Source organism: Colossoma macropomum, unplaced genomic scaffold (assembly GCF_904425465.1).
Source record: "Colossoma macropomum unplaced genomic scaffold, Colossoma_macropomum, whole genome shotgun sequence".
Lineage (NCBI taxonomy): Eukaryota > Metazoa > Chordata > Actinopteri > Characiformes > Serrasalmidae > Colossoma > Colossoma macropomum.
In genome coordinates, this window is record NW_023494787.1 from 14781306 (window position 1) to 14853394 (window position 72089).

Here is a 72089-nt window from a genome sequence, read left to right on the forward strand (position 1 = left end):
GTAATACAGCGTTTCTCTGGTGACTGCTTTATTGATGATGGCTGACCATCTCACTCCACCTGGAGTGAGCAGAGGGGTGGCCAAGCTTTGTTGGCACTGGCCACCCCTAGGCCATGCCCCTGCAGTCAACCACTCTGAATGATTTCTTTATATCTCAACCATTGAATTTTCAGAAATTTGGTAGTCTATGGGATTTGCCTTACATGACTTTAATTATATGCAATTATGATCATCCAGGGGAGAAAAAGAGACAAAGGCTGCTCTTTTTCCCCATCAGGTTTTACTACACACTATAACCTAATAATAACTCAGCTAGTTAGCATTGTAGTCCACGTAGTTACTGAATAATAAGCCTTAGTATGTTTTAAGCCTGGGATTGTAAGGGGTTAACTATGTTTGGGATAAAAGGAAGGTAGTGTAAATCTGATTTTGTCATTTGACCCCATCAGTTGGTCAGAAGGTGGAAACAAGCAATGGGTGAGGGGGTGGGGTGGGGGTATTCTATGCTGTTAAAAATAATAAAAGTGTCTGTATGGAGAGCATGACTGTATGTATGACTGTCTAAGAACTATTTAACGACAGTGTCATGATTGTAATTCATTACTTTATGCTGCTGCAAACAAGGTTAAAAGCCTCTTTGGAAACTCCATAGGTGGCCTGCACAAATGGTACTATACACACATTTTTCAGATCTTCTTCTTCAGAAGTTATTGACTTTGTTAAGCTCATTGCATGTTTTGTTTGCATGACAATGTGCTAAATATCCAACCTTGATTACACATGTAAACTCACTAGACACTTTATTAAGTACTCCTGCCTGCATTCATTGACACATAGGTGCACTTTGTAGTTCTGCAACCACAGACTGTAGTCTTTTTCTTTTTCTCTGTATATTTTGTTTGCCTCCATTTACCCTGTTCTTCAATGGTCAGGACCCCCAGAGGACCACCACAGAGCATAATTTGGATGGTGGATCATTCTCAGCACTGAAGTGATCAGACACAACGCTGCTGCTGGAGTTTTTAAACACTAATTCCATTGATTGTCCACTATATTAGACACACAGATCTTGTTGGTCCACCTTGTTTATGTAAAGTCAGAGATGATAGCTAATCTGTGCTGCACAGCTTGTGTTGGTCATCCTCTGGTCTTTCATCAGTGGTCACAGGAAGCTGCCCACACGACTTTTCTTGGTGGATTATTCTCAGTCCAGCGTTGTCACTGAGGTATTTAAAAACTCCAGCAGCAGTGCTGTGTCTTATCCACTCATACCAGCACAACGTCATTCGATGATGTCTGAGGATGAGTGGAGATTTGAGAAGTACTTCTTCGGTCTTCATGACTGAAAATTTGAGGAATGCTGCATATGCAGAAAACACTGAATCTAACATGTAAAATCTGTCATATTGAATGCAATATATTGTTTTTATGAAATACATTCATATTATTGTATTATATTAAAGTAATATAAACACTTCATCAGTATTAAGACACTTCGCGCATCACCAGGTTTTGAACTTAAAGCACCAACACTTACAAGAAGAAATCGAGCGAATAATGGAGTGAGCTGATTGGCCCAGAAGCTGAACGGTAACGCCCCATTGAAGAATTCTGGGTTGTGATTGGCGAAGATGCACTGAGGTCCCGCCTCCGAGATGCTGCGCTGCTGAAAGCCGGCGGGCCGCACAGTGACCGGAGGGAAAATGGCGCTGAGTTCGCAAGGAACAAAGAAGAAAGTTTGCTATTACTATGACGGTAAGAAACCGCGCTCGGAGCGAGGTTGTTTTATAGTTTTCACTCGCTACAGCCACGAAAAGCAAAAACTGTCCTCAGAAGCGCTTTATAAATCGCTTAGTTTTAGCCGGTTAGCCCGTTTGAGCTCGCTAGCGCAGTGTAGTTAGCTTTAGCCTGTTAGCAGAGAGCTAGTCGGAGTATGTTAGTTTATATTCGCAGCTTTATAAGGACTGATATGCTGGGCTTCATGTTTGGAGGTTATATTTATTTTTGTGGTCTACAATAACAAAAATAAAGGGTCTACTGAAGCTCCTGTTTATCGGAGGCTTTGTTAGTGTTTGTTCCTTGTTCGTGGTCAGCTAGCACGCTCGCAAATAAGAGCAGGGGTTAGCTTAGCCTAGCCTAGCTGGTTTGTTAGTTTTCCAACTCTTCTTGGAGGACTGATCATGACTGTAGTTTGTAATGGGAACCTATTCGTCTTATTTTGGTTTATGTTGGGAATTAATCCAGCTTACTTGCTGGATTTTTGGTGTAGCAGCTTCATTGTTAATGAATACAGCGCGAAGCTGAAGTCAGCTTCTTTTTTCGTATTTTCCCGTTCCACCTTAAATGGTGCAGCAGTTACGTTCCGGCGCCTCGGGTACCAGAATGTAACTGCTGCACCATTTAAGGTTGAACGGGAAAATACGAAAAAAAAGCCGATTTCGCATTCGTGAAATGCAGCTAAGCTAACGTTAGCATAGCACACATTTCTGCAGGCAAGCAGCATCAAACCGGTAGTCTACACAGAATCATATGTGAGTTTGTTCTAGTTTGTCTGGAAGTTCACTTCTAATGCAATTCAGATTTCGTCATTGAAACGTTTATGAATCATTAGACTTAATTCTACATTTTTGTATTTGATTTGTCTTATTGTTGTCGTCATTATTATTATTATTATTATTATTATTATTATTATTTATTATAGTTGTTACTCTTATCATCATCAATTTATTATCTTTAAACTCTAGATGTGGTGGTAAAATGTAGGGCTGCTCAATTATGGCAAACAATACCACGATTATTTGGGTCAATATTGAGAACGATTACTTACTTTGATTTCTTATTGACTTTGGAAACATCATGCATTTATTAAATAGACTGTTTTCCAGATTAAACAAGTTGGTCATATTCCCTTGTGGTGCACAACCCATCATGTATCAAATCTTGCGCAGTATTTGTTGTTCCTTGTCGGACTCCTTGAAACCAAAGTGTTTGGTTTTACTTTTTTTGTTGAACAAATGCTTTCTTTTTCCATCCTCATGGCTTGTGTTAAACTAAGCATGCAAAAGCCTGGCTGAGAATGAGTTCGGGCTAGTAGGGAGGAGTGAAACGCACCACTGTAAAGGGCTGCACTGGAATTATAACAAAGGACAAGACGAGAGAATCATTGTGAAATAGAATCGCAATAATCGTTTTATCTCGATGGTCTTGTTTTTCTAATCTCTGGAAGCCAAAATCGTAATTGAAAATATCGCCTTGCCCTAGTAAAATGTTTCCTACCCATTTTGTACGTTTTTCTAGGTGATATTGGGAACTACTACTATGGCCAGGGCCATCCCATGAAGCCCCACCGAATCCGTATGACTCACAACCTTCTCTTGAACTATGGGCTGTACAGGAAGATGGAGATCTATGTAAGTGGAATGTGAACGTTAAGTCTTTCACTTGCACAAGTGTGGAGTCGTAAGAGCTGGTAATCAGATTTTGCATATGTGTGTATGTTGACAGAGGCCGCACAAAGCCAATGCTGAAGAGATGACCAAGTATCACAGTGACGACTATATTAAGTTCTTGCGTTCCATCCGCCCAGATAACATGTCCGAGTACAGCAAGCAGATGCAGAGATGTGAGTAATCCATGTAAACACGTTTCAGTCTGTGGGGCAGTGATTTAAAATGTGTGTTGATTCTTGGTTCCCAAGCCTCACTCTTTTTTAACTGTTATGTTCAGTTTTGTTATCAGCTGTTTTTGATGTGTTTAAAGGCCTGCAAGAAACTGAAACTGAGGCTTTTATTAACATAGAACCCTGTTAGGGCTCTTGAAACTTTAAATTTGGAGGTCAGTCGCCAGCAGTTTTGCTAGTTGCTTAAAATACAGATTAACAGAAGTAGTGGTTTATATTCTTTTCACACAACAGTGTTTCAGAAGCTCACTTTTTAGACATCCTTAACGAGGCAGTAGATCAGTTGTGTTTTTACAGGTTGTAAAGGTTGCATTATACAGCAGTTACATACAGTTTGATTGGTCGAGAAACATTCTAGCACAGTTTTATTACAACTGCATCATAACGTTGAACACCGGTTGCTGAGTAACGACTGCTTTGCAGCGAACCAAAGTATGTTTCTTCTGTCACGCAAAATGACTAAAGAAACTGCAGTTGGCCGTTATTGATCAGAATATAATTCAACAAACGATGAGCTGTGAAATGCTTTTACAGGCTGACTGGAAAAGAGTTTCATGTTAATCTGGCAAGGACGGAAGTATTGAAAAAGCTCAGCGAGTTTTTACGGCTCTGTCCATGAGGACACAGTAAAGTTGGTTTTGCACTGGACGAGTGTTGGATATTTGACTTTGTCTCATCAATGTCCTGTGATATAGACACCCAGTAACGCTTTAGGGACCTAAAGGAAACCTACATTTTCTCACTACTGAGAAGACAGATGACTGACTAAAACCAAATATTTAAAAATGTCCATTGTTAAATTTGGCTGGACTTAATGTTTCACATCAGAAAGTTTTTAAGAGTGAGCAAATGTAGGTTTCATCAATTTTAGGTTTTTATTTCATGAGAAATTGATGAGAGAAATTCTAATATTGAGCAAATGTACATTATAAAACCATTTTTACCACACTAGCAGTAATGCAAAAGGATACTACTTTTTTTTAGTGGAAGGAATAACTGATGTTAAAGCACACTTCATTAAATGTTCAGGGCTTCTTTTGCTTTTTTTGTTTATTGTTTTTAATTTATTACCTTTTTTTTTTGTAAAACTTGTATAAAAGAAATGGAACATAATACAACCTTGAGTGTTCTTGCAAATATCACAGCCATGATGCTTGTGATGATGCAGTGCATCTCGTTCTGTTGTTTAAATAAACAGTGATGGTGGTTTCTACTGAATACCCACTGTACTAGTACTATAAAACTATTGTAGCGATGATCTTATAGATCACTTTGTTTCTGCTGTTGGTTTTAAAAATCTGGCAGTCCTGTTCTGAGGCAGCTTTTAGTAAATGTTTTAGAAGCTTTTCTAAAAATGTTTTTTTTTTTTTTATTTTATTTTTTTTCTGTGCTGCTAATCGAGGAAGATTTAAACTATTTAACCTAAAGATGTACACTAAGCACTGAAATTAGTTTTTCTTCATATGTTCTTAAATGTAAATGTTGTAGCTAATGAATTTGGCACTTAAGAGATTTCATAGATGTAGATGCATAACAGACATTTCATAACAGTTTAGTTAATGATGAATTCAGTGTTGCTGTTGAAGTGATCACTGGATAGCAAAAATGTCTGACCAGCATGCATTTGCTGTCTGGGACAGAGATGCACTGAAACGGTCTCAGAAAACTGCAGTGTGCCTTAAAAATATTGCAGTTCAGCTGTTTCACATTAATGTGACCATATAAATTTCTTTCTCAGTTAATGTCGGTGAAGACTGCCCGGTGTTTGATGGCTTATTTGAGTTCTGTCAGCTTTCAACAGGCGGCTCTGTTGGTAAGTGCATTTTTACTGGGGAGGGATTTTTAATTTATTTATTTAAGAAACTGATGAACTGTATGGGTTCTAGTAGATGACAAGCACATTGCAGATGATCGATGACTGCATTTGTTTTATAGTTTTTCTTTGTTTCATTCAGCTGGAGCTGTAAAATTAAACAAGCAGCAGACAGACATCGCTATTAACTGGGCGGGTGGCCTTCACCATGCCAAGAAGTCGGAGGCTTCTGGTTTCTGCTATGTCAATGACATTGTCTTGGCCATCTTGGAGCTGCTCAAGTGAGTCCTCTGAAGATTTTTGTTCTGGAACGGTTCTCTGAAAAATCATATTTATGCAGTTTTACTCTTGGGCCAAATGTAGACAGTCAGCCAAGACATGTTTGGTGTCACAAGTTTGCGTCTCGTTTCATATTGAAACTACAAGGTCAGTGTAGTTTAAAAGTAACGAAAGTCTGCCATCCAAAATCTTTTGGGTAACAGACTTGTTATATTAGCCTCACTAAAAAATCAGGCACCAAACATTGTCTACATTGAGAATTGGGACAGTTCTCAATTTTAAATCTATAGTAAATGACACCTTTAACATTGATTGTTCGTAATAATTTTGTACTAGTATTTTTTTTCCCCTTATAACAGGTGTAGAGACTTTGATCACTGCAGCTAAAGGTGATTATTAATACAAGGCTTTTGTTTGATACAATTTGACAGATACCATCAAAGAGTGCTGTACATTGATATTGACATCCACCATGGTGATGGAGTTGAGGAGGCCTTCTACACCACAGACCGCGTCATGACAGTGTCTTTCCACAAGTATGGCGAGTACTTCCCTGGCACAGGTGACCTCAGAGTGAGTTCCTGTTATTATTCTTTCTTCCCAGTAGATTTTGTGCTCTTGCTTTTATGCCACAGAAGGACATTTGGCTCGTTAACTTAAAGCTTCTCTAAAATGATGTGTTGACATGATTGAGGCTGATATATAATTTCTTGCAGGATATTGGTGCAGGGAAGGGCAAATACTACGCTGTGAACTACCCGCTCAGGGATGGGATTGATGATGAATCTTATGAAGCTATATTCAAACCTGTAAGATGTTATGATTATCATAAATATATTTGGTTATTATAAAGTATCAGATACAGTTTACATCTGTTTGTATGTGTCTGTTTTAGATCATGGCCAAAGTGATGGAGATGTACCAACCCAGTGCTGTAGTTCTTCAGTGTGGTGCTGATTCTTTGTCTGGGGACAGATTGGGCTGTTTTAACCTCACCATCAAAGGTCATTCACAGCACTGATTCTGTCCTTAACATTACTAATACACGTACAGTTGTTTCTGCTGTGGTTTTGTCTGTTAACACTGAACTGCTGTGCTTTGCAGGCCATGCTAAGTGTGTCGAATACATGAAGAGCTTTAACCTTCCTTTGTTGATGCTGGGAGGAGGCGGCTACACCATTAGGAACGTGGCTCGCTGCTGGACCTACGAGACAGCCGTAGCCCTGGACAGCACTATTCCCAATGGTAAGGCGATTTGGACGAATTTAGTGCAGTGAGTCATTAATGGAAAAAAAAATTCCTGAAATAATTGTTCCATTATTATGCGTGTTAAATGTGCTTTGAAGTTTATAACTATAATGCCTATTAATCTGTGAGTTGTAATTGTAAATTTTTTTTTTAAAAGAAAAGGTTTGAAGTTTTCATCTAAACAAAGCTCTCTTGCAAAATTATTTATCTTATAAATTACATGCACATGAAGGTTCTAACCTGGTTAGCCCTCTTCCTTGGCATGGGATTTCACTGCAGTGTTGGAGCAAAGTTGTATTTCTGTCCATTTAGTAATTTCTTGAATCATGCAAACCTTGGATGTCCTACGTTTTGTTTGGAGACAAAGCATAAGCAGAAATTGTGCTTAGGAGATGCTGTTCATGCATCACACTTTAGGCTGGCTTTATTTGTTGCAACTTGGGTTGCTTGAAACCAATATGAAATTAGACTGCACTTGAGTTGCATAATGTAAACTGTCCTCAAACTCAGTTGCAAGCCTCTAAACTTTGTGAAGGAAATTTCATGATACAGGCAATCAGAATGACCTTATCATGTTTAACGACATACTTTCAAGCGATCAATTTCAGTGGATAAGTGGACAAGAAAGTACGTTCACCAGCGGGTTGAATAGAAGACCCTCTTTACTCTTTATTAGACTGCTGTTTTTGTGGGATATGTGATTTGGCTAGATGAATTCTCTCCTTGTCCCTAATTGACAGAGCTCATTCATTTGAAATCCAGAGGGTGAAAATATCACATGAAAGGAGACAGAGATGGGGGCCACAATGAACATGTTGTGCTTCTAGGACAGTATGAGTGAGACAGTTGTCTGCAGTAAAGTTTTGCATCTGTTGTGTGTTTTTCCATAAATTAAATCCTTCCCATTGACTAATTGGTGTCATCAGTGGTTGGTACAGCTGTTGTATTTATGATTCAGTTTGGTGACTTTCCTCTCATTTACTTCAGAGCTTCCATACAATGACTACTTCGAGTATTTTGGACCCGACTTCAAGCTCCACATCAGCCCATCCAACATGACCAACCAGAACACAAATGACTACCTAGAGAAAATCAAGTAAGTGTATTGTATTGTATTGAATTGAATTGTGATTATGTACCGTTGCAAAGCGCGATGTAGCTTTAGCTGGTTTCACTTTGGTTTAGACGTTTGTACTTGATCCTGGTTAACTTGTGGAAGAGGAGCAGAGACTTAATCTTAAATCTGATCGAGTCACCTATCTTTCTCTTTGTCTGTATCTAGGCAGCGTCTGTTCGAGAACCTGCGCATGTTGCCTCATGCTCCTGGAGTGCAGATGCAGGTGATCCCAGAGGATGCTGTGCAGGAGGACAGTGGTGATGAGGAAGATGACCCAGACAAACGCATTCCTAGTGAGTGCTACTTACTTTCTTTTCTTTTAAGTCCTTTTTCTTTTTCCCTTACGTTTTATCTTGTACATTGGGTCTTGTGAAGGATTTTTAACTGGTCTTTACACTACTCTTGAAGACTGTAACTGACATGCACTTTGGTGAATTCTAACTTTTCTCCATAATTAAACACACAAAGGTAAACAAAGGTCATCGTCGGGTCATCACCCTTTACCTCTTGCTACAAAATGAACACAAACCCAGCCAAGCTTGTTAAATTAATTTGTACCCTGTGGGAAGGTGCGCCTGAGAAAAGTGTTTGCTCCCTCAGGTGCTCCCCCTGAGAAAAGTGTTTGCAAACAAAGCTGCTGCAATGGAACAAATGCAGTCAGCTCACTCTGGAACTTTCTTAAGCAATGCTGTGCAGTTCACACTATAAAGAACTGAACACAGTTGGAAGACGTTTGGAGGGGTCGGGTGACTAAGTAATTTTGTTGCCAAAATTGGGACCTTGCCCCCAGAACTCGGCTGGGTGATGTACTTCATGAGACTGAGATTATATACCTGTTACTGGGTGTCTTTACATTGGCTGTTGACCAGTTCTCTAATTTGAAAACAAATGTGTTCCTTCACCAGTCCGTGCTCATGATAAGCGGATAGCCTGCGACGAAGAGTTCTCAGATTCTGAGGATGAAGGTCAAGGCGGCCGCAGAAACGCAGCAAACTACAAGAAGTCTAAACGGGTGAAGACTGAAGAAGACAAGGATGGGGAAGAGAAGAAAGGTGAGCAGACAGGTACAGCTGACTGCACTTCACCTTCATCAGCTAGACTCGCTACACTTGTTAACCAGGTTACCTCTAGTCTCATAAGCCAGGCTTCCCTTAATTTGGCTAAGAACTGCCTACTTTGATAGGAAGGGGCCCATTTGACTGACATGGAAAATAACCAACTACAGACTATTTTAGCATGATGTTTAGAGGTGATGATTTTACAAAACAGGGCCCCAAAACAAGACTGTGCACCAAATTGGTATGTGTCAGCAAACATGGAGATATTGTCTTTAAAAGCTACTAAATGCTTCAAAGGAAGCAGGTGTTTCCCTTTTTTCCTCTTACCAAAACTTGCCTGTTTTCTCAAATTTGATTAGAGACAAACCTTTTAGTTATTTATTCAACCTCTCCTTTTGCTCACTTGAGCTGTGGAACACGTCCCAGAGAAGGTATCCTTTCATAGTGAGTTAACCCGTTATATAATGTTGCTATAGTTGCAGTAGTTACCTCTGAACCAAAGTTGGTCTTCTAAGCCAAGAATCATGTATGCACTTGAGTTTGCTTAGTAACACTGCTTTTTAACAAGGCATTGTACCCTAAGACAGAAATTGCCTATTCATGCCCATCAAGTCAAATTATGATGGATGTTGGCTGACCAGATGAGTTAATAGTGTTTTGTACACAGTATAGTGCTGTTAATTTGTTTCTGAAATCAGCTCAGGTAATGTAAATGTAGAAAAACTACCATGATTTGCTGAATCGTTATGATCTGTATGCAGTCAGTGTCACGCGAGTGTTGGAGACAAATGGAATAGACCAACTGCACTAACTTTTAATGTTACTATTTATTAATTTATAATGATGACTATATACTGTACAGATGACACATAACAACCTCCAGTGGGAACCAAATGAAAATGAACAAAATATTGCCAAACTGCTGTGTTGGCAGCCCTCTTCTTTTTGCTTTATACCAAAAAGCGTCTCATGTACCGGAGTCGCTTAGCCTCATTTACGTGTTCCCCTGTTTTCAATGCAAAATGTACATCTGTTAGTCTTTCCACGTGGTGTTCAAAGTATGTATGTAACGAATTAGTTGCTGTTTTGTTTGTATGATCTATAAGTGCAGTCTTTTCTAATTTAAATTATATTTCTGTAATATTAATCGTCAGTCTGAGGCTCTTCAGTGTTTAAGATAATTTGTCATGTTTACCACTTGGTTCTGAAAAGCATGTTGTTTACCTGCCTGAAGTGCAGTATGTGATGCATGTTTTCCTATCTTGTAGACGTGAAGGAGGAGGAGAAAACTCCAGAGGAGAAAATGGACACAAAGGGGTAAGACTACAATGTATACTAGAATATGTGCCACCCTCTCCAAGTTATCCCAGTATAAATATTTGATTTGGAAATCAAAGTAGCTAACAAATGTAAGTGTACATGTGGTGGAAAGGCTATCTGGTCATGTAATGATGTATTTGGTAGTTATTGAGGATTGTTTTGGCACAAGAAAAGAATTGTGTGGAGTCAGTACTAATAGTCCCTTTTTTGTTTCTTTTTTTTTGTTTGTTTTTTTTGAAGGCCAAAAGAAGAGTTGAAAACAACTTGAGACCGCAACCGAGTCCAAATGGATGGATGCATGAACTTAAGTTGTCCTACACCCTATGTTACCCCACACACACACACACACACACACATATACACACACAATCTTGGCTGCAAAGCTGAAGACTGTAAATTATTTTCTAAGACTCATTTTACTATTTGTATTCTTAATGAGCGGTATAAAGGTTTTTTGCATTACAAATGTGAATTGCAATGTAAGATGTATGTTTTCCTTCCCCCTTCTTTTTGTGCTTTTAATAAAGTTAGCAACTTTTCACTGTCTACCAAAAGTAGCACATCAATCAAACAGGACCAGAAATAGTAGTTAGAGTTGGTGGTCATTAGCTTTCCCCAGCAGGGAGGCCTCACCTCTAAGTTATTTTAAATCATGGACTTGAATGCATACTTACACACATCCCTTTCCTTTATTAGGTCTTGTTTTTTTTGTGTGGATGCTGTTCCCTGCCAGTGTCCTTTACCTCATTTTTAAGAGATGAAAAATGTTTGTTTTAATGACGGTGTCTGTGTTGATGGCTTGGCTCTGAATCTCTTCCCTGGTCCATTTGGGACGTGGAGAAAGACTTGCGTTGTTGCTGTTAGACTCCAGATTCCTTCCTATTGTGGCTATGCCAGCAAGTCAGCGGCACTTCTGGCCAGATATAGCAGTTTAGAGTTCCAGAGTTCAGTGGTTTTGAAATGTCCGTATTATAACAATGCCTTTGGTAAAGTAAATAAAGAGAATGGTATCTCTCATGTCTGTTGTTCTGTAGCTTTCATTATCTATAGCAGGGGTCACAAAGGGCTGGTTTGGCTGCAGCCAAGCAGAAGCCCACCTCATATGTAGTCAGCTGTTGGAAACTGAGGCTGACTGATTAAATAAGTGGAATAAGGTGCTTCTGTTTGACTGGAATGCCAGAACCTGCAGATAATATAGGAGATCCCTGATCTACAGCGTGCACCACTGCAATATTGTCAAAGTCTGTCAATATAGTGTTGAACACCACAGTCCTAAAAAGGGCTGCACGATAAATCGTATTTTTTATCGTTATCGCGATATGAGTTTAGTTAGAGCGGCGATGACCGAACAGATCAAACGGGATTACCTCATGCACGCAGCGCCAAAGAGACGTCGGCCCTGACGTCATTACGTTACCGGCACAAACCGTTACAAGCCTGCTTCTCTGCGCTGGGACTGAACCTGCTCTCCCACTCGAGAGGCGAGTAACTTCGCCATTCAAGGCTCGGAGACCTTAAAATATCGACCCAAAACTCAGCTTTGATAGAAACTCGACTGAAACCAGCGCGCAGCAAAGGAGAAAACGCGGAGCACACAGGCTAACGCTGTTTTCTGCTGGCCAACTGAGCTGCTGAAGCCTGCTACCTTACGCCTCCCAGAGTCCTTCAAAATAAGAGTCCCTGGACCAACTAAACACGGTGCCTAACTACTCAACCAAAAGCAAGAACGTTATTTTAAAAGTAAATACAACCCGGAGTGTCTGACACCACACTATTTAACTCAACAAAGAAACAAGAATAGTACTGGTTCTTGTTTGTCTGTATTAAAAAAGCAAATAATAAATATTTGGTTTTGTAGCCTTTTATAGAAAAAGCCGTTGAGGTGAGGCTCACTGTTTCATAGCCCTTCAGTAGTTCAGTAAGTAGTATTTCGTTTCCTTTTATGTTACAGAATAGTAATGGTACGTTTGTAATTTTGATTTTTTTTTTTGTGGTTAGATTTCTTTTTACACCGCCCCAAAAAAAATGCCAGCATTTGCGTTACATCCAGCTTTACATCGGTTCTCATATCGTCATCGTGATATTCAACAGCTTTATCGCATTTTATGTCAGTGTCGTGCAGCCCGTCCTCCTTACAAACAGCAGCCTTTAGATTGATTTGCCTATTTATGCAGTCGTTTCATAAATCATATCCATCATATAGGTGCACCTTTGTAGAGTTTCAGTTACTAGCTAACCCACCTGTTGCTGCAGTTTATCGGCCAGTCTGTACACCCTTTATTAATGGAAAGGACCACCGCTGACTAGGTGGTATTTGGATGGTGGATCATTCTCAGCACAGTAACACCAGTATGGTGGTGTATCTAGCACAGTGGTTTTCCTGCGATTTTAAACATTGTTCTTTCTGGGTCAGAATATGGGGCATCTACCTACCAATAAAATATTCAATCAACAATACTGATGTGGTCAGAAAGTGATTAAGGATCAAGGATTATTAATTGTAAAAGTGAAACCTTGCTGTTGGCATGTAAGCCTCAATATGGCGAGCATGTCCAAACTTGTGAAATGTTTTATAAACCAAGCCAACTATTTTGTTTGCCACAAATAGACACAATTCTTCTACTAGTCAATAGCCTTTTTCTTGCAACACCAAATGGTTTTGCTCTTGAGCAAGAAACTGTGAACTAGCTAATTCAACTCAGATCTATTATTCAGCCTTTCCAACTGAGAGTAGCTTAATGTCTTTTTGGTAGGAGTCCAGGGCAACCGTCAGTGTGACAATGGTGCCTATTAGTAGAAGAATTTCAGTTGTCATGTTTTTGTATATTATTTTATAAGTGTACAGTGTTGAAAAACCCTGCTGCTGCAGCCCCTAATTGTGATCCTGGAAAGTCCACCTGTACGGTAGGTGTTTCTGATAAAACGGCCAGTCAGGGCAGGTATGCTGAAACTAGCAATATATATAATTCACTGCAGTTTTTTGTAATACATGCCATCAGAGGCTGCGTAAAAAAGGACATACTTGTAGACATACTATCCATGTTTCTGTGTGATACATTATGCATATCATTTAAACAAGTTCAATGAAATTTCCTGTACTTAAATATATATTAAGCACAGCACAAAATCATGCAAAACTGACAACTAATAAACCCAATAATAAGGAAGACCACAAAGGCATGTCTGCATATCAAACTCAGTTTATTTAGAATATTTGATTTATTAAATACACTGTGGAATATGATAGACACTGCTGGCAATGTCTTTATTAAACTGAGCTTAAAAAACAGGCTGCATCTGTGACAGATGAAGCCCATGATGGGATTTGACTGATGTTCGGATGTTACTCAGGTGGACAGCTGGCGATGTGACCAAGGAGTCAGGAATGCTACTGGTGATAGAATTTAGGCCTCAAGCTCGAAGTCAAAGTATTGAGGATCGAAATAATGAATTCTGACGTAGCCGTCCTCTCCTCCGCTGCTGTAACTGTAAGACAAAATGCAAAAAAAAAAAGACACTTGTTAAATTATTTATCATTGTAGTGATATTCGTGCAGTTCTGTCCACTGAAAGCACATTTTATGTGAATAAGACGCTTATTCACCTTTGTGTGGCGTTAGCAAAGGCAGTTTACACAAAGAAAAAAAGGAAAAATAAACACCTTTTCCCATCTGGGTGGAATGCCACACAGTTGATGGGTCCGAAATGGCCCTTCACTCTTCCAAACTCCTCTTCATAGGCTGCATGGAAAAACCTGCAGGGAGTACAATGTGTTAGTCATGGGACCAGAACACAGGACTAACAGTGCACAAAGGAAGCAAACAGATAAAAAACCAAAACAGCAGGATGATTTTTATTTTCTGACCCACTTATTTGTTAAAAGACCAATGATGACTGGTTATATTTTAAATCATATTTTTAAACTAGACTGATGATTATATTTGAACAATAGTTCAAAGTAATATCTGATCTCAAACAATGCAACTATGCATTTCTTATATAATGAATGGCAATTTATCAGAACAGAAAAATGGTTTGGGCTTTGTCTATTTCCCCAAAAACAAACCAACCTAGCCTCAAATTTTCCAATCCTAGTAGAAGTGGTTGTGACTTCCATGGCCTCCTGACCTCCTCCCATGACCACCTGAAGCCAATACAGCACAGAGTTAAGATTGAAAGCCATACATACAATTTTATTTACATTCCTGCTGAAAGAAGAGAGAACACAACTGCTCAAATCCTGAAGTGATATGATTTTTCACAAAATATCAAGACTCGCTTAATGCAGTCGCTTCTGATGCAAAAGGCAGAGTTTGCTCCAAACAAAAGCTTTACTTTCTTCTAGTGAATGAAATAACCAGAGATGTGACGAAGAGGGATTCACTGTTTTTCACTCATTTTCACTCATTTCATATTTTCCTAATTTATGATGTAAACACAGACCCCACACTGAGTAAAATCAAGATATTGATTATCAAGATAAAGTCAACATACTGAGTAAACATATAAAAGCCAAAATCATTTTGTGATGTCACGAATTTGGCTTCAGCCTTAAAGACTGGTTTTGCTGTCATGCAAATGTTACTTCAGTATATTAGCTCCCACCAAAGTTCACTCAAACACTGCTCAAATACACACAGATTTGACCCTAAAACAGGTTCAACAAACTATCCCACTGAAGTAAAAGATCAGAATAAAAGAACCTGAAAAGTCTTTTGTTAAAGAGAGTTGAGATGAATCAATAATTTCACAATAGACAAAAAAGAGCACAGTAAACACTGGACTTAAAATATCTTACATGATCCATGATGGGCGAGATGGCGGCAGAGTTCACAGGTCGTTCAGTCTTGAAGGTTTTAATGTGGTCTAGTGATGTTGTATCAAACAGCTGTGTAGAAAGAGGCAGCATGTCAGCGTGTCTACATTCATGGCTTCCTAACATGTTTGCTAGATATGTTAAAAAGGCTCACTCGAATTATAATATCTGTCCAATCAACAAACATTTTTGATATTTTCTTGTTTTCAAAAGTGACTACTGCATATTCAGAGCAAAACTGGACACATTTATTCAAATATTTAACTCTGATATCTTTGTAAAAACCTGTATGATATAACGTTTCAGGTGAAATGTCATCATGAAATTTTCAAATAATATAAAAGCTGCCAATTCTACCAATTTTTAAAACTGTATAAAGAAATGAAAATGTACTGAAAGTAATGAATAAAAGGGATTATAAAGGTTTTGATATGACAACAATATTTTACAATAAAGACCTTCCACCCTTCTTAACTGACCTTAGCAGAGCTGTCTTTGGAGGCTGTGATGAACATTGTTAGATCTATAGACGTCTGGATGTCGTTGATCTGCTTAGTGTGCTCCCTCACCTTCTTCAGAATCTCCCCAGACTGCAAACACAAATGAAACACCATTAATGGATACACCAAGGCTACACTCAGACAGCAGCCTGCAGTGGTCCAATCAGACTGGCCTAATCAGACTGGCCTTTACTTGATGGTATTTTTGTGTTCAGAAAGTTTTATAAGCACATTGTTGATGAGTTGATTATTTGTTTTATGATTTATACACAACATGATTATCTGAAACAATAACTAAGCATATATGACCTGAACTGAATCTTGTTACATGCTCATCTTTTGTTTATTCCTAGAGTTAAAAAAAATGAAAATAGAAAAAAAAACAACAAAAACAACAGAGCTGACCTTAGCACTGAACTGGTTGATTTCTCCATTTTCGTGTCCAGCAATGACAAACTCTCCCAGAGGCCCCCACACCGCACTCGTGATCTTTGATTCGCTGCATGGCACTGACAGATATGGCTGGTTGTCCTCTGATAGGGCCAAAAAATAAAAATACAATTAAACTAGAAATGCATGATCAGAATCAACCAAGAATCAGCAAATTTGTGCTCCAAATGTTTTAATTTATATATATAATTCTGATAACTGTTTATAATTTTATAAGGTAAATGACGAGCCATGTACAAAATATACCATAACTATGCCTGAGTCACTGTGATAAACAGCTAGCTTCCTCTTATTTTTGACGTAGCACTTATTTATTTTTCATTAAAACAATTTTAAATGCCAGTCTGGCACACTAAAGACCAAATGATGTTATTTATATTGCAATTTCTGGCACAGTTACTAATATTTCTGTTCTGATAAGACCTTTTCCACTGACTAGTAAAGTGATCAATGCACACTTAGCAAACCATGTCAGAAATAATATTACTGTAGTGCTGACATAAGGAAACCATGTTTACCAATCTGTTGGGGGTCTCGCAGATCAAAAAAGTTTAGATAGCACTGGTAGCCCATCTGTTTGTCGGTGGAGAACATGATGATGTTTCCGCTGAAGTCAAAGCCACACGTCCTCACTGCTGAGTTGGTCTCAAGCATGATTAGTTGTTTACCTGAGGGTAACAGTGCAAATGTCACTCAGGAGGACCTTACGGTTTCATGAAGGTAAATAACATTTCCAGCACACACACAGCTACAGCACAATACAACCATAAGAACAATCCAATAATACATCACTTTGTGTTTGCACATTTAAAAAATAAACAGGCCTATCAACACTGGTGATTATTTTTCTATTTATTTGTCCAATTCCACATGAGTGTCAGTCAGTACAGGATGACAAGGTGAGGAAACTGTATTTGAGGTTCTGGATTAACTAACCTGTCTCACAGTCCCAGAGCCTGCAGCTGTTATCAGCCGACCCAGTCAACACGTTCTTTGTATCCCCTTTAAAATGTGTTAAGGTGAACATTTACAGGAAAAGGTTCAAAAACACAGGATTATATCGAAACTATACACATGAATAAAAGTCAAAACGCAAGACAGTAATTTCACTCAGAAAATGCTGCAACAAATCTAAACTGCCGGCAATAAACAGCGTAAAAATGTAGGAGAATCTGCAGTAAAGGATACAATCAACATCCACACACCAAACTGCTCCGGAGTGGCCATTGTAAGTGCCCAGCCTCTCCCCATTCACAGAGTACCAGACGTTGACAAACTGAAAGAAAACGTAAATCATTTTTTTAACAAATAATGAGTGCAATAAAAGGTTATAAATGCTTTGGAATAAACAGGGCACTTAGACTTTTCTCTACTTACCTGGTCTTTGGCTACAGAGAACAGCAAGTCCCCCTCTCTGTTGTATTTAATTTGAGTGATGGACCTCTCATGGCCCTGTAACAGGATTGGTTTCTGCACAGAGCAAAGTTAACATGGGTCAGTCAGTGTAATAACACACGAAAAACCAGTAACTAAAAATAAAACACAGAGACAACAATATGGCCATGGCATTACAATTTAACACTAAAAACAGCATGTCAGCATCCTGAACAGCCAGGAAGACGCATTACTGTAGGTATTTGTAGCCATGAGAAAACCATTAGCAGAATTACAGTTTAGACTGATAATATACACTAATAACATCTCACTATAGTAAAAATCTGTTATGGGTAACAGTAGTAAAGTGGAACCTTAACAAGAGCTAGCTAGCAAAACATAACCATAATTTTACACGTCACCAATTCTATTTCTAAAAAATATACATAAATTAGGCAAAAAATACTTTAACTTATGTGTAATTCCTTATTTCTGCCTTATTTGTATCTATTTTTCTGTTTTTATTTCTGCCTAATATATGCAAGTTTATGTGCAATTATATGTCTTGCTACTCCAACACTGATTTTCCTTTCGGATCAATAAAGTTCTATCTATCTATCTATCTATCTATCTATCTATCTGTCTATCTCTGATGCATTCTTTAAAATATTAAATAGTGAACAGTAAGATTTAGCCACGTTATCCTAAATGTGATGTTTACGCTGATACTGAATAACAGACTTAAAGGGGAACTCCACCAATTTTCCATAATTTATTTTTTAATTGAATTGTTAAGATGTAAAGAAAATCATTCAGAGTGTTTTGAGGTGAAATGCTCTGTTCTAGTAAAACTTACTCTAAACTACCAGACAAAACTGTTCACAGTGATGGTGATAGGAACCAGGCGTCCAAAACGTTCAAAACGTTCAATGCCTCCAAAAGTTCCCTCACAGATAGGTATTACAGAAATAGTTAAAAATACACTGACTGTTGCCTGAGACAGTGTCTTACGACAGTTTAGAAATTCTGGTTAAAAACATATCCTTAAAAACACATTCACAGCAAAGTGGTACATGTAGGGTGGCGTAAGGCAAAACACCATACAAAGAAAACTTTTTTTGGTTTTTACCATCATCAATATTACACATAAAACCTCAGAAGACACGTATAGGTTCACTAGTGGCTTTGGACAGTAAATAAAATGGATATACTGGTGTTGTAGACATCATGACCCCTGGTTCCCATCACCACCACTGTAAATAAGTCTGTTTCTCTAGAATGGAGCATTTCACATCAAACCACTCTCAATAACTTTTCTTTACATCTCAATCACTAAATTATGCAGAAATCTTCAGGGAAAATTGGTAGAATTCCCTTTTAACATCTGGACGTTTTCACATAAATGAAGCAATGAAGGTCCCATCGCAGAGCTGCTAGAGCTCATCTTTTGTAGGACATGGGTTTGATTACTATGTCTACACGAAGAAAGAAAGAGAAGCAGCGCATACAGCGGTTTACACATCCATGTTAACAGCGATGGAGAGATTAATTTCCCACATGAAACATCCCTAAATAATGATGAGGTGAAGGAAGATGTTCTGCGCTTAACGGCGCCGCTGACTGAACAAAACTCCCGAATTTACAAACATTTTCTCTTCTGCTCTTCTGGACACAGAATTAAATTTCAGTATGTTCGCATTACTGAACCATGAAAACGTCAACAACAGCGAGCTAACTTCGCGGCTGCAGTGCTGAGGAACACAGATAGCCGAGCTAGCGTTAGCTAGGTTGGCTAACTCGCCCCACACCGCTATGCTAACGCTAAGTTACCTCAGCAAATTCATGAAGTCACGTCACATCGCGAAAAAGCGTATTTACCTCTGTAACCCGACTAAGGTTTACGTTATCACACAGTTAGCATCACCGGTCTCTTACTAAGTAATTCAGTAGCTTAATACCTGAAAAGCTAAGCGGTTAGAACGTAGCTGCAACACAATTTAAGGTGGAACGGAACAATTCGAGTAAGAGGCTGACTTCAGGTAGCCGCTTAGCTAAAGCGCTACTGGGTTTATTCTGGTCATTTATCTGTCAGTACGGCGCTTTTGCGCTACTGGACATACTCGTTTTTAATTATTGACCATGAGTCTGTTTCTCACCATCGCTGTTGATTCTCCTCTTTTCTCTTTTTTAAAAAAACGACGGGAAGAAAATCTACGACACGCGAGCCGCGTGCAACCGGCAACGAACAAGGACCAACCCGCGCCAACAGAGGGAGCAACTTCCGTCCGCTCGTGGGGCCACAATTCAAAATACAAGCTTTTAAAATGTTATTTATTATGAGAAAATGAGGAGCTCATCTATATAAACATTAATATGATAACAACAGCACTTAGGGAATTGTACAATATAGATATGAAGTAAAATTGGGAGATTCGAATTATCACTACATAAATAAAACTAAAGCTAAAAAATGATTGCACTTTTTCAAAACAGCTCAGTGACCTGTACAATATCAAACAAAATAGGGGGAAATAACGGCTTTGTGTCTCTGCAAACTGTGCCTCCACACGAGTTCAAGGTATCTACACTACGATTTAGTGTGACTGAGAACAAAAATTATACCCAGGTGTACAACATGAATATAAAATAAAATTGTGGGAAATTGTGTCTACATCGCAAGTAGGTGCAGATCAATTATTATTATTATTATTATTATTATTATTATTATTATTAATAATAATAATAATAATAATAATAATGTTTATTTATATAGCACCTTCATACATTAAAAATGCAGCTCAAAGTCCTTCACAATACAAAGTAAAAACAGAGAAAGAAAAGATAATGAAGAATAAAAACAAAATATAATAAACAAATAGTAATTTTATATTAATAAATACAATTAAAAATCACTGGATAAAAGTGTAAATAAAAATAAAAAAAATAAAAATGCAATTAACAAGAACATAAAAATAACAGTAAATTTCCAGTAAAAACAAAGAAAACAATAAAAAAAATAGTTAACCGCTAAATAAAGAAATAAGTTTTTAACTGTTTTTTAAAAACATTGACAGAAGGAGCCTGACGGATGTTTATTGATAATGCATTCTAATAAACATCTGTCAGGCTCCTTCTGTCCCGGTGTACAACATGAATATAAAATAAAATTGTGGGAAATTGTGTCTACATCACAAGCAGATGTCCATTTTTTCCAGTAGATTATTTTCCCTCAGAAAGAGATCAAATGTTAGATGAAGAACAGGTATCATCAAATTGTAAAATAAAAGATAAAAAAAGTGTTAAAGACAAACACAGAAAACTCCTGATAGTAACATAATTGACAACTCCCTGCCAAATTGTTTGTTACAAATCAACATTGTTCAGGCTCACTTTCTTTTGACATCTATGCTGTATTAAATCACATTAAAAAAACAGTTATCCACCTAGTTTTATTGTAATTTAAACTGTATTTATCTCTTCTTTGAGTAGTTGATATTTTATCTAGAAGAGAGGGACTTTTATGTAGACAACTTTTACTCCGAGGACGTGGAAACCCCTTTGTGGAGCAGAATGACAATAATAATTGTTATTATTTTACAGACAAATAGAAAAAAATGCTTCTTTGGGAATTTTTTTTATTTTTTTATTAATCTGCTCTTTTGCAGGCAGGCAAAGGAAGTCATGAAGATCAGATATTATTAGACATATTAGAACTCATTCAGAAATGTAGATTTTTTTTCTCACAACAGCACCCCTGCTGGAGAGGAAGAGTTTTACCTTGGTCTGCAGTAAAACCTTTTAAAGCTGGGACAACAGGGAAATACTGGAAATACACTGTAAATGATTTAACTTGTTAAACATTTGTTTACATGCTAATAATATAATATTAATACTGTACATATTAAGTTGTAGCTCCCCGTTGCTGGTGTACACTTAGAAACTGTAGCCCATCGTTTAGCCCTTGATCAGAGATTAGTGTCTGACCACAGAGCTGCTCTGGGCTGGATATTTTTGGTTGGTGGTCCACTCTTAACCTAGCAGTGACACTGACATGTTTAAAAACCCCAGAAACACCACTGAGGCTGATACACATATACATATGACTCACCACCCAAATAATATCTGGACAGCAGTGGTTCTGGGGTCAGAAATTGACCAGTGATGAATGTGATAGAGTTGGGCTGATACACAGATTGGCTTCAGTCTGTAATTGTACACCTTTGAAGTGGATTTAGATGGTAAACGGACCTCAAAGAGTGGTCAGTGAGTCGAAGTACAAGATGTTCTAATAAAGTGCACAGTGAGAGTATATTCACTGTACATTCATTTAAACACAGCTGTAATGTAATTTGTGTTTTATAGCTTCTAATTCTCCTTAGGTAGAGATGTGTATTTGAAGAAAGTCGTATTTCTTCTGCAGAGACCTTTGGATTTTTATAGGTGCTGTGGGTTTAGTAAACTTTTATTTAGTAATTATTTTATTTGCCAATCAGAAGCATGAAACCAATGTCAATGTTGTGTTTACTGGTTTCTGTCCTCCAGACCAGTCATATTAATAGGCCTTTTCTCTCACCAGTGTATACTATTCATCAGGGTTCCACACTGCTAAAGCAAAACCATCCATCCTTTATGATGATGTGTGTAAAGGCTGCATTAATTAGGGCCTCAACTGGGAACAACAGTACTGTGCAAAAGTCCTAGCCCATCTTTCATTTATTTCATTTCCAGTCAAAATGGTCATTAAGAACAATGTATTCATTTTTCAGGAGATATTTCTGAGGACACTAGATATTGTATTAGGAAGGAAGGAAAATAAGTGAAAGAAACAGGGGTTTTCAAAACTGAAGCTCAAAAAATTATTAAAACATACAGAGAAAATAGGACTCCTAACTGTCATGGAAGACCTGGTCCCACCAGAACTGCCCCATCAGATAAACAGCACTTAAAACTCTTATCTTTGAGAGAGAGGAGAAAATCAAGCTGCTTCAGATCAGAAAAAATCCACAGGTGTTTCTGTCCATCCTTCCACTGTGAGAAGACACCTCAGTGCTATGGGTCTGAAAGAATGTGTAGCTGTTAAGAAGCTGTTGGTGTTCTCAGAATAATGGACTGACCACCTCAGAGTCCAGACCTCAACATCACTGAGTGAAACCAACTTCTAAGACTGAACTTTGGAGGTGAGGAAAAATATCGCAGACTTCTTTGAAAAGCTGAAAACGAGTCTCCTGAAAAGAACTGAAGCTGTAATAAAGGCAAAGTGTGGACAAACTAAATACTAATAATTTGATATTTAGCTGTTCAGCTTTCTGGGCAACAATTCTGTTCAATATTCTTCCACTTTTTCTTGATGCTAAAAGATGAATTACATGTACTTGATGGCCATTTTGACTGTAAATTAAATAAATGGTGATGTTATTTGTACACAGTGCTGTATATTTGGTGCAGACAGAACATCATGCTATAATCCAACTGCTTGATTTCAGCATAACCAGTTAGTCTAGATACATGCACACAGTCTTTTTATATCAATAAATTCAGACACTCACAGGCTGATTATTTTTTGTGTGATTTAATTCGCAAATAATGTTTACAGGGTGTGTGAGGGGACAAGAAAAGAAAAGAAAATCAAAAACAAAACCAACAAAAAGATCTTTGGTACCTCATAACAGTGGATGGGTCCAGCATTACCGAACATTAAATGAGGGAAACCCATGAAAGCTAGCATGCTGTTACTGTGTAAAAAATGGAGTGTGGATGAACAACAGCTGTTCTGGATCCATGCTGACATCTGACTGGTAGTCAACATATGGAAGACATCATGAGGATTCAGTGGGACTGATGTTCAGGTAAATGAAGCTCTAATGTTCGTGGTGTCCAAGTATAAAATATAGAAAACGTTGCATTACCTCAAAGTAAAAATGTATCAGAAACAGAAATAACTTCACAACTGCAGTTGTCATACTCAATGACGTTACTCTGAAGCCATGATGAGATTATAATAACGTACATTCATGTTCTAACAGGTCAGACCTTTAAGAGCTAAATAAAGATCACATGAACGGCACTAGAATTGCATAGAGTTGAACATTTTAAAATCTCTTTATTGAACCTGATCACACACAGAAAACTGGACCTGGGATGCAGTTAAATATTTCTATAATGTATTTTTTAAAGTAGCTTTTAATCTGTATACAATCATGTTAGAGAGACATACTGTGTAGTAGTTACAACATAAAGTATCAAAATAATGGTCCACTATGAGGAAACGCTGGATTAAACGGAAGAGATTCGGTGGTAGTTAATGCACTACTCAGTGGCCATAACCTCATTCGACTGCACGCTTTCCTCTTGGTTTTATGGAATGATTTTGATAAGCATCTATAAAACTGGCCAAATTATTTGATGAATATAAATGGATCTATTTAATCAACTCTGTTTTAAGACTCACAAGTTAGACTGTGTTGTTTAAAATAAGCTACAAAGTCAAATGCATTGTGAAAAAGCTGTGAATATACGAGCTCTGGAATGGGCTACATAAACGTGTACAATAATATCATTCAAATTTTACCCACTGTATTTATGCGTGGATGGAAAAGTACGATTATATAATTCAACTCTGCAAACTCTGAGCTCTCATAGTTCGAGTGACTCAAATCACACTTCCTTATCTCAACATGGTGAAACTAAATGCTTTGACACGATAACGATCTTAAGAATGTGACAATAATGCAGCAGGACGATGATAATGATGGCAACCAATGCACAACAAACTGCAAATGATTCTGCTACAAATGTCAGAAAACGTTAATTGTCGGTTTCTTGCAGAAACCTCAGTGTCCTTCCACATAAAAAGTACTGAGCAGCTCTATACCACATACCACATAAGTCGTTATGGCATGGCATAAATCACACTAGTGTATCCAGGCCTTAGACTGTGTGTGGAACTGCATGGAAAAATAAATAGATAAACAAACCAATAAACAAACAAAACTATGTGAGCACTGGGAGAGATGCTAAGGACAATCGCTGGGGCGAAACGTGACAGATGTAAGAACACCCAAAATACTAAAGTACTACCTCTCTAAGAGTGCTGTTCTGTTCGTAAGAAGTAAGGCGTCGCTCTTACAGCTTAATTCTAGCCCATTTTTCAAATTTCGGCATCATTAAATGGTTAACGTAACATCACTGTCGGAACAAAATCGTAACTTTTATAACTAAACTTTCATCATTTTCCATGTAAATAGACTTTATTCTAAGTTATTTTGGAGCATTTCTATTAGTTCATTAGTCATAAAATTTTGACACAATGTAAGTGGCAGCTGCCATTTTCAAATTGTGTAAAAATACAAAAAACAACAAAAATGGAGATGGAAGGTTTCGTTCCGACAGAGATGACATGTAAACAGCCATTCAGAGCAGTTTGATGTCAATTCTGCTACTCTGGAGGAACATGCACTCAGATTGTTCAGAGTGGTGGAGACAGGAGACAGACGTATTAAGTATTTATGCCTCAAAGTGCTACCTCACAGAATATTACTATATAAAATGAAAACGAATGTGTTACTTGATGCTGAGACATCGTTTCACAATATTTGTGCAATAAGATTTTGGCATAAAACATTTTTAAAATCCTTTTATGGAGAAGAGGTAAATTTAGGGCGTTGTAACGCAAAAAGAAAACTTTAATTTTTCACATGTAGCACTATTTTACCAATAACATAACAAAAATTATGATGATGTGTAGATTGATTGACTGTTCTGGAAAGTAATGGCTAGATTTGTGTTGCAGACACTGCGACACCTGGTTCCTATCATCACCACTGTACAGAAATCTGAGTCGGCAAGTTTCATGTCAAAACACTCTGAATGACTTTGTCCACAGTCACATCCGTGACTGAATTATGCAGAAATGTAGAAAAAGCAGTTGAATTCTCAGCTCATCTGTCCATCCATCTAGATTCTTAAAGGTTTTCTGGCCAAAATATAAAGCCCCAAGGCTAACACTAAATGTGAGGAGTGGACTATAGTACTCCAAGTTAAGCAGCAGCAACGCTCCATGCTCCTTTTAGCGTGTTAGAGTGAGAGATTTTCAGACACAGGACTTTTCTGAGTAATGAAACAGAGTAACAAAGAAAGCCAAAGGAAAAATTAAAAAGTAAAAATGCAGCATAAGAGCCATCTTGAAGGCACAATCTTCCCTGACAGAATGGAAAGCCCCAAGAGGAGACCAAAAATAGGAGACAACACTGCCATAAAGGCAGAAACAGAGGACCAAGCTTAGAGAGAGTTGGTGGGCACTGGCAGAGGTGAGGGAGATCATGAGGAGCATTAAGCCCAGTGAGAACATCTCAATCCTGGCCTGAACACACCTCTCTCTGCGCCTCGGCCTCCAGCTCTGGACCACAGTGGCACGCCTGAGTGCAGGTGGTGGGCGCAGTCTCTGGTTCAGGGCTGTTCGGATGGGCGGGGCTTCCCTCTTCTGAGTCTATAGCTGGCTGCTGTGACTCGGCCTCTGTTGCTGCTCCTGAATCTAGGCCTTGCCCATCCTCTGGTTTACTTAGACCCTGAACTTTCTTACTCAGTTCATTGCGTTCAATCTGCAGAGCACGACACAGCTTCTCCAGTCTCTGCACCTTCACTTGCAAGCTCTCCAGTTCCTTATCTCGAAGTGTTTTCTGCAGAAGAAAAAAACATAATGATAGCAGCTTGAAACATTCAGAATTCGGACATTTAACAGTGACTGTGCAGACTCATTAAATAAGCTACAGAGTGAAGTAATGTGAAGTAGGGGGGAACCTGTTCAAAATAAAGCTAGGATAACAAAAATATCTGCACTTACTCACAGTCAACATGTCACAAAACAAAGCCAAAATAATAACCTTTACCTCTGTCAAAATACACTTACAGACCAAACTCAAAGAATTTTACTATGGTGAAGAAATGCAAAGGGCAATAAGGATACAACTGCAAAGCCCACAAATGACATAACTTGTCCCATCTTGATAGTATTATAAGCACTCTGTAATACTGTACAAGCACATAGTATATATTATACAGTAAGCTATAAATTCATGAGTTGGTTAAATCATTTAAATCAACACATACCTCCTCAGCCATCTCCAGCAGTGCTTTGTTACTGCTCTCCCAACGTGACCTATACATCGTCGTCTCCTTCTCCAGCTTCTTTATCTTCTTCGTCATCTGCAAGACAACACACAAAGGGTAGGACACATTTGGCTATTTCATTTTATTCTACATCAGTAAATACCAGACATAATGAACAAACCAAAAAAACAGTTGTTTCAGAATCCTGGTCCACCACCCACTGCACATCTGAAAGTGTTCTGTATGCTAATACACCAGTTCAAGTCCAATTCGACCTGATTTTACATTCAACACTGGGCTCAGGATTTTTATGTAGTAGATTAGTTTTTATGTGACGTAATAGGCCAATGGAAATGTTACACACACTCATGCGTCTTCTCTCTTTCGCTCTTTCTCTGGTATGTGTGTGGTCCATAGTCTATACAACATAGCCTACAGTCTTGTTAACTGGACAAAGAAAGCTTGCTAAAGAGGAAATGTTTAAATCACCAAATGAGGCAGGGGCATCTTCACTGTAGAACCGTTATGACCTAGTCATTGGTTCAGGTTTCAAATTTAAGAGTACTAGTTGGGCCAAGTTGGATTGTTGGTAATGTGCAGGCCTCAGAAATGGCATGCACTAGAGTATATGCCACAAGCGTATTCAGGACTGAGATTAGGGAATTGTGTTATTACAAATCAGTTTGCAGAGGAGGCTTCCCTTATCATCACAAGATAATTTTTTTTCACTCCCAATTAATTCAAGAAGAATGAAAATACCTTATCTAAATTAAGCCTTATCATAAATGCTTGGAGAATGAGTGCATGTTCCATCACTTGCCATGCATGACTTATTACCTTCTCCATCTCTTGCTTGAAGGTTGTGAATACCTCATTGCTTTTGGACAATGTGTTCTGAAACTCTTCAAACTTCTCTGTGTATAATGACAACTGAAAAGATACAAAGATCATGAAAAGTGCAGAACTTCATAAATAAACCAATAAAACATTCTTGAAAGTTTTACCATCAAATCAGCAGAAAAAAGGGCAAGAAAATACTGCTTTACACTAAGCAGTACTTCTCATCTTTCAAGGGCCATCTGCTGTGTGATAACATATGCTCACCTGTTGTTTGAGGTGAACCTCTTGCTGTTTCATAAGTTCATACATCCTCTGCGACTCTGCAGCCTCTTTCAGCAGCTGTAGAACAGGAGAGAAATAAAAAGGGATAATTAACATGATTTACAAGAGAGAGACATTTCATTCTAGTACACAGAATCACAATCCAAATTTGCATACAGACAGGCTGGTTTATTTGTATGCATATGTCTCTCTGACTGTAAACTGTGTCTGCTCTCTGTGTTTAACACGAATGTGCCAAAGCATATCTGGAAACTCACAAACTCTTTCTCCTTCTGGTGGCGGTCCTCTGAGTCCTTGAGCAGCGCCTGAGCCTGGTGGAGCTTAGCATCAACCAGCTGCTGTTGCAGATCTTTGTGCTTGAAGACCTTGTCTATGTGCTGCAGAAGTGAAGGAACATGGCTTAGCACTACACTTCAAAATGGACCATTTGGCACATTAAAGGACAGTCCCAAATCATAACATATCAAATTAAGACCATACAAAATGATCAACTGTGGCACAGGATTATGGAGATTTAACATGAACTGAACACCATGGAAATTACTATCTATAGATTGTAGATTGCTTCTGTAGTCTTTTGTACTTCAGTGACATGACATGAATGCAAAACTCCCTGAATGTGAACATTCCCCTAGCGTAATAACAAATTCATAGACAGAACTGCACACAGCAACAGACAACACGTTTTCCAAAGCACATGCTATTCAGTGAAGACTGCTGTTTATTATTGTTCCCCATTCGGTAGCCTTTTCTTCTTTTCTCCCCCATTAGTTTCTGCTGCATTTGCTTATGTTCTAATTTACCCTCATGATCCAATTAGCCTTTGTTTATGTTCCAATTAACCCTGCTCTAATCAATCTGGCCATGTCCAGCATACAGCAAATAAGGGACTCTTTGGACCTAGGCCAAAAAAAACAAAGGGAAAAAAAGCTCCTGTGCCAGCTCTGAGCTTTTTTCCTCTGAGGAAAAACCCCTTCCCTCACTTTTCCTTTCTTTAGCATACACGCACCTCCTCTCGTAGCTCATACTGCTCAATGAGCTTCTTCAGCTTCTCAGCCAGCTCCATGTTCTCCTGCCGTAAACTGGTGTTGCGCTCGTTGTGCTGCTCCATCTGTGCTTGGATTTCATTCAGCGTCACCTGAAAGTGGGAGGTGACCTCCTTTCTCTTTTCCTCTTCCTGCCGAGCCCGCTGCACCCCATCTTCCTGCCAGGGATAGAAAATTGTTATACAGTATAACATAGATTTTTAACGTAGTTTAAACTGCTGTAGTTTCTACTGCATCTACTATATTCCAAACAACAGTTTTTTTTACTGCTTCAGCAAACTTGATTCATGTGGTACAATCTCTTAAACAGATGAGGAAAAAAAACAGCAGGGAAAAAAAAAGCAGCTTGACAAAATTTATGACAAAAGGTTTGATTACAGAAATGTATTTTGTGTGCATAAGAATGTACCTTCAGGGTGCGGTTGTGTCTCTGCAGCTCACGGCACAGGCTTTCTAGCTTGCTGCGGGCCAGAATGGCCTTGCTGTGCTCGTTCCTCAGATGGTCTTTCTCTTGGATTAGCTGTGTCTGCTTCTTCTGCAGAGCCCGCATTTGCTTCTGAGTGTTGCGGTTCTCCTCAAGCTGAACAACACAACCAGATCATTTTAATACTAACAGTCAATAAGAAATACCCGTGACACATGAAAATCATATAGACAGAACATATCTGCAATCATTATGAGCTACTGCCCATTTGACAAGTAAAACAGGCTGAACCACAGGGTCTCCAACTCAGGGTCTTCAACTAACTTTGACGTCAGTTCATCAGCCTAACATTGAGAACAGAGAAATATCACGTCCTTAACATCACATCCTTCACAACGTAATGATGTTAATGTACATATTAAGGCACTTGTGTTTTGTAGCAGCAATGAATAATATACCTACATAATGGCAAATTTGACAAAAAACGTTCTGCAGTGATGCAGAGATAAAAATTCTTGGCCGAAACAAAAGTTCAGGACACACTTGACCAAAAGATGAAAGAGAGGGTTCTTTTATACATAATCTGCCTTTTTATTTAGGCTTTTAAAGCATTAATAGGCATGTAGGGAAAGAGAGCTTAGAAAACTAGTGAGGACTAACTTAATTCTAAACGGCTTGCTAAATAATATTCAAATTAAAAATAATGTTAAAAGTTGGCAAATTAAGATAATATTTCATGGTTTTCCAAAGACATCTAAAGCTGAATTCCCAAGCCCTTCCACTAAAACTACAGTAAACATCTTGTTTGTTAATATATGAAGCACATGAACATAGCTTTGGAATTCCTGCCTAGCAGTCTCAGGTTTCCCCAGCAGGGGTGCTACTAGCATGCAAGTTGCTTAAAATGTTAGTCTATCAGAGAAGAAACAGCCATTAATCTCAGCAGAGATTAACGAATGCACATGTTTACAAGAACAACTGTCAGAACAAGAGGTGAAAAAGTTTATTACCAAGAGATATTGAGAAATTATTTATGTGATTTCCTTTAATGAATATCATTATATCAAAGTTAAAGACCACACAGATGCAGTTGCAGCAGGTCGCGTTTGAGTGTTTCACTGTTTATCTGTGTCCATGCTGAGGACAAACAGCATTGTTAATATCTCTATTTCTCATTTCATTCAAATTATTAAAGTGTAAGATTTTGACACTTCACTGGAGGCTAATTTAACCTTCTGCCCTTTTTGGCAAAATTTTCTGACTTTTTTCCCCTCTTAAAGCCATTTTTAGCCAAAAATTTTCTGTAAGCGAAATTTCAATGCATTCCTACAGAATACAGATTTCAGTATTGGAATATTGGCAGTTAACCAAGGATCATTACCGGGAACATTACTGAGCCTAGGAATTTCCCTTTTACTCGTACCTAAAAATCACTATTTTAATTTTTTTACCAATGTTTTCAATTCCTGATTATCTTGAGGTTGTATAATAACTCGAGGTTGTGTGGGGAACTATAGCTGGGTTTACACTTTAACGTTTGCAAATGTTATGCACATTTCTGAAAATACGAAGTTATTACAACATGCACCTGACAAGTCTAGTGCAAGACAGAAAGAGAAGCAGACTCCCTACCTCTTTTCATGAACAGAAAAAAAACATCACATTATTCCTAAGCTTCCTTCTTACACACAAGCGAAATTGCTAAGTACAGTTTAACGAAAAATGGTTCTATATTAAAACATATGAAATGTAACAATTTGTTCACCATCATGAGAAAAAAAAATGTGTAGAAGAGAATCAGCACTGAGAGTGCTGTGTGGAGGCAAGGTGAAACTAGTGTACTTCCTACTATTGTTCTTCGCATGACTAAACTGCCTCTGAAGCTCAATACATAAACTCTGTCAGCTGAAATGGCAGCGCAGGGCCTGCCAAGAATGTGGGCTGTTAGCTGACAATGTGCCAATGCACTCGACATTACAGCTTACCTGCAGAGACAGAAAGAAAGCCCAGGTACAGCATCTATCCATGATACGGAGCTCTGCTTTTAACAGCAGGATTACTGGACAATCACCAGGGTCAATTTAAATTTCATACTCAGCATTTGCGTGCAAATTATTTATAAATAATGAGCACATGCTTCAATACATGCACGCAACTTTGAAATGCGAGTCATTTATGAAGGAAAAAAAAAATTACATTTTCAATTACTAAATTTTTCAAATACACACTAAGACCTTTTATCACTAAATTAAAAAAGGCTTTAAAAGTTCCCATGATCGTCCAACAAAAGAAAGGCTTTGTAAAGGGTTATGTAGACACACTGACGTACATAAAATGACTGCTAATTAATATTTTTTTAATTTTAATTTATTCTAAAGTTAGTGTTTTCAGAGCAAGTAAACACTTACTGCCCAGACAAACAGATATTTAAATATTAATATAATGTTAATCCCTAAATATATGTTATATCCCTAAAACATTTTCACTGTACTGTATCTGCATATGACATACTGCTTTGTTACGCCTAGAACATCATGGCGTAACTGCCATCTAAACATTTCTGGCACGAAACTTATTTCAGCGTTATAGCCATGAATTTGACACAGAAACTAGTCTCATTCATAGCTGAAGTGTTTGACTGTGAGAGATTTGAGCACTATATCAATTAATACTGAAAGTAACTTTTTTTCTAGATTAAATACTTTGAAACAAGCATTTTATGACAACAACATGACCTGTTGTCTTACCAGCTCAGCATACTTCTTGCACAGACCAGCTAGTTTTTCTTCTGGGGTGCTCAGTGTGTTCAAAGTCTGCATAAGCAGTGTTATCTCCTTGCCTAAAAAACAGAAATTAAAAGCTAATTAACGTAAAAACAACAATCTACTTCATAGAACATCCAGAAGCTTAAAGAAATTACATATACAATGGTTAAATTTAACTAAAAAAAAATCACGCAGCACTGAATTCTAGAAATACTGTGATACATGTCAGGTATTGTCAGGTATTGTGAAATGTCTTCAAATATCAAGGTGTTATAGTACTGCTGTATCATTCACACTCAGCTGCCTGTTTCTATTCTCCCAGAAAGAGCTGGCCACTCACCCAGTCCTTTAACTTTCTTTTTCTCCTGAAGCTTCTTCTGGTCCTTCTCTGCACTGCCGTTGCCGTTAAGTTTGGAATCTACTGGCTTGCCATCCTCTCGGTCAGTAAGCCCATTGACCTCTACACCATCCGGCTGACCATTAGGCACAGCTGTGTCCTCACCACCATCTTCCTGACAATATGTGCTGAGGATGTCCTCCAGCTTTCTGCTCAGCTCCTCAGCCACGTCACAGGAAGTAGGCATTGCTCCAGCCTCGGCCACTGCAGACAGCACAAGGGTAACTGAAGAGTTAACAATGTGATACTCTGCTACAGCTTAAAAAAGCTTTTTATGATACCAGACATGAGAGAACAAAAGGACACAAAAAGGAATTACTGACAGAAGCTAAACATGTGCTTTTTATATTAAAAACAAACTCTGAAGACGTAACAATACATATATTTTTGGTGTTTTCCTAAATAGGATACAAATATGGGTCCATTAGGACTTTCGATTAAGCTCAAGATTAAACTTAACTTTTAAGATTTTAAGTTATGTCAATGTCTCCATCTTTAATGGACTAGTTTGGCTCAGAAAATGCCAATTTTATTTCAGGTTCGTTAAGTAGCACGCCTTTGTGTAAAATAAGGAATTCGTAAAAATGTACAACTGAACTATAAACAATGCAACAGAGAGAGACCCTCATAAGAAACCCTCAATGTGCCTATCGCGACAGCTTTAAAACTGTTTGGAATAAACTTTTGATTTAGTTTTTCGATGCTGAACAGAAACTGTTGCACCCCTAAAACACAACCGTCTTTTCTTTCGTTTGCGTGTAGTGTAACTTTATAATGGCCAATAACAAAGTCGCAGATCTGGATGACTATCCTCAGGTTTGTCGATCACTTACAGCCTTCATCTGTTCGGGAACTGACAGTTGGGGAGCTGTCTGTCTGCATGTTCGGCTCTTTTGGACTGTCAGTTCCTTCAGGACTAACTGTGCTCCCTCCTGTGCCATCAGCGCTGGCAGGAGACCCTCCACTGTTGTCCAAAACTTGATCCTCTGTGTCCTGTCTCTTCATTACTGATCTGTGGACAAGACACTGAAGTAAATCACACGTTCACTCTCACTATAGTTTTATATCACAAAGCCAGTGCCCTCTACAAGGCTCTCAGTGTAAAAAAGGTCATATTTTATGGACAGATAAGGAATCTGACTTCACAGATAGTAACCTATCTATTTTTATGTACGTCGTTAAGGCTTTCATTACCCACAACACTGAACACAGTGAGCAATGTCGTTAGCCAGCCACTGAACTTGCTAACCTGGGTTAGCTACGGCAACTAGCTAATTAGCGTAGTGCGAGCTTCTTTAAGTCATTTCAAGCTAAAACAACGGCTAAACTTAACAAACATTTAACCGAGTCTGTTTGTCAAACGTTCGCGACCAACGTGTAACCGTCTAATACAGTTATCTAGCCGAAAAAACAGCAGAGGCGGATTTTCCAACTGACACTCAGCTAACCTAAGTTAGCTATCTCAGCTACCTCACGAAGCCGGTCGGCTTCTTATTCGGATTTTCCCGTTCCACCTTAAACGGTGCGGCAGTTGCATTCTGACCACACTCGGAATTTAACCAAATGCAGCAGCTTTTAAGGTGGAACGGGAAAATTCGAAAAGGAAGCCAAGTTCAGCTTCGTTTAGCTGGTACTGAGCTAACGTTAGTTTAACTGACGTTACTTAACAGATACATAAAAATATGACTGCAGCTTAGCTAACAACCTAAGAAATAAAACACACAATCACATCTTGAGATAATAACCTAACGTTACCCGAGAAACAAGTATATTACTCGGGCTGACCGAAGCGTCTGCTGACAAGCCAAAACTAACGTTAACTTGTGTGGCTAAAGCTCGTTAGCGCCCTGGATAAAAAACCAAAGCAAACCGCAGACCAGGCGGTAAAATCATTCAGATTTCACAGCCACATTACTCAACACCAGCAAAGTTATGATAATAAAAAGCTACCGGAGCCTCAAACAGGTCCCAGGAAAATCCTTCACTGTTGGTGGAAAAAGAAAGTATGTTTGCCAACGGACGCAGGAAGCGGCAGGAAGGAGTCAAAGCGGATTGGTGAGGAAGAAACGCAGCTTCCGACAGAACAGCCACAAAAGCCCCTGTAACCCCACACTCAACAAAGCTGAAGACCACCTCAGCACAGTCGGGCCACTAGTTGACTAAATACAATTAATTTTTAATTTATATTACAATAATGGCTTCATAATGGATGCAGAGTATGAAGGCAGGTTAATGCTATTCTTGGCATAATTCCTAAAATAAGTAGTAGTACACTGTTAATAAAATTTAAAAATTATTCGTATAAATGTTAAAAAAAGCCTTTAATACTATTTTTGTAGGCTGTCCATAAAAATGCTAATATATGCTGTTATATAAGTAAAAAAAATAAATGAATTAATTAAAGCCTAGCATACACTTTTTAAAAAGATGGTTCTTCAATGGTTCTTTAGTAAAGGCAAACTAAATATAACCATTTCATGCTCATATGATTATTTGCATGAAAAATGTTTTTTTTCAGATTTATAGAGAATGTGTTATATATGATTCTATATAGAACCTATAAAATGATCTATATAGCACCAGAAAATGTTCTATTATTACAAGCTTGACATAATAATAATAGCAGAACCCCTTTTGATGGTATATAGAACCACATACAACACATTCCCCATCAATCTGAAAAAACGGTTTTACCATGCAAAGAACCAAGCATACCAAGAATTCAAGCGTAAAATGATTCTGTATGAAGTCTTGCCCAGATAGCAGACGGTTTTGGGCCAGTTCTGGCTTTCCTGTGTGAGTGTTGATTGACTACCAGATAGATGTTAGGCATGTGGGCCAGAATAGGGCCAGATCCTGGAGCTTCATACCATTTTGCCTCGTGTCTACATTTGTGGGACAATTTTGGCATGAATATTGTGGACCAACTTCGCAGTTGGGCCAGATTAGGACCAGATTTGGGCCATATCCTATAGTTCTATTCACTTTACAGTGTGTGGGCCAGATCTGGACCAAGAACCCAGCTGTATACTAGGCCAGAACAAAGCAAGGCCCACAAGTGAGCCAGACAAATTTTGCTAACTGGGTGGTTCTAAATAGAACCACTACCTTTACTAAAGAACCCTTTAAAAGTCATCTTTTTAAGCATGTAGATAAGTCTCTGGAACTGTACTGGAGCATCGTTCTACTAAAAAATATTCCCTCAGTTGGTGTCTTCATGATGGTAAACACTGTTTAACACGTCAGTCCAAAATCTCCTGTACGCGCTCAGCTGGGTCGAGGGCCATCGCATATAATTTACATCATTTTCATTCTCATCGGTGACCTCTGGGTGGGAACAAGGTCATCCTGGAAGGGACCACCTCCATCAGCACAGAAAAGCTCTTTCATAGGATGAAGGTGATCAGTCAGAATAACTTTGTTTTGATTTGCAGTGACTTTTTCTTGTAATGGAACAAGTGGTTCCAAAACCATGCTAACAAAATGTTCCCCACAGCATTGCAGCGCCAAGAGACCCCCTTACTGTGGGGTCAGTCATTAAGGCCTGTACTGTTCTCTTGGTGTACGCTGCACATGCACTCTCCCGCTTGTGGAGAATATAGTGAAGCATGACTCATCTGACCATATCACTTTTCTCACCTCTCTGTAGAACAGCGCTGATGGTTTTTGCACCACTGAACTCTCAAATGTGCATTTGTCTTTGTAATGAGGGGTTTATTCACTACGACTCCATCATTATATCCCTCTGTAGTTGTGGACGAACCGTTTATAATGAAACTCTGACCACGTCCTGCACTGACATTCTCAGTCACCTGAGAAACAGTTGCTTTTATTTTTCTTTACATCACACTAATGCATGCAGATCAGGGTCACTGAATGTGCACAATCAATTGTAATTTTCAGCCGACATCTTTCTCATAGATCTAAAGGCAGATGTCACTTTAGTCACAGTTCCTATTAAAACATTAGCCAGTTAAGCAGTCTTAGTGACCAAAGCTCCTGCCATCTGTCATTTATATCTTTTACAGTAATTTTGATCCAAAACTGAGGTCATTTTTTTCTACATGCCACAGAGCATGGTAGGATGTTAATAACTTGATGAAGGCTTATTTATTAAGGTTTTACTTAAATCTAATACAGTCGGTGAAAAAGTTTAAACACCCCCCGTTCAAATGATGCGTTTTGCTGATTTTTCCAAGTGAAAACCAACTTAAAAATGTCAATTTTCTGCAAATTTCTGCACACAATTTATCCAGAGTTTGACATATTAAACTCCAACAGTTGGGGCTGGAGGTTAGGGATCCAGCCTTGTGACCCGAAGCTTGCTGGTTTGATCCCCTGATTCGACAGGACATGACAGAACTGCCCTTGAGCAAGGCATCTAACCCCCAACTGCTCCCCGGCCACCGTGGATAGGGCTGCCCACTGCTCCGGGCAGGTGTACTCACTGCCCCCAAGTGTGTGTGTTCACTAGTGTGCATGTATGTGGGTATTTCACTGCATAGATGGGTTAAATGGGGAGGTCTAATTCCTCTGTGTGCAAACACAGTTGGCCAATGGTTCTGAATTCAATATTGGAAAAATTAAACATAACTTATTTATAGTACACTTTTTATTTTTCCTAGTATGTTAAATTCAGCAAATAAACATTAACTGTTCTCTGTAGAGGATGTGTTGATTTATTTTCACTTAGAAAATCAACTAAACATGCCATTTGACCAGGGGTTCCCAAGCTTTTGTATATGACTATATAATATAATGTAATATAATACAATATAAGGCAATATAAGAACACAAACTGCAACAGACATTTTTGTTTATTTTTTGCATGTTATCGGCATTCTGGACAAATATTTTAAATCTCTTTAAAACATTTGTTCAGTAATGTTAATGTACATGGTTCATGTTTGTGTGACATGTTCAGTTTGTGTATCTGTTTCTAGTCACTCATTCATACCGTCGGTAAAGTCAAGTCAGTCACAGTATAAGATGGGTAATTGTTGGCAAAAGAAGGAGAAAAAAAAAACATATATATATATAAATACATTTAAAAAGAAAGAAATTACAGGACCAGGACACAATATCCACCAGGGCAAGACTAAACTGTATGTATGAAATGAAACAATTTAATAAACACATAGCATTGTAAACACAGGTGAGTTAGCGTCTTTTTTTTTCATTTAATTTCTTTTTTTTTTTTTGTTAGATTTTTTTAATGACACAGCCAAGCGTTCCGCACTGGCTTTAGATTTGGAGGAGACAAAAAGTCTCAAGATATTAATATCTACAAGATCTAGGACGGAAGACCAGAAAAGACTCAAATTCAACTGTACACGTGTGGCCTTTTTGCACTTCTTGGAAGTCATTGTTAATCAGGGACAGTGTCAGAACTATTCCTTCTGTAAATTGTGCCAATAATAAACAAGTTGCCCACACAGGTCTGCTTTAAATGTAATTTACATCGTAGATTATGAAGCCCTGATTTGCTCTCTAAAGGACGTCCTTCAGTGAGCACAACCTGAACCAAAGTTTTCTATATATCCCTGGATATGGCAGATTTAGAGAGGTGCAGATGACTGTGGTTCCTGCCTTTCTTCCCTGACGCTTTACTGCCCATTTTTTCTATTTTCAATTTGGAGAAAACAGCTTTAGAGGACCCAAAGTCTCGTAGGCTGCTGTAACTGGTTGTGCTGGAAGTAAAGACAGGAGGTCATATTTAGAACAGTCGACTGGATCTCTACACTTTGTGAAACTTCAACTGAGATTGTACAAATACAAATAAACATCAAACATGGAAAGTCCTTAAATGAAGGAAACAATACATGTAAAATTTCTCTTACGACAGCTGATTATTATTATTATTTTTTTTTGGCTCTTCTAGGCCACTATGAAAAAAAGCACATATTTTCAATAGGGAGATACAATCCAAGCAGATCGACACAAAGGGAAAAGAAATCTCAATAAAGCTTGAGTCAACAAAAATGTAAATTAGTCCAGCATAATAAATTAGCTTTACAATTAAATTTCTGATTCAATTTACCAATTTGGTGTACAAATAGCAGACCGCCACACGTCTACAGAGACTGTGCAGATAATGTAACCTCTGTGATTATTATAAGATATGAAAATAGAGCAGCAACATTTGCACAAATGCGTGCACATTCAAGTAAATAAACAAAGTCCGGAAAAAAAAGAAAAACAAAAACAAACAAACAAAAAAAACAAACAAGAAACAAATTCCACATTGATATGCATCAACCTCCAGTCTTTGTTGGTCTAATTGGCACTTTTGTGAAAAGGAGTGCATTTGAATTTTTAAATTAGTTTCTTTCTTTTGATTCGCTTATTATTACCCAACCTCAAGTGTTACAGACCAGCTTATGCTTTTTTTTTCTTCTATTTATTTTTTTTTCTTTTGGATATACACAGATAACCAGGTATAGATGGGTACAGGGAACTGCAGCATCTCTGACCTATTACTACTCCCTTTGAACGCATCTATAAACTAGTTAGCCACAGTGTTTTTAATTAATAAGTCAAAAATAAACTGCATAATTAAAGTGTATCTGTGCCCTCCAGTTTAAGCTGTTCTCAATTCTCTTTATCCAAAAACCAAGATAGTACCCACGTCTCTGGTTTGGAGCAAGCTGAATAGGGTGAGGGTGTAATACACAGAAACAGACCTTACATAGAGGACATTCTACATACAGTTGTATACAAAGGTTAGACGCTCCTGGTCAAATGACACGTTTTATTTATTTATTTTTTTTTTTTAAGTAAAAATAACACATCCTCTACACAGAGCACACTTCTGCACATTTTAATACACAATTACTGTTTATTTACTGGATTGAACATACTGGGGAGCAAAAACAACATAAAACATGGCCTGTGCCAAAGTTATGGCACATTATGTATTGTAAATTTTTCCCCCAAATAGATTAAATTCAGCAAATAACTAGAAATCGTGCACTAAATTTAGCAGAAGTTGTGTAGAGGATGTGTTTACTTATTTACATTTAGAATATCAACAAAGCATGTGATTTGACCAACTTTGTATACAGCTGTATTTTAATTCTCATATATCGTAGCTGTCGTAACCGATCCTCGTATATCCAAAATGATAACTTTCTAGGAGAGCGAAGAAAAAAAAATCCTAATGTAGTGGGATTTTACAGCAAGTAATTAGGGGCTATTTCTATTAGACTATTTGTCATGTAATTGTCACACAATGTGCAGGGCAGCTGGTGTTTTTAAAAGCTGTAATAAAGAAATGGAGCAAAATGGAGTTAGGATGTTCTGATACAACAGCGACAATATCTTTCCTTTCTAAGCCTATGATAAAGCGGTCTGTCTGTCTAAGTGACAAAAAACTGAAACACCAGAAACTCTTAGTGAACACATAAAAAAAACGTGACTCAATCTGCACAACTCTGTTAGTATTATAGGAGTGGGTCACTCCAACCGTCACCTCAGTAGCTCCGCTCCCATTAACTCTACACTGTAGCTTTTGCATCCAGAACAACTATATAGAAAATATGAGCACCCCTGGCCTTAAGCTTCTGCATGGGTGTCATAAGGACTCTACAGAAATTTGCAGAGTCTTGACTTAGACTAGGCTGATGGAGGATCAGCTCCTCTTAATCCAACACTTAAACACTATGGTCTGATTTCCTGGACATGGATTAAGCCTGGCTGTGGTTCTAAACTGCACTTTTTTGTGTAGGCTTAGGCTTAATCTGGGTCTGAGGAACCAGCTCTATGACCTTAGTCATAGCGAAACTGCAAACCGGTCTCAGTTCAGTGTAAAAGAGCAACTTTCTATAGAAAGGCTGAGAGGAATCGGTTTGAGGTGATGGCTTCACCCTAAGCTACAGTAAACAGATTACAACAGCAGAGCTGAAAAAAAAAAAGATTTACTGCCAAAGTATCAAATGTAGTGCACTTGCACCAAACTGTAAAAGGTGTTATTTAACTAAAGATCAAACATTTTTAAAGTGTTTCTTTAACTCTTTAACACGCTGTCAAACAATTTGGCAAATCTCAATTTTGCATCTATGGAATGCCATCATTTACCAGAGAAAACAAACATTGGCAAGAAAATGGAAGCAAATCTAGCAAATGTGAAAAATACTAAGTCATTGCTGTTGTAAACCTGCTCTGGTCTATGACAGCATTTTCTAGATTTGAAAAAAAAAAACTGAGATTCAGTATCAAATACTTAGATAATTCCTTTCAAAAGGCAGCTGCAATACTAATATTACCAGGTCAAATGTTTAAGCTCCAAAATCGTACTCTGACCAAATGCTCACTGTTGCTAGTACACTAGGTGTCCACAGTGCTGAGCATGCATTACACAGAAATGCGCACAAAAAATACAGATCTCAAGTTCAGCGACCAAAACATACTACAGCGCGCTTCACTGCTAACATTAGAAGCAACACAAGCTACAAAGTCATGGTGTGAACACACAGCTTCAAAGGTTCTTCAGAAGTTCTTTCCCTCACTTTCACACATCATCTGTCAGTCAGTGTCCTATTTCTCATCCATAGCTATAGGCCATACTAACCAAACAAAACCCAGCCTTCACTCATTAAAGCACCCAAGAGTCAGTGTGGTGTAGAGGTAGGAGAAAAAAAAAAAAACGCTTCCATAATAACATGAAAAATTACATAAAAAGTTGTCACAGTTTTATGTTTCCTTGATCAAGAGGTAAAGTACTTCCTGTAAAAAGAACAAGGAAATGAACAGAAACTGAACATTTCATATCTTCTCTTTAAAACACTATAGCTGTGAGCCACTCCAGCATAAAGCTTTGCCACAAATGATACCAAAGAATTTCACTGTGGGAAGAAAGAAGTTAGCCAAGAGTGGACTCCTTGCAATAAAGTGCCAATTTTTAGAGGAGAAAAAAACAAACCAAAAAAACTGCATGCTGCTTTAGACTGATACTAAAAGCAGAAGAGTGAAAAAAAAGCCAAGCAGAAATGTTCAGTCAGAAATTATGGAAGCCGTTTTCCCCTGTGTTGTGTGTTCTTATCTGTATATGACGTGTACATTGCATGCTGTCTGTATGCATGTGTGCAAGAGGTGTTGTGCAACTATATAGCATAATATTTATATATATTTCTTTGCCTATACATGTTCGTTAGGTTAGTCATGATTTAGACATGTATCCCTTGCCATACCTTTAAGATCTGTAAATTATTGCTCATGTAAGTAACTGTAAACAAAGAGTAAATAAATAAATAAAAGTTACAGGGTGCTTTTATAAACTGAATGACAACCAAAGCTGGTGAGGAAATTTTGTGAAAAGGGAAACCATTGTCCTTTTTTTCCTATTTATAGGCTATACCTGTGCAGCAAATGTCAATAGTAGCTGATTAATCAACATTACGTGATAGCAGTGGGTGGGAGCCCTCTGGTTTTGGCAAGGGATACACCAAGACAGTGGATAGAATAATAAAACCATGCAAAAGCCTAACATGCACCAACTGAGGGCTAGCCACACAAAGATCTTAACACTGTCTGCACCAGCTATTTGCACAGCAATTATTAAATCTATGTCCCAACAAAGAAAGCAAAACTCAAATTAATGAAAGCAGTCCAAACGGGTGTCTGTGCGTATCTAAAATACACAAAAATGCAACCAAGCCTCACTTGCAAAACTTGGGGCTATAGTCTAGTGAAAACCCCGTCCCTCGGTTCTGTGCTAGTCTTACATTTCGCAGCAATTAAGTCACAGCGTTTTTCAAAACTATTCATAACACCACACGCCACAAACATTAGACATCTAATTATTCTGCCTCTGTATCACCATTAGCCTGGATATAGTTATCCTACCTCATGTATTTGAACACTTTCTGATGCATTATTTCAGCACAACCATCCAGCTCTTTGAACTTCCAAACCCAAGTGTAGCATGACAAAGTAAGTTAGTACTAAAAAGAACCAAAGCATGTTCCCTACAGCCTCTGAAAAGTGTGAAATCTTTCAACGACAAACACTCTCCGATAATAGTACAAGGCCATGTCTAAGAAGCACGGCTTACACAACAACCAGTATCGTTTTGCTACTAGAATGAGCAGTGGAAGAATGCAGGTGCATCTAAATGTCTTCATTATTTGATGAAAGGTGTGTTAATGGACTGCATTGATTGTATAACTATGGTATTACACAAATGGGCAAAGAAAAAAAAAAATACCAAATTTAATCAAGCTGGGTTGGGAATGCATGCCCAGTGATTGCTATATTCAGACAAAAGAAGGAGGGGGGAAAAAAAAAAAAAAAGCATCCTTTCCAAACCAATTTGGTAATGCCATCAACTTTCGCCTGGGGGGGCGGGGGCAGTTTCTGAGCCACACTGTTTAAAGGGCAAATTAAAGACAGAATAAAATTAAATAAAGCTCCAGTTCCTGAAGTCTTCCATGTGTGACAACAGTGGTAATGTCCTTCTGCAAGAAGCACATTTTTTCCTCTATGTGTCTAAATAAATCTGCATGGGCCACAGTCAGGCTTGTCTGGCTGTGCTGTGAGCAGATCCGATACAGCCTGCAGTACAGGTACTGGGACGGGAAAGTTAGGGATGCTCTAGGGGAGACTGATGAAGTGTTGGAAGGTTGATTAGAGCTGAAAGCCCTCCATGGGGGCCTCCTGCTGAGGAAAAAGGTACTGCTGCTGGTTCTCATCCACCTGTGGCGCCAGACTGGCATCCTCCTCCTCCACACCAAAGTAGTGCTCAATGAGATCAAAGGCTTTCTGGTAGATCTCCTGATTCTCATGGCTCTGGAGAAACTCAATCTTGTCCAAGCCTAATAGGAAAAAGGGATATATCACATGTAACATAGCAATATGTCTTTTAGTATAACATTTTTGTATTTAAAGAGTTGTTATCTTTAGTGGTGGAATGTACAATATATGGCCAAAAGTATGTGGACACCCTTCCTAAATGACTGCATTCAAGTGTCAAGCCATATCAACTGCTACCAGGTGTATAATATCAACCACAAAGCTATGCAATCGGCATAGACAAACAATGGCAGTAGAATGGGACATGCTGAAGAGCTCAACTCCTTTAAATGTGGCACTGTCAAAAGATGCCACAAGTCAGTTTGTCAAAGCTGTGCCCTGCTGGATCTGCCCTGGGCAACTGTAAGTGCTATTACTGTGAAAGGGAGGTGTCAAAGAGCAACATTAGCTCAGCCACAAAACACATATTAAGGACTGTGGTTTTGGAATTAGATGTCTAATAAAGCTCTTACAGGTGTGATGGTCAGGTATAAACATGGTGTATGACTATGTAATAATAATAATAATAATAATAATAATAATAATAATAATATCAACCATAGGCCTCCTCTATGAGACTGCAGTAAGGGTTGATGCCGCTTCCGTTCTGTTTGGCCTCCTGCTCTCCAAGTCTCAGAATATTCTCCAGTCCATTCAAAGCTACCTGCACAATCTTAGAGTCCATCACTGTCAACAGGTCACACAGGGGCTTAATGCAGCCCAAATTCACCAGATACCTGCATACAGAATAAGAAAGCAAGAGTTAGAATGAGTAAGAAAGAAAATGAAAATGAGAGAACAAGCAAGGGAGTGAAAGACAGCAGAAAGATGGAATGTAATGGCTGGAACTAAATTAAAAGATAATCATTCAGCTTTCACAATGAACAAAACTCAATTAAAATGTGCCACAGGCTGTTTCCAAAAGGTACATTCTCATTTATACCACACATTTGATTACTTCTGTGTAACTACTATATAGTCTATGTGGACTGTTCCTGCTCACACCAGTCTGAATAGACAGAGTACTTTACAGGAACCTAAAGTCTGAAAAACACAAAGGCAATTGCTGTTGTTAAAGAACAGTGTTGCATTCAGATGAAGTGACCTTTGTAAATGGCTCCAAAATTCTCTGAGAAGGCTGGAGCAATCCATAATTCAATAAATAGACCCAGCCCAAGCAGGGACCAGCATGAGTAATGTTCATCTTTAACTTTAGCATCTACCCGTGCCTGACTGCACCAAACAAAAAGTCAAGAAGGCTGGTCATATGTTAGCAAGATAAATGTATGACAAACACAAGATAAAGCAAAAAATAAATAACACACACTGTGGCATTTCAACACCATTTCAAGAGTATAATTAAACCTAGACTGCTTGTACTGAGTTCTTCTAACACTGTCAATAACACCCACTAGAATCAACCAATTTGAAAGGAAGGAATACAAATCACACATGTAAATATGCACTTTTTTGATCATCATTTAGCCTCAAATTGCAGGCAATATATCAAATTAATTCTCTTTAACATGTATGCAAATAAAGCAAAGTATACATCTAATGTCACTTGCTACAGGGCCTAGTTGACAGATTCTCTGTTCAGTAGTATTGGTGGGATTTTTTGCTGACAATCACCAGAATGGAAGTGATAGAAGCCATTTGAACCAATGAAATACCACTATGCTTAACTGCAAAGTTAAAAACTCCTGTCACCAGACACCCTTGCAGGACTCATAGTGTCTGGTATCTGTGTTTTTTTGTTATTAAACTTTACACTTTTCATTGCTTTATTGATTTTCTGGTGTTGACAGATTTTTGATTTATTTATTGCTTTCTTCATTAATTTACAAATCTTTTGACCTAAATCCTGACTCACTGTGTTTTCTTTTAAGTTTCTGTGATGCATCACCAGCACAGAAATTATGAATTGGATGTTTTCACCCAACCTTACCCAACCACTCAGCAAAACAATCTAACTTTAGACTTGGGCTCACCGGATCTGTTCAGGTGTGCCTCCTGATGTTGCATTAGTAATGGCCCACGCTGCCTCTTTTCTGGTGCGGAACTCTGCTTTCTGGAGGATTTCGATCAGTACAGGGAAGATGTTTGCATCTATTACTGTCTGAGGAGAAAAAAAAAAAGAAATGAAAGAGTAAAACTAAAAAAGACATTTTTCAAAAAATATAGCTCATCACTTCTCTCTGGTCCAAAACAATAACTAAATACTTTACAGGACTGTTTTGCATGACCGTATGAGAGTATGGATGTATTAGGCCACAAAATGCACAGTTCAGTATGATACAGCGACTCGACCATTTCTGTATTCAAAACATTCAACTTCAGATCAGCAAATTCAGGCTGGTTTCTTAGCAACAAATGCACATGCACTTAAGTTGTGCTTTATTATATAACAAACTCAAATGTAGTGTGAAAAGAGGAAAACAGACAAAACTGCCAGAAAGGATGATATCTGTGCAGATGAGTGAACATCGCTTGCTCACTCATCTTGCTTATAAATAAATATAGTCAGTATTTTATAAGGAGTAGTTTTCTGAATCCATTGTTTGAGGCCTTTTGTTTAAAACGTCTTGAACAATCCAATCCAACACCATGTATGATTACACTCCTAGAGCTGAAGTGTATGAGAGTGTATCGGTGTGTACCTGTATCTGTGCTCGGTTTCCTGCTGTGATGTTGGAGATGGTCCAGCACGCCTCCTTCCTGATGGACTCCTTGGCACTGCTGAGCAGGTGCAGGAGACAGGGGAGAGCAGAGCAGTTCAGCACCACCTGCAGTGCACAAAGCAGGGCACAGAGAGACAGTGAGTGAAAAAGAGAGATGTGCACAGAGCACAGAGCCAAATGATCTAAACCAGCAATGCAAACACACATGGACACAAGCATAATAAAAAACACACAAGCACACAAACCTGTGTCTGAATGTCATCTCCAGTGACTATGTTTCCTACAGCCCTCAGTGCTGGAGAAGCCACTTTGTAATCTGAGTGCCTGCGAGAGTAGCAAAAGCAAAACCAGATCAGCTTGTGTTGAAAATCAAAACAGCATGGGAGTGAAATCAATTACAATGAGTGGAATGGGAATTTCATACAGACAAATAAAAAATAAATAAATAAATAAATAAAATAAAATAATTTCTAGATGGATTCAGCTATTGAGACTCACATGAGAAGCTCTACCAGCCTCCTGCAGACCCCCGAGTCAATCACAGCCTGGATTTTCTCATTGGGTCCATCTGAGAGGTAAGATAAGGCCCAGCATGCATCAGCCAGCAGGTCAGGATCACTGCTAAACAGCAGGCGGGACAGCACTGGCAGGCATGGAGAAACCTACAGGTGGGTAAAAGTGTGTTTCTCATAGAAAACAAACTACCATATCGTATAAACATATAAAAAGCCATTTATAGTCAAAATGGCAACTTCACAGGCGAAAGCAGAAAACATTCATTTCATTCACTGATTATAGTGGAGCTACCAGACCAAAACTGCAAAGTACCATTAAATAAAGACCACAAGTTTTCAGAACAATGCTAATAAAACCCTGCCCAAACTGTTCAAAACACAGGCACAGCTTAATGAGCTGGTGCTCTCCGCACCAAACTCACTCTGCTGCTCAGTTATTCTATCTGTCTGAGGAATGCAGGGCAGCAGGAATGCAAGCTGGCACGTGCAGGATGATAAATTCCACCCACCTCTGTCCAACACATTGTGCCCAATTAGACAAGAGAGGGGAATGCAGGACGTGGATTAAACAGTCACCCATAAACTATGGCAGGCACAGATAACTGATGGATTACTCAGGATCAACATTAGTTACACTGTACAATTCTCAGACCAGATGAAGCGTAGTTAATACCTAAGTTAAACACAAAGTTAAATATTAAGTAGGGATATTAAAAAGTTGGAATAGACAACACACAAGTAGTGCCACAAATGATGCAATCAAATACTCAAAAACTAAGTTTGTTTATCTTTTTTCAGTCATCAATTCAGATGCTGTGCAGCACTACACTGAATTTTATACTACTATACAAGCTTTCTTAGACTCCCAGCATTGCCATCTTTGGACAAAAGGGTGAAACTTTAAAAAGCTTTGCCACTTAGGAGCCTCTTTTTGAGCATCTTTTTAACTAAACATGCAACTGAATACTGTTGAAGCACTCAGGATAATCATATCATCAGAAAACCTTATTGTAACAATAATTCATCATGATAACAGTAACACTGTCATATAACTCCTAAAGCTGGGCCGACGCGACATGATTTTAACCCAATTTGTCCCTTCCAACAAATTTTCACAGTCCAAAGCAATTTTCCAGGTTGAAACAATATATGGAGCAGATGATCTGGTAGTGTGATGAGTTCATGAGTCCTATGGTGTGAGATGGTCAGTGATGTAGCTGAACGAATGATTCAGGCAACAGCCAAAGAGAGAGTAAGGAGAGAGGAAAAAAAAGGTCAAAGACAGTGGACAGAGAAGCTGCTTGTTGAGTTCACGCAAATACACCAATGACTCTCTTTACTATTTGTAAATTTAAGTAAGCTGCTGGTTTATTGTGAAATATTTCTCCAGCTCTGACTGCGATATCTGCGTTTCAATCTCATATTCAACCCCAGTTTGCATTTTCGTTATGCTGCTTGTGTCTGTATAAAAGCACAAACATGTCTGGTCCAGTTTAGCTTTGTTTGCATCATGTGATGAAGGGAGGAAGATTTTAAAAAGATTTGAAAGAGCCACAAACAGAAAAGTCAGCGTGAAGCAATTTCTTGAAGTCAACATGAATCAGAAATCTTAATGCATTTTCCTTCTATACCATCATGCATTTCTAACTGAAACATGGTATCGAGGAGGGTCTGTAAGCTAGCTGAGCATTTTCTCTTGACTGTAGGTGGGGGTGGTGAGGTTTTATTGGTTAATATCCCCCACCCACAGGTGCACAATGGCAATCAAAAATCAGAAGATATTTTAGAGGCAGGCAAAAGTCACTACACTTTGATCAATAACTACAATATTTTGTATTTTTAAATGGTTTTGTATGATGAATCATGCTTGATATGACCAAAGGCATGAATTAGCAAGATAAAAAAAAAAGGTACATTTTGATTTCAGGTTGACTTTAAAACAAGTGGGTTGAAGAGAGAAAACCATTAATAACAATAAGACATTAACAGAGACAGAAAAAAGAAAAGGAACAGAGTGAGACCTTTTCAAAATCTGGTGGTGGACTTTTGCCTCTGCATAGATTAGACAGGGCCCATACAGCGTTCCTGGTCATCGTAAGACGAGCTGATTTCGTCAGCAGCCTAAAAGGGGATTTCATAAAAACATGTACAAAAATGTATAAACCATCATTAGGCAAGAATGAAAAATGAAAATACTCTGAATCGGCCAGCACAGCCTTCAACTAAGAGAAATTGGATAATCAAACAGGCTCAGTAAAGCACTCACATTAATAGTGGTGGAAGGATATTGCAGTTCAGAACGAAGTCCCTGCATACAGCACTGTCTCCTGCAATGTTGCCTAGAGCCCAGACAGCCTGCAAGAGAGACATTGATTTAGGGTTGAAAAGTGATGGAATTGGTGATTAAAAAGTTATGGATTCAGCTATTCAATGAAAATTGGGACAGCCGTCTGCAAGACTTTGATTGAAAATACAAGCAGAAGTTTGCAAGGGCCGGAAGCACCATAAACTCAAACTGTCTCATCATCCTCAAAACAAAACTGACCTCCCTGCAGGAATAGAAAGAACCTCACCTAAACAAACCAAATGCAATTTCCATTCAGAAACAGCTCTGTAAGCTTTGCATTTTATTCATGAAGATTTTACTCAAAGGCAGCGGTTTTAGGACTGTTTCTTGTGGTTAGTTTCTAGGTTTTCAAACTGCATCAGCTGTTCATAATTTTAATCATGCATAACTTGCCATCTTGCTCAGTTTAAGGCCTTTTAAACAATGTTTACTATGACTGGCTAATTCCTTCCAAATAAATACTGAGAAAGACTATTGGGTTTCACCTTGCATGTTCCAGATTTGTATGGACTCTACAGAGTAATATAGAAACAACGAGTAGTGAGATTACTTTTCTGTAGGAAATAATCAGTAACCCCATTACATTTTGGGAAAGTAATCTAGGGTTGGGTTAACCGTTACAAAAACTGCACAGCTAATATGCACTCCATTTTGATATGGATAGAAGAATTTATTTTGCAGTTTGACAGAGGCACACCTAATTGATTCCTGTGCACATACTTGAAATGCAGGTCAGCTAACATTGCTTCTGTAAAACCTGTGAGTACCTGTTCCTGGACGTCTTCAAATTCAGAGTTGAGGAGCTGGATGAACACAGGCACGGCACCTGCCTCGATCACGTATTTCGTCTGCTGAGATGTTCCAGAGGCGATGTTGGTCAGAGCCCATGCAGCCTCAAACTGGGAAGAGTTAACACAGAGGTACATTTAGGAATTTTGGTTCAAAGCAATCAGTTAAAAAATATAAACTAAAAGTGATTACTGATGGGTAAACATTATACCTGTAATGTGCAATCAGTGCTTTTTTCAAGGAACTCTACAAATCTGTTCACGACTCCTGGTGTGCTGATGACCTCATCAATGGGTGGGTTTGGTTCTGAGTAACAAACAGAGTCAAAAGAATTTGATCTGACTTATCAAAATCCATATGTTAAAGCTTTACTAAGCTATGCCTGGTTATGGCTGACAATGTTTACTAAAAGTTACTTTTATTGTATAGGATACCTTTGGACAGTAGTTTTCTGAATTTCTGCGTTGTGGCCAGCTGCAATTCAGGGTCATCTGAAAAGAGCATTTCCACCATGTCTCTCGTGATAACTCCTTCCTGAAAGGACAAAAGAACACAACCTTACAACTCCCATCAGACTGTTTTACTACTCTCTGAATGTGGTGGGGATTCATTTAGATTATAGGTGTGGGCAACAAGGCATACATATAACATCACAAAACTTTAAGACATTTTCATGATACATAATATAGTTTTTCTGAGGTTTGATAAGTTGGTCCAGACAGAAAAAGAACCAGCAGTGTAACATTTAAAAAACTACAAAACTATGAACACTTTTTTTTTATTTTACATAAACAGGACTAATTATGGTCTCTTTATAATGAAATATGCCACTGGCGATCTTGAAGTACTGAATCTCCAAAATATCAAATTAAGAATCAATATTGTCCTACTTTCCACCACTATAATATACATCATGATGTTCCATTCTACATGGGCATACATTCACTGCTCCAAACGTGCTTGAAATAAAATCTATTCACATTAACTTATATTACAAGTTTCTCCGTTTTGGAGATCTTTTTTGTTGTTGGTTGAGCAATGATATGACCTTCAGCTCTGTTACCTCTATGGTAGAAGAATGTTGTTTATATGGAATAAGTTCATAAAACACAAAATAACCCCAAGAAAATTACATTTTCAAACATTTGAGCTGTTTTCTCTTTTGCAGCTGTACAAGACCATTTTAAATCCAAAATCTGATGCAATTCTAAGTCTGGTTGAAGCCAATGAGAGGTAGATTTTGTGCATATTTTAGAACTACACATTCTAGAATAATATATATACACAAAACAAAGCATGATTTTAAAACAATGAAAACTGGGGGGAGTATTTTCAGAGAAAAACACTGGATTTTTTAACTGAAGTTAGAGTGTCAGTTGGCCAACTTTGTGAATCGTGGAGGTGTGACTTATTAGCACTGATGACTCACCTGCATTGTGGTAGAGCTGACATAGGAGTCCATGAGAGGGCTGTCAAACATGCCCCCCTCCTCATTCAACAACTCCACATTTCTCCTTTTAAACAGCTGCCAAGCAGAGAGGAGAGCAATACCCATTACAGTACTCCAGGGTAGCCAAAGATGTTAAGAATACAGAGCGAGAGAGAAAAAAAAAAATACTTACTTGCTGTTCTCTTTTCTGTTTCCTCAACTGAATACCCTCCTCTTCTCGTCTTCGGCGCATCTCCTCAAGATTAAGTGCTTTGTTCTTATAGCGGTTCATTCTGTAGTTATCCTTCGCTGGACTCGCTGACGGCTCTGCAGTAGAAAAGGGATCAAAACGTAAAAACTGCAACTCAATCAGCTTCCTACAACAATGATTCCCACCAATTCAGACAACTGTGGATATTAGAAAAAACCTGAACTGTAACTCAAGTCAAGTCAAAGTTTATTTATATAGTGCTTTTTACAACAGATGTTGTCACAAAGCAGCTTTACAGAAAAAATCCGGGTCTAAGGCCCCATGAGCGTCGCCAATGGTGACAGTGGCAAGGAAAAACTCCCTAAGAGCAAGAGGAAGAAACCTTGAGAAGAACCAAGACTCAAAAGGGGAACCCATCCTCCTCTGGTTGACACCGGATAGCAAACAGCATTAGTATAAAATATTAGAATACAAAATGGGGAAAAACAGGTGGAGCAATGGTTAAACTCTTGTTACGCTTGGGTTAGTGCTAAGAGATGGAGTCTGGGGAGAAAGTGAATAACCCTTTATACACTGAACTAGATGAGTCAGGATTCAGGAAGAACATGAACTTCATGAAGTTCACCTTATGGACAAAGAACATATTCACGCAGACAGACCAGGAACAAGGGTGTATGTATATTTGTTGCGAGGCATTTCCATATTTTAAAGCGACACAGTCAGTCAATGTTGAAAAATACTCCTTTCACTCCATTAACATGAAAATAAATAAATAAAAATAAGAAGCACATTGATAAAAGTGCAAAGTAATGTCCTTCCAGCTTCCAGCCACAGCTCTTCACATTCATTACACATTTCAGTCTATCCTCTGACTGCTGAGCACTACACACTCATGCAGAACCATTCAGGCTCACTCAGTAGAACCACACTGCAGAGCAGAGCTAATCGCTGTTTGCATGAGCAAGCATCTAAAGTTCCCACTCTCAGCATTTGTGCACCATTGCATGGTCACTAAATATAAGCCAAAAGAGACTGAATAGCTTGTGGGCTGTAGGTGAAAACGGTACACAGATTCACTGAGCTTTTGGTTTGCATAGTCAGTACAGTATTTATATTATTTAACACTAGATTATTCATTGAGTTTCTGTTGTTTATTTGCATGGAAAGTGGAATTCCACAGACTGCAGATGTGTAAAGAGATTAATGATACATCACAGAAAGATGTTAAACGAAAGGCTTACAGATATGTTGCCTGATGTTTGAGTTGGTTTTAAGATGGTATTGATGGTAAGATTTTAGCTCAAAAACAAGCAGGATGGAAAGGTTCATGCAGGGCATTGTAAGGAAAAATAGCACCCAAAGAAAACTTTTTTCCCCCAATCTCAATGTTTTTTTTTTACATATTTGTGATTGAATTATGCAGAAATTTGGAAAAAAATTGAATTCTTCTTTAAAAAGTGTGACAATTTTATCAGTCACCATCAATTATACTATGAATTATATCAAACACTGTTGAACTAAAATTATCGGAGTATATAATTCAAATTTAATAATAATCAAGTATAAATGTAAAAATATATATGCCAATATTATCAGTTTTCAGATTTATTTTGCCTTCTAAATTCAGTATTGTAGATGACATACATAAATAAGACCACAAAGCAACTGAGACAAACTTGGTGAGTGATGAGTAAGCCATAATAAGCTAATCTAGTTACTATCATTCGCTAAATTACTCATTGTACGTATACAGAAATAAGTCATGTGAGTAACGCAGTCAAGCTAAAGGGCATTATCACGTTAAGGCTTTTGCCAATTATTCGCCTACAACTACATATTCAGAGCTTTTGTGTCCTACTGAATGAGCAAATAAACTCAAACTGTTCAAAATTTGTTTCCTAGATTTAAGACAATTATCTAGCTAAACAAGTATCAGATGAACTGTCAGTTTAAGATAAACCTGGACACCGAGCCACCCTTAGAGTACGACTTTACACATCTCAACATCTTAGTCATGCTTCAAAGGCAGAGCCGAGCCAAACTATTTACCATATGTTACACATTTAGTTTGCCAGGAAAATAAGCTGTGGTACTTCACTTGGTGAGTGCACCATTACAACATTACAGTTATAGTTGTCCATCACATGGGACTCCAAAATAGCAGTGTGGCTTAGGCCCCAGTCACAGGAGCTATTTCAACTGACCACGCGCATGTCCAACTCGCTCTAAACAAAAACTCAAGGCAGCGGAGGAAAAGCAGAACACGCCCTTTGCACATATGTTCATAGATATTTAACTAATCAACTAACATTTAGAGGTCAGTAGAGGTCAACCAACGTTTAAAACTGACAATCAAGTACAGAGAAAGTGATTTAAAATGACAAACCTGTTTGGAGACTTTTAACCTACTGGCCTGCGGTCAAAGTGATTAAAGATAACACGACTATGAAGTCTTCATCACTCAGTGGCTTTTAGGAGCTACTAATATGGACATTCTCTATAGCTGAACACAGACAAGGATCAGTCAGTAAAGCACTGTTAAGCTAAAACTATTGAAGTACAAAGTTAAAGTCTAAAATATAAATACAAAATTATATCCATTGATATTATCAGTCATCAGAATTCTTGTTCTCTAAAACTGGTACTGGGGGTTTTTTGGCAGATGACAGATGCAAATGAGACTATAAGACAACTGAAACAAACTTGCTGAGTAATGAGCAGGCCACAATGTGCTACTCTACTTACTGTGATATGTTAAATTACTCACCATAAGAACACCTCACTTTTTACTGAGACATAGGAAGGACAGACAGACCACTTTCAGTAATGGCTTAATGAAGCCTAATAACGAGGCCTAAGAATTGCAAACTCAGTTTTAAACCTTGAATCTCCCTCTTTAAGCTCTAGTCCAAGGCTGAATTTGAATCTGGTGAGAGGATAAAACTGAGAGAGAAGAAGAAAAACATGTTCAAACAGTTACTGACAACTTCCTTTTTGGAAACCTTCAGTAAGTAGGCAGCTTGAGGGTCCAATATGACTCGTCATCCAGTCTATCTTTAACACAGTGTAAACATTTGCCCACTGACAAACACAGACATGCTAATCTAAGCAAAAGTAGTCTTTAAATGTGCTATAATGGGCAAAAATAGTCACTACAGCTGTAGTTATGCGGTCCCTGGTCAAGTGATTTTACACTAGTGAATAAATGCTTCCTGTCTGGTCTGGGTTGGTGACAGTTACTCATTTAGTCAGACGTACATTTTGTCCTTTTTTTTTACCTCAAGAAATCAGTTAATGTTAGACATTATGAGCATTAGTGCTGGGTCACATCTTCCTAGTAGTGCTAAAGGCTAAAATTTGTGACTTGACAGTTTATACGAAGCTAAAGTCAGCTACTTGCCCGAATTTTTCCGTTCCACCTTAAATGGTGCAGCAGTTACATGGTAGCGCCTGAGACGCCAGACTGTAACCGCCGCACCATTTAAGGTGGAACGGGAAAATTCGAAGAAGCTGGCGAATAGCAAGCCAACTTCAGCCTTCAGCTCAGAGACGTTATCTGCTGAACAAGCAACTTCTCTTTTACCATCTGAAGTGTAAGTTACACCTTACGGCACCACCGTTACTAAAACATTTCTACCAATAACGCTGAATAATGTCGCTCCACTCTGCTGCCCCATAACGTCTAACTGACTGCAGCAAACAGCCATGGTGGCTAAAGGGAGTTAGCGGCGAGGTGCGTGTTCGCCTTCACTCCTTCACCGCGAACGACACATTCAGCCAACTAACCTGAAGAGACGTAAATTCAGACCATACAGACACTCACCCATCTCGCTGTCTTTATAGAAAAGTTGCTTTTGACGGCCTGTAAGGACCAAAAAGGGCAGAAGCTTCGCTCCTTCAGCAAATTGCTCCTCACAAACAATATGTCGGAGATCTACGGAGGCCCTAAGAAGACAAACGTTGTGAAATCGGTGCCGACCGGGAAACGCCAACGAAGCATTTTAAAGCGAAGCTGCGTTTGACAGATCTCTCTCTAAGACATGCAACCTTAAGGAGCGCTTATATTAGCCTCTTATTCGCCAGGGTAGATTCTGGTTTTTCCATCTGAATCAACATGAGCAAACCGTAAGGCAAATTATTCAGTAACTGCATGAAATAAATGTACATTTTTATTTTATTTTATTTTATTTATTTTTGTAAAAGTTCCCCTCAAATTAACAGAACATGTGTTTTATGATCACACATATTGCTATATGCTTACAATTTACTGCTGAAAGCCAAAAATCTTAAACGCTCTTTTTTATAAAAATAATTTTTACAGAGCAGATCACTGAAGATGATCAGTGTTTATAGTTTATAGCCCAGATTTGTGGAAAAATGGGTTGACTTTCAGTAGACAATAAATAAATAAATAAATAAATAAATAAGTAAATAAATAAATACTGAGTTCAGCTTCTTTTATTATAAGGGTTTAAAATTGCATCACCCGTCTATTTGACTGGAAAGAAGACAGTTACAGCTCTCATATGACCCCCACCTTTTGAATGTAGCTTATGAAATATGAAAGTTATGAAGAATATGACGAAGTGCGTTTTGGAACCACCCGTGGTCTCGAGGAGTTGAAAGGTAAGTTCCTTAAGCTTAAGAGCTTCCAAAACTATTTTCTTAAACTCGTCACACTGAAATGTGATTTATTTTTTGCCTGCCTTAGTAGTTTAATCCTTAACATCTGCTAAAATAGCTCTATTTTGATCTTTCAGTTGACGAAAGACAGGACTACGAGTTTTTAGAGTGAGAAAATAAACAAAACAAAAATCTAGCAACAAACAGGCGTTTCTCTAGTTTTATTTAAATAACGTAACGTTTCTTAAAATCTGTTTTACTTGTTTTCTTGGTTGATTTTTTTATTTTTATTGCCATTTATTTTAAATATTTTTATATATTTCTTTTCAATTTATCATTACTACCATTGTTTTATTGTTTTTTTTTATCATTTTGTCCTTTTTAGTTCTGTTTACTTACTTTTATTACTATTTTTAATTTATTTTTTATTACTAATCTGCTTAATAGTTTTAATTGGTTGTCCTGGTTGTCTTCACATTTCCTAATTTTTATTTTTATATACTGTTTTAATAATAATTTCTTAGTCATATTTTATTTTATCTGCTATACTTTTACCATCACAAATGTTTATTTACTCTTTTCAATCCCCTTTTTTTTGCACAATGCTCAGCTACATTGTAAATGAGGTCGATTGGTTATATAACAGTTGATTGATTTTGGTTGGGAACAACCTGTGAAGTGAAATACCTGAAAGTTTCTTTATGAAATGCTTTATATAACAGGGCTGTTTAATTTCCCATAAGAACAAAAATCTAACCTTGCATTAAATATTGATCTAAAGTGTATTTTCTATGACTGAACAGCGCTTTGCAGTGAGAAACACCATGCATCAGTATGACAGCATTTAGAAACTAATATAGGCCTGTAGTCCAGAACCCTAGTGGTGGGAAAATATACAATATTTATCATTATTGTCTTATATGATGCCACATGATATCACGATATGCTTTTATGAACATATTATAGATATTGTTAGCACTTAAATAACACTGACCAACAGCATATTTAATTACAAAGAGAGCAGAAAAAACAGCACCAGATGCCAAACCAGGACCAGACCAGCATAAACCAGCTTAGACCAGTATGGAATTCATTGCTTTTTTTCCAAGCAGGGAAGTAGACCTGTTTAATTTGATTCAGTGCTGTGCAGTATGTTAGAAATAAAGGTTCTGTGCAGGTACATTTTTCTTTCATCAAGGTACAAACAATGTAAATGTTCCCTCAAAGGTACAACAGTGGTTTTAAGGTCCGATTGTGAACCTTAAATAAGTTTTCCCATGTGAAAAGTACATATTGTACCTTTTCATAATCTAATGTTTTAAAACACAACAATAAAATAAAAAGCCTGGAGATGAGATGGGGAGTGTGAAATCAACACAACTTAGAAAATATAATTTCAATGGATTATGGTACAATTATGTTCCCTGACTAAAGGTACTGAGATGTACTCTTGAGGGTATCACCCCAGTGACAAGAGGGGTGCTGCCCCAGTGACAGTTTCATACCTTTATTTTTCGGAGAGTGTGTAAAAATAATTATATTAATGGTTTTTGATTATTATTTAGTTTTAGTATTTTTCAATATGACATGACAGGTTCTTCTGTGTCTTATTAAACCATAGAGAAATTAAATATAATGATGCATGAAAATATCTTGAAGCATTGTGGTGTTATATTTTGCCATATTTCCCACCCGCTGCTGTATATCTTCAGTTTACTTGTAAGCTACTTCTACTAGTTCTCAGTACTTTAGTACTTGCCATGCATGTTTTATTATTTTCATCCTCCAATAAACTTGATTCAACTCCTTTAGCTCATAAATGCCCTTCATGACCTGAACTGATAGGACAAGAAAACACTAAATTGTGCACAGTGGGGAGCAAGACTGAGCAACACTCACTTATATGATTTTGAATCTTAGCCCATAAGACCATTGAACATATATTACTATGTGTAGGGTTCTGTGTTGCCCCTCTCCATAAGACATATAAGATACGCATATTTGTTTGGAAAAACGTTTGCTCAGTTTTATTTTATTCACATTTAGTCCCTAATTCCTTTCTTGAATTTTAAATGTTGAATTTTATTGTCTTACACTGCTCACTTTTGACTTTAGTATTTGATGTTAGACCAAAAGTATCCATGTATTCAGCTCCTATGCTGAAAAATGTTGGATATAGGGCCATTCCGCTGCAGTTTCATAGGGAACTTGGAATTTTCTTGCCCTGATGTTGCAGGCCTTTAACATGTATTGCCTTAAGACATTCACTTGGGGGCACTGTTGCATAAGCTCAGCCTAATGCATTGACTGCTCAGACTACAGGATTTCACCTGCCTACCCAACTGGGGTCACTGGGTACTTATGCTTTTTCACTGTTACCACCAGCAACAAAAGCTTTTCCTAAAGAAGTGTCTTGTATTTTAGGGAAAAGTGTTTATGTGATGGAACAGAAGTAGAGTCCAGCCTATTGTAAGGCATTTAGGTCTGAAAGCAATGACCAGTACTACAGGTAAACGCTTTCCTGCAGTAGTGGACAGTTTTCATGCGATTGTTAATTTAGAGGACCATCAGCCCTGATCTTGTATAGCTCTGCAGTTTGAAATAATGGGAGATCCACCCAGAGCTATTTGTCATTGCCAGACTTCGAGGCACGAGTCTTGAACCCGAACAGAGCTGCAGTGTTATCATGTGTAATACAGGTAGCTGGGAAGCTCTGTGTTGTGACACAAAATGTGATTTTTTTTTGTGCGATTAAAGCTTTGAGTTCTGTATGAAGCCTAGCAAAGGACATCAGCTACAAGCTATTTACATATAATTGGATTTGGCTTATCTTCTGTGCTTTAACATTATTCATTTCCTCTCTAATGCAAAGCTTTCAGATCTTATTATGAAGTCTAAAGAAATCTAACCTGGGTTACGCTGAGGACTGAACTACAAAACTTTTGAATATAACAGATCATGTAGCTAATGGGGTTCTTTTTGCCATCCATATCACTGGCTAATGCAGGCCTGCTATATCAATAGGCATTGGGTGGCTAATGTTGTGGAACAATCTTGTGGAATATCTCGTCCAAGAATTGAAAGGCTCATGGATTAGAATTGTTTGCATTGTTATGTGCTTCATATACTTTTGACCTCACATTGTGATTGGCTGAGAGGAATTCTATGGGTGCCAATTAGGGATGCACAGTGACGTTGGAATCACATCGGTATCAGCATATTATTGCTTTACGACACTACCAACATCAAACAGATGATTGATTTGACCCATACTTCAAGTATTCGATGCATTTATTATAAGATCCGAACATGTAGGTGTCTGCACTTTATTTATTTTGCTACATTTCTAACCCTAAAGAAAATGTTACATTTCTCTGTAATGCTAATCCAGATAGATTCATTTCTACACAATTACAGTTTCTACATATAGTATATTATACTATACTATATAGATGTATAAGCACTGGTAAGAGATTAAAATCTCTTTCAATGTCACTGCATCAAAGTCCTCTGTAACTTGGCAACAACCAACAGTCTATAAGATCAGGTAGTTTCAGGTTAATGGAACTACATTTTCTCATATAAAGTAAATAAATGTTCCTGTTAGTCAATTTTGTGTCATCTTAAAAGTTAATAATGAAGGTCAATGATGAATCTTTGGTATATAACACACTCAAGGTCATGCTATCCTATGAAATAATGGCACTGCTGACCTTTGATAGAAGATATTTAGATAAAAATGTGAGGCAGGAAAAATATTGATGGTGTTGGTGAAGACTACCTTGGATAGCAAAACTGAACAAGTCAATAAAGGGGCATTTCTGCTTATTCTAAAATTGTATTATATATAGTATTATATAGTGCAGCATTGTATCTCTTAGCCTGATATTTCGGATAGAATTCAAGATTGCTTATTCTTTTTGTGTTTTAAGCCACCAGTGGTCTCTCATTAAAATAACCAGCATGCATTGAGCAAAATGTGTACATCTATTGAAACAAAGAATAAAGAATGAAGACATAAACTGATGTAGAGATTAATAAATACAGATGTGATGTTCAGATTTCTAGCAGTAATGTTAGCTGTCTGGCTTCCTTTTGCATTAGCCAGCTAACAGAAAAAACCCATTTCAAACAGTCTGCACCATATATCTGCCCCAAAGCACACATAGTTTCACAAAAGTTCATCTGAAGTGAGGTTTCCTCATCTTTAAATAAAAAAAAAAATCAATCTGGGGACCACTGTGACAGGGTGTTCTGGAAAAACAGGATTATGGTTATCAAGATTCAGAACTGACTTGACAGAAATTAATAATAGTAATACAGTGTGAAACCATCTGGGACTTTAGAAAAGACCTTATTATTTCTGTGAAGTAAAAGAACATGTGTCTGTAATTTTTAGTTTATATTTAATATAATTATCATGCTTGCTGTATTTAAACTCTGTGAGTATTGTACTGATACTCTTATTTCATGGTTAAGTTTTGATTGGAAACAAAATGTTTGAATTCTTCAAGGCCCAACATGTCTGATTAACCACTAACAGAATTAGGAACTGACTGTGAATGACGTTTTGATTTACAATAGCTTGGATCAATTTGCTGAGAAAAAAAAAAGGTCACTCTAGGCCTTCTGGAAGTCTGAGATACGTCACTGACTGTGAACATGAGCAGCAGCCTGACTGATGCGTTTCAATCAGATGTTAGGAATGGAAAATAACAGCAGCAGCTCTGTGCCAGGACTGCTTACTAAAGGGTGACTAAATGTTTGAATAAAACATGGAAAGTCTTTTACAAGCTGCAAATATTTAATCCAGAATGGCCAAAAATGTGGATCTCTATTTTACTACAACCCCATTTCCAAAAAGGTTGGGATGCTGTGTAGAATGTAAGTAAAAATAGGATGCAGTGATATGCAAATCATGTGAACCATATTTTTAAAGGAAAATAAAACAAAGACAACATATCAAATGTTGAAACTAAAAAATGTTATTGTTTTTTGAAAAATATTTGCTCATTTGAATTTGATGCCAACAACACATTCCAAAAAAGTTGGGACGGGGACATGTTTACCACTGTGTTTCATCGCCTCTTCTTTTAACAACACTCTGTAAGCGTTTGGGAACTAAGGAAACACTGCTGTAGTTTCGAAAGTGAAATGCTTTCTCGTTCTTGTGTGATATAGGATTTCAGCTGCTCAACAATTCGGGGGCTCCTTTGTCGTATTTTTCATTTCATAATGCGGCAAATGTTTTCAGTGGTGACAGGTCTGGACTGCAGGCAGGGCTCCTTTAATACAGAGCAATGTTGTAATACATGCAGAATGTGGTTTAACATTGTCTTGCTGAAATAAGGCCTTTCTTGAAAAAGACGCCTAGATGGCAGCATATGTTGTCAAAACATGTATATATCATTCAGCATTAATGGTGCCTTCACAGATGTGCACATCACCCTCACCATGTGCACTAATGCACCTCATAACATCATGACTACTGGCTTTTGAACTGTATGCTGTTAACAAGCCGAGTGGTCTTTATCCAAGAGGACACAGTGTCCATGATTTCCAAAAAGAATTTCAAATGTTGATTTGTTGGAACACAGGACACTTTTCCACTTCCCCTCAGTTCATTTTAAATGAGCTCAGGCCCAGAGAAGGTGGCACCATTTCTGGATCCTTTTTATATATGGTTTCCTCTTTGCATTTTAGAGTTTTAACTTGCATTTGTGGATGCAGTGACAAACTGTGTTTATAGACAGTCATTTTCAGAAGTGTCCATGCAGTGATTTCCACTACAGAATCATTCATGTCTGTTTTTAATGCAGCGCTGCCTGAGGGCCCAAAGATTATGGCCAGCAAATACTCGTTTTTGGCCTTGTCTCTTGAATACAGAGATTTCTCTTTATTATGTACTGTAGATGATGAAAAGCAAAAGTTCTTTGCTGTTTTACGTTGAGAGATGTTATTCTTGAATTGTTGCACTATTTGTCTATGCAGTCAGCATTATCCTCATTTTTTCTTTGTTTTAGACATTTATGGCCTGAACCAAAGGCCTAGTTCTAACAGTCAGAGCTTGCTTCTAAATAATAATGCTAATCTATGGCCTAATTCAAAGTAACCTCGCCACTACCACAACAAATCCTTTCAGTTGTTTCCAGATCCACTTCTGTTTGTTTGGGCTCACACTGAGTTCTGATCATATGGACGCTAATTACAACATAAACATCAGGAAACTCTTCTGAGAAAAAGCCGGCATGCCTCCTAGTGCCCTAATTCAATTAAACTACATATGCTAATGAGCGGCAGCGAAGAAGCGCAAGGATGGGAAGTGACTGGCTGTCACGCATGAAGCCTGTGTGAGGATCCCCTGAGCACACAGCTTTGTGTTGCTCTAATAAAGAGAGTGTTAGATAGTAGAAGAGGGAGGAATAGACATCGAGAGGAGGTGTGTGAGCGCAGAGGAAGCGATATGTCTTTATTAATAAAATATAAAATTAAATCCACACACTCTCACTCCCCTCGTCTCTTTATCTGCCTCTGTTGGTATGGAGCCAGCAAGGTGGCAAGAGAGATAGCAGAGAGTGTGAGTGAGTGGTTGTGGAATTGCAGACAGAGAGAAAGAAGGAAAAAAAGGTTCAGATGCCTGTGGTATCACAAACGGTTAGGTGCTCATGAGGTGCAAATGGAAACCCGAACCAGCAGGCCTGACTTGACTCCATACGAGTTGTCACTTTTGACTGACAGTCTTTGATATTCCCATGAAGAGTTTTAGCCGTACTCTAGGACTCATACTGAAGTTTTCCAATTTTCAATCCATCCAATCCAATTTATTTCTTTCTAAACTACTATGGATCAGATTTTGGGACACTGCTGTCATAACAAAATGTTGGTTTTATGGGAGAAAGAAAAAGCAGTCATAACTCAAACATACACAATATGTCCAAATGTCTGTAGACACCTGCTCATTCATTGTTTCTTCCACATTGATAGAGAGTTTGTCCTCACTTTGCTGCACTAACAGCCTTTACTCTTCTGGGAAGGCTATACACTAGATGTTGGAACATTGCTGTGAGGATTTGATTGCATTCAGCCACAAGAGCATTAGTGAGGTCAGGTTCTGATGTTGTATGGTCAGTTCTGGATCACTCCAACTCATTCCAGAGCTCCATTACTTTAGAGAACGCAGTTCCACTGCTCCCCAGCCCAATACTAGGGGTACACCAGGTAAGCCAGCTCTATCATTATACAGCCAATTCTTATTAATTATAATAATGTGCTGATTATGTAGTGATAATTTGCTTCTGAACTCTAGCACATTGTATTTAAAATGAAACAATGACTATGAGGTTAAAGTGCGGAGCGTCAGCTTTGATTGAAGGTTATTTACATCTTTAGTGACTGAACCACCTAGGAATCCAATTTTTACATTTTTAATGCATAGTTATACACATTCCCCATTCCACGAGCCCAAAAGCAATTAGATAAATTAGCATAATTGGCATGTTTATTAGGTTACTTGGTTGCAGATCCAAGTCCATGTCCTAGCCTGGATAAGGATGGCATGCCCACTCCAGGTAAGGGCAAAGGACCTGCCCCAGGTGGAGAAGTTTAAGTATCTCAGGGTCTTGTTCACCAGTGATGGGAAGAGGGATTGTGAGATCAGCCGCAGGGACAGGCGACAGCAGTAATGCGGTCACTGTACCAGACTGTAGTAGTAAAGAGGGAGCTGAGCTATAAGGCAAAGCTCTCTGTTTACCGGTCCTTCTACATCCCAACCCTCACGTATGGTCATGAGCTGTAGGTAATGACCGAAAGAATAAGATCGCGAAATACAAGTGGCAGAAATGAGCTTTCTTCACAGGGTGGCAGGTTACACTCTACTTGATAGGGTGAGGAGCTCGGTCATCCGGGAGGAGTTCAGAGTAGAGCTGCTACTCCTCCACATTGAGAGGAGTCAGTTGAGGTGGTTTCCCAGGCACAGCCTACTGGTGTGCAACCCCGAGGTTGTCCTAGGACCCGCTGGAGGGATTGTATCTCCAAGTTGGCCTGGGAGTGGCTTGGGGTTCCCCAGAATGAGCTGGAGGAGGTTGCGGGGGAAAGGATTGGTTGGGATTCTCTGTTCTCCCAATTGCTATTACGACTCTATCTGAATTAAGACGTTTAGGATGATGATGGTTGCAGATCCTTAATGATCAATGACTGCCTAAAGTCTGTGACCCTCAGACATCACCAGATGCTGGATCTTCCCTGGTGATCATCTGCAAGGCCTGTAATGTAGCTATTTTAAATTCTTGTTTTTTTTTCATTAAGTTAAATGCTCAGTGGAGTTCAGATCAGGTAATTGAATAAGCCAGTTGAGAACATTTTACTTTTTGACCCTGAAACACTGCATAGTTGCTTCAGTTTCATGTCATTGTCCTCCTACAAGGTAAAACATCCATTAAGGTATTGAGGCATTTGTTTAGATCTGTTCATTTTAGAATTCATCCTGCTACTCAGCTGAACTAAGCATTAATAAACAGAATGCAATATATTTCCATGGAAATGTGTATGATTTAAATAAACCAGAACTGAATTTTTATCTGTGTAGGTGAGCAAGCAAATAACATTTATAAACATGTTGAGTTGGGTTTAAACACTGATTTTACCTTGTGGCAGTGTTGCATGATTTTTATACGAAGATGTCTGCTGTTGTTTTCACAGCAGAAGGTTCTCATCCCTCATTGCTTGCTAGCAGCTCAATGCAGAGTCACAATATTTCACTCACAGAGAGCCAACAGTGTCCTAGTTAATCTGATAACAGAGCTAGTGGGGAAATATTTTATTACTTATATACATTTAAAGGTTGTCAATTTCCAGTCTGTTGGAGGAATGGCCACTAGGGGGTCTGCAGAAAGAGGTTAATGCATGTTTTTAACAAATGCAGTTACCTGGCCTTTTCTTGAGGCTTACCAGTAGATTGCAATGTGTGCTAAACCCTCTGAGGTCATGCTGCTGATGTATTCTTTATGGCAATTTTTTTTCATCTTTGCCTACATTCTGGATAGACTGTCCAACACGACTGAGGTCTTCTGTGGTCTGCCAGATTGTTTGCTACTTATAAGCTCACCATTGCATACTTGATTCTTAACAGGGTCTAAAACAGTTTGAAACAACAAATGTTTTGCCTATGTGATTTATTCACATTTTCCAGCCTCACAATGCTATGCCTTACTGGTGTTGGCCATTTTTGGACCTTTAATAAGGTCTGTTTTTATGAACTAATGATGTAACTGACACTTTTGGCCAAGAAATAACTGAGCAGCCAATTGTCCAATTACTTCAGGTCCTCTAAAACAGATGTATAAAATTTGCAATAATTCCACATTTTCACCTAAAGAATGCACCTGCACTGAATTAAAGCTGATAGTCTTCAGTTTAACCCCATAGTGACTGTTGCAGTTTAAATACAATAGAAATGCAGAGCCAAAACAGCACAACTTTGTCGCTGTCCAATTACGTAAAGACTTAATTGTAGATGTTTACTACATGATTTCAATCTACTTGACTCCAATGTGCTGCATTTCACAACTTATCCTCGAGGACCTATAATAGTGAGTGTCAATCTGACCTTGTAAGCACGGGATGTCAAGAGTATGCTGTTCAATGAGGTGAGACAAAGTGGAGTATTACATTGGAAAGCGCTTAGCTATGTTAATAGATAAACTCCCTTGGATCAATAAGCCGCAATTATTGTACACAGTCGGCGACTGATGAGCACAGTGGAGGAAGTGTCATTGCTCCAACACTCCTAACGATGTAATTCAAACGGGATCAATTAGACTCAATAATAGCACAACAAAACAGATTCCATTGTATTCCTTCTCAGTGCTGGCAGTGTAGGGGTAGCTGTAGTGTTGTATGAACATGACAACAAAAACAGTCAGTAAAAAATGGAAGAAGTGGCAGTAAAAAGTGTTTGTGGCATTAATCAGAGTTGGGAAATAACTCAGTTACATGCACTCAAGTATAATTTTGATTTGTACTCTCCTCAGTATTTTGAAATGAAATATGTCACATTTTATTGAAGTACATTTGTGATGAAAATACTAGTATCTACTTTTTATTTTTCACTTTTTAGTCATTAACATTTAATTACTTTTGTGTTCAATTTTATTATGTAATGAAGGTGACACCATCTGTATTGCTTTGTGAGTGGTCACACCTCTAATTTTTGAGCATTAGCATTTTTAGATCGAAGGCAAGGAATGTAGCCCAAAAACTTCCTATGCTGATAGATGCTGGATGTACTCAGACTTTCCACTGCAGTTCTATACATTATTCAGGACTAAAACTGTTTGTTGGCCTGATACTTCAGTACTTCTACTTGAGTCATTCTTTCACAGAAGTAACTGTATTTTTACTTGTGCCTGGGTTTCCGCTACTCAACACACCTGTGGCGTTAATTGATTTTTCATAATCCACCCACAAATGTGTCCTTTCATATCGACTGTTGAACTAGCAACAGAATTCCAGAATTTGCAAACCAGACTTCTGCCTATCAGTGCAGAGTCTGCACTGGTTCCATCATATATCAACTGTAGGTATGTGGAGTTTTCCACTGCAGTTTTTCATTAGGTTGAATAGAATTCTTCATTCTGTAAAGCTTGTCCAACCTGTAACTATGAAAAAGCACTTTAGCTATAAAGCTATGAAAAAGTAGCTATGAAAAAGCACATTTGTGGATGGAGCATGGATAGATCACTTTAGCTATTATAACACAACAACAAATCAGATTCTATCTTCCTCATTTGCCCTGTAACATAACCCTAAGAGCTTTTACCACCACTCTTGCATCAGATCTAAAAAAATCCACTGTGAGAAGACAACTCAATGCTATGAGTCTGAAAGGATGTGTAACTGTCAAGAAGCTCATACTGAGAAAAGAAAACAGACAAAAAAGGAGAAAATTTGGTGTCCTCAGAATAATGGACTGACCAACCCAGAGTCCAGACCTCAACATCATTTAATGGATTTGGGTTTACTTGGATTGTGAGAAGCATAAAATGCAGCCAACTTCTAAGACTCAACTTTGAAAAATATCCCCATAGCCCTACAAATTATATCCCCATAACCCCATAGTATTCAATGCTAAATATGTATAAAATATATACAATGTGTAATTAATGATAATGAATGTACAATTAACAATAAACAAATTTCAGAGTCATTAATTATGTTATGCATATATGTGTATATATGTATATGTGAATACATATCACCTCTGTCCAGTGAAAAACAAGTATCTCCAAAATGGTAAGTTTACAGGAGAAGGCAAATTTTAATTATTCATAAATTTTGGAGTATTTCTATTGGTCCATTCATCATAAAATGACAAGGGTAGCTGCTGAGCTCAAATGATGTAGAAAAGTAAAAATGGACAAAAACATACATATGCTTACATACTTACACACCACATACACACACACACACACACACACAATATATATATATATATATATATATATATATATATATATATACAGACACAGCAGTGCTCCTGGAGTTTTTAAACACTGTGTCCACTCACTGTCCACTCTATTAGACACTCATACCTTGTCAGTCCACCTTGTAGATGTAAAGTCAAAGATGATAGCTCATCTGCTGCAGCACAGTTTGTGTTGGTCATCCTCTAGTCCTTCATCAGTGGTCACAGGATGCTGCCCACAGGACGCTGTTGGCTGGACATTTTTGGTTGGTGGACTATTCTCAGTCACACTCAGTGACACTGAGGTGTTTAAAAACTCCAGCAGCACTGCTGTGTCTGATCCACTCAGACCAGCACAACACACACTAACAAACCACCACCACATCAGTGTTACTGCAGTGCTGAGAATGATCCAACACCCAAATAGTACCTGCTCTGTGAGGGTCCATGGGGGTCCTGACCACTGAAGAACAGGGTAAAAGGGGGCTAACAAAGTATGCAGAGAAACAGATGGACTACAGTCTGTAGTTGTACACAAAGTGCACCTATATAGTAAGTGGAGCTGATAAAAGTGGACAACATGGAGGTGGTTATATATATTTTACAAATATATAATTTTTATATATCTGAAAACTGTGTTAATCTGGTCTCAGTTTTTCGACTCGGACTAGGATCTAGCAGTCTTGACAACATCACTACTTAACAACCTTTTTGACTCAAAATGAAATAAATGAAGGGTGGTCTCTGTCTTTTGCACAGTGCTGTATTGCTGTATAAACCACTCACCAAAAACAGTCTAAAGCTAAAGTGTATAGCAGATATAGGACAGATGTTTCACAAAGATAAAATGTATTTGTCACATTACCTGAGCTATTGAAAGTCTTAAAATGTTTCAAATATAGATGTTGCATTTTTCCTTTGGTATTATGATGCCAACAAGGGCATTTTTTATTAGAGCATGATGGAAAAGTCTGCACAGTCCATTGAACAACAGTATACAGGAGCATAGAGTGCTGTGTTGTTGCCAGGCCCCCCTCAGAGCTGATAAGAGTGGAAGAGCAGGAGGTGGCTGCGGCCCTGAAGGTGGATGCGTTATTAGAGAAAGCTGTACTGGACACACTGCTGTGCTCATAAATCCTCACAGTTATCCAAGAGTAGTGGACATGAGAGACGGACAACCCCCAGGCCACAGACCCCCTCTCCTTCACTAAATCAGTGTTTCTCTACAGCAGACCCCAAGCCTGCCTGATCCCCAAACCCACAGAGACAGTCCTGGCCTATTAAAGCTCCCAACGGTGCAGGCCCTGCCCCAGGCCTGAAGAGCTTCTCATCAATATTCATCCCCAACACTAGACCTTTATTGCTGCAGCTGTTATACATGTTACTAATGCATGTTATTCTGAATTTAGCGTGATGTATATGAATCTATTCACATATAATGCAGTTTTTTATAACAATATATGGTTCAAGGACAGAAAAAAATTGTTATAGAGTCTTTATGTCGTGCTTTAAAGGGGAATTCCACCAATATTTCAAAATTGGTGCATACTTATATCATTGAGGTGTAACCTTGCATCTACACTCATTGTCTATTTTATCAGCTCTACTTACCATATAGGTGCACTTTGTAGCTCTTCAATAACAGACTGTAAAGTTTCTCTGTGTCTATGCATACTTTGTTACGCTGTTCTTCAATGTTCAGGACCCCCCAACCCCCCCAAGGACCACCACAGAGCAGAAATTATTTTAGTGGTGGATCATTCTCAGCACTGCAGTAACACTGATGTGTGTTAGCGTGCGTTGTGCTGGTAAGAGTGGATCAGACACAGCAGTGCTGCTGGAGTTTTTAAACACCTCAGTGTCACTGCTGGACTGAGAATAGTCCACCAACCAAAAATGTCCAGCCAACAGCGTCCTGTGACCACTGATGAAGGACTAGAGGATGACCAACACAAACTGTGCTGCAGCAGATGAGCTATCGTCTCTGACTTTACATCTACAAGGTGGACTGACAAGGTATGAGTGTCTAATAGAGTGGACAGTGGGTGGACACAGTGTTTAAAACGTCCAGCAGCCCTGATCAACCAACCATATAATATCTGCTCTGTGGTGGTCCTGTGGGGGTCCTGACCATTAAAGAACGGAGTGAAAGTATACAGAGAAATATATGAACTACATATTTTAGGCTCAAAACTATCTTAAACCAATGTCTCAGGCACCATTCAGTATATTCATAACCATTTTATGTAATAACTTTCTGAGATGGAGTTTTTTAGAGGCATTAAACTCTTCAGACGTCTGGTTCCTATCACCACCACTGTGAACAATTCTGACTCAGTGAAGTTTCTCTGAAGCAGCACATTTTACATCAAACCAGACTTAATGACTGTTTGCATCTTAATGACTGAATTATATGGAAATTTTGAAATATTGGTGGAATTTCTCTTTCAAAGGTTCTTCTTACATCTCATGCACAATTTTTTTTTAAAGAACCGGTTAAAGATTCTTTAGGGAATCAAAAGTGGTTCTTCTATAGATAGAGCATAGAATCCATTATGGTATCTCTATTTTTCAGACTGAGCTACTAAACTTATTATTATTTTATTATTTCAATGAAGTTTTAGGACATTTTGACCTGCCATGTGAGTCTTTTCATCTAATTAAGCACTTAACAAATTAAAATGGATTAAATTACTTTAGAAAAAATGTATAAATCCAATAAGTCACATAATTAATCTCTCTAAACAATCATTTCCATACCTGTGAGCGTTTGTACAATTATGTCTTTTATCTTTTGAGTCTTAATTGTTTTTCCATCATATCTGCTCCTCACAGCTTCTCTCAGCTTATTTCATTTCCGCTCGTGCCTTTCATCATGCTCCCTGCTAAAATGTTTGCTTGATAATGGTTTTTATTAAAGCAGGTAATGTGATGTTTAGTGGTGACAAAGAGGGAGAAAACAACTGATTGGCAATTACATTTATGCAATTACTGCTACTGCTTTTCTTAATTAGCTACTCTGTAGTGCAAATTAAAAAAAAATGTTCTGGGTTTGGTTAAATGCAGTATGTTAAAATAATCAAATGTGACAATCCACAACAGCTCCAAGGCCTTTGAACAATAACCTCAGAGGTTTTTCTTTTTGAGCAGATTTATTTTTGACCATTTATACATACAGTTATGTCGCAGGCCACATTTTATGTTGTAATTGTTCCCCAATATGCTAAGTTCAGTAAATAAACAATGATTGTGCATTAAAATGTGCAGAAGTATGTCTCTGTAGAGAACTGTAGAGAGAAGTGTAAAGAACTTCAACAAAAACAAAATTAACAAAATGTGATTTGACCAGAGGTGCAAAAACTTTTGCGCATGTAAACTAATCCAGCTATATCCATGGGCAGCACTATTTTTTTTGGATTTTACACTGGATTATAGGTAAAAGTAGCTCTATGGTAGCAGTTTTAATTGTGATTGGATGTTTTGGAGTGAAAAAAAAGGCTCTTTATCTTGAAAATGTGAGCCATTTTGCTGATATGGCTTCTGGGAGAAGATGTGTCTCCTTGATTGTACCCTCCATTGTCAGATGTATTTAACATCAAAGGCTCTTTCTTCATTGCCAGCTGAAACAGCCACAGCGAAGAGCCACCTACAGTGCATTCTGGCAATTTCTCTTGTGGTATTTTGGAGTCAGGATGGTGCCGCTGTCTGTATCTGCTGTAAAAACTGGAACTGCTTAGTCTCCAATAGAAGATTAATTAATCATATATGGACACTTAGTTGTTATTGCCTTTTTATTGGAATTGCTGTTCTGAAGATTAAGATAAAGAACGATCCACGATCTAAAGGAACTGCAGCGCAGGCCAAGCTGGACTAAGGTAGTAGGGTCATTAAAGAAAGTAGGGGTGCTTTTAATAAGATTTGCAAAGAAAGTCCCACTCAAGATGATTATTTGGCATCCAATAGGAACACCACCATCCAACTCACTTTCAATATGTCTACAGATTTTGCATCACGCACAGAAAACTTTAGAGCAATGCAGACTACACTTAATTTTTTTTCCATTCATAAATAAATAAATAAATAAGAATGGTAAAAAGTCTTGCAGCAGGATGCCAGAAAAAAAACCCTTTAATTAAAAGTAAGTTTTCCTAATCATGTTAAAAAAAAGATAGTCATTTAATTTCCTACAAATATTGTCTTTTACTGTAATTCAGCTCTTTCACTGGTTCAGCTAGTTATTTTTGTAACTGTTATTGTTTATTATGTAATTGTTATTATTTCTGTAAATTAAACAGTGTTGAAATACAGCATATGTTTGGTTATTCATATGCATTTAATCTTTTTTTTTTTCAAAAACAAAAGGGGAATTGACAATTAAATTTTACAGTATTTTTACAGTGAAAATACCTTTTTGTGTTAAGTAGTCCAGTATATTAATCTACGTCACAAATATTTTCCCAAGTAGTTTGAGGGATTAATGAGGCTTATGGTCCTCTTCAGTCCATATAGTGCTTACTCTCCTTCAGTATCAATTACATGTTTTGGTCATGATCAAATGAGCCTTTTTAAGTGGACAATCTTTAATTTATTCCTTCAATTTGCTACAAAGCTTGCCTGGTGTTTCTGAAACTGAGTGGATATAATGTTTAGAGAACTTTGGCAAAGGATCTAATTCAGTTGTTGAGATGAATGAAGTCATTTACAGTGGGTTGATGTGAAATGGTTCATTGTGG

General features: G+C 38.0%; 4 protein-coding genes across 5 annotated transcripts; 1 reads left to right on the plus strand and 3 right to left on the minus strand.

Moving 5' to 3' along the window:
- The first annotated feature begins 1647 nt into the window (after window positions 1-1647).
- On the plus strand, window positions 1648-11531 carry hdac1 (histone deacetylase 1). 2 transcript variants are annotated; one of them, XM_036566209.1, is made up of 14 exons: window positions 1648-1755; window positions 3298-3410; window positions 3505-3622; window positions 5418-5492; window positions 5635-5773; window positions 6203-6344; window positions 6488-6580; window positions 6667-6775; window positions 6876-7016; window positions 8007-8115; window positions 8302-8429; window positions 9042-9200; window positions 10463-10511; window positions 10755-11531. In XM_036566209.1, exons 1-14 carry the CDS (start codon window positions 1704-1706, stop codon window positions 10780-10782), a joined length of 1455 nt encoding a protein of 484 aa, XP_036422102.1. In that variant the 5' UTR covers window positions 1648-1703; the 3' UTR covers window positions 10783-11531. The 2 variants fall into 2 exon arrangements, with proteins under 2 accessions (XP_036422102.1, XP_036422103.1); XM_036566210.1 differs by having other exon boundaries at window positions 9042-9188.
- Window positions 11532-13782: 2251 nt separating this feature from the next.
- eif3i (eukaryotic translation initiation factor 3, subunit I) lies at window positions 13783-19926 on the minus strand. The gene is made up of 11 exons (XM_036566211.1): window positions 19810-19926; window positions 17657-17749; window positions 17468-17555; window positions 17216-17281; window positions 16798-16947; window positions 16235-16362; window positions 15809-15919; window positions 15312-15401; window positions 14584-14657; window positions 14175-14267; window positions 13783-14000 (listed from the first exon to the last, which is right to left on the minus strand). The coding sequence occupies exons 1-11, from the start codon at window positions 19810-19812 to the stop codon at window positions 13919-13921; spliced, it is 978 nt and encodes a 325-aa protein (XP_036422104.1). The 5' UTR covers window positions 19813-19926; the 3' UTR covers window positions 13783-13918.
- A 3280-nt stretch (window positions 19927-23206) lies between these two features.
- On the minus strand, window positions 23207-34578 carry txlna (taxilin alpha). The gene is made up of 11 exons (XM_036566212.1): window positions 34463-34578; window positions 33346-33524; window positions 32456-32716; window positions 32098-32189; window positions 29336-29506; window positions 28890-29084; window positions 28138-28257; window positions 27863-27937; window positions 27596-27688; window positions 26759-26854; window positions 23207-26328 (listed from the first exon to the last, which is right to left on the minus strand). Exons 2-11 carry the CDS (start codon window positions 33515-33517, stop codon window positions 26002-26004), a joined length of 1602 nt encoding a protein of 533 aa, XP_036422105.1. The 5' UTR covers window positions 33518-33524; window positions 34463-34578; the 3' UTR covers window positions 23207-26001.
- A 5062-nt stretch (window positions 34579-39640) lies between these two features.
- On the minus strand, window positions 39641-55257 carry kpna6 (karyopherin alpha 6 (importin alpha 7)). The gene is made up of 14 exons (XM_036566213.1): window positions 55096-55257; window positions 51255-51388; window positions 51062-51157; window positions 50067-50166; window positions 49844-49938; window positions 49611-49742; window positions 48763-48851; window positions 48518-48617; window positions 46480-46643; window positions 46227-46305; window positions 45961-46086; window positions 45292-45419; window positions 43859-44037; window positions 39641-43323 (listed from the first exon to the last, which is right to left on the minus strand). Exons 1-14 carry the CDS (start codon window positions 55097-55099, stop codon window positions 43136-43138), a joined length of 1614 nt encoding a protein of 537 aa, XP_036422106.1. The 5' UTR covers window positions 55100-55257; the 3' UTR covers window positions 39641-43135.
- Window positions 55258-72089: the final 16832 nt, after the last annotated feature.

What these genes read in the sequence shown, in the direction of transcription:
- kpna6 (XM_036566213.1), bottom strand. An exon ending in TCAGCTCTACCACAATGCAG is followed by an intron (nt 50,167 to 51,061) that starts GTGAGTCATCAG and finishes TTGTCCTTTCAG; the next exon opens with GAAGGAGTTATCACGAGAGA. An exon ending in AGGCTGGTAGAGCTTCTCAT is followed by an intron (nt 46,306 to 46,479) that starts GTGAGTCTCAAT and finishes CTACTCTCGCAG; the next exon opens with GCACTCAGATTACAAAGTGG.
- eif3i (XM_036566211.1), bottom strand. An exon ending in TCTCTGTAGCCAAAGACCAG is followed by an intron (nt 17,556 to 17,656) that starts GTAAGTAGAGAA and finishes GTTTTCTTTCAG; the next exon opens with TTTGTCAACGTCTGGTACTC. An exon ending in ATTGGAAAATTTGAGGCTAG is followed by an intron (nt 14,268 to 14,583) that starts GTTGGTTTGTTT and finishes TACTCCCTGCAG; the next exon opens with GTTTTTCCATGCAGCCTATG.
- hdac1 (XM_036566209.1), top strand. Translation starts at nt 1,704, where the DNA reads ATGGCGCTGAGTTCGCAAGGAACAAAGAAGAAAGTTTGCTATTACTAT. An exon ending in AGTTTGCTATTACTATGACG is followed by an intron (nt 1,756 to 3,297) that starts GTAAGAAACCGC and finishes ACGTTTTTCTAG; the next exon opens with GTGATATTGGGAACTACTAC. An exon ending in GAGAAAATGGACACAAAGGG is followed by an intron (nt 10,512 to 10,754) that starts GTAAGACTACAA and finishes TTTTTTTTGAAG; the next exon opens with GCCAAAAGAAGAGTTGAAAA.
- txlna (XM_036566212.1), bottom strand. Translation starts at nt 33,517, where the DNA reads ATGAAGAGACAGGACACAGAGGATCAAGTTTTGGACAACAGTGGAGGG. An exon ending in TCAAGCAAGAGATGGAGAAG is followed by an intron (nt 26,855 to 27,595) that starts GTAATAAGTCAT and finishes GTTGTCTTGCAG; the next exon opens with ATGACGAAGAAGATAAAGAA. An exon ending in TGCTGGAGATGGCTGAGGAG is followed by an intron (nt 26,329 to 26,758) that starts GTATGTGTTGAT and finishes TTTCTTCTGCAG; the next exon opens with AAAACACTTCGAGATAAGGA.